The sequence below is a fragment of the Anabrus simplex genome, chromosome 7, assembly GCF_040414725.1.
Source record: "Anabrus simplex isolate iqAnaSimp1 chromosome 7, ASM4041472v1, whole genome shotgun sequence".
NCBI lineage: Eukaryota > Metazoa > Arthropoda > Insecta > Orthoptera > Tettigoniidae > Anabrus > Anabrus simplex.
In genome coordinates this window covers 15610610-15682698 of record NC_090271.1, presented here as the reverse complement: position 1 = coordinate 15682698, position 72089 = coordinate 15610610, and the positions used below count along the sequence as shown (strand labels likewise).

General features: G+C 39.7%; 1 protein-coding gene across 1 annotated transcript; it reads right to left on the bottom strand.

Annotated features, from left to right (window-relative positions):
• Positions 1–70758: 70758 nt before the first annotated feature.
• On the bottom strand, positions 70759–71400 carry LOC137501534 (craniofacial development protein 2-like). Its single transcript, XM_068228684.1, has one exon. It carries the CDS (start codon positions 71398–71400, stop codon positions 70759–70761), a length of 642 nt encoding a protein of 213 aa, XP_068084785.1.
• Positions 71401–72089: the final 689 nt, after the last annotated feature.

Sequence of the window (72089 nt, the reverse complement as noted above, 5' to 3'; positions counted from 1 at the left end):
GTTTGGTGTGTTCACAGGGAGAAATCATAAAATTTACTTTATTTAATTTACGTAGAAAATACACTCTGAAATCACAAGTGCTAATAGAAAGGACTTTGGGATTTCTTACATACTTACACCATGCTTTATTATTATTTACATCAAGAAAGTCATGATGGACATGACTAATTGTAAAGAACATTATTCAGTTGGATTTTATACAATCAACATAATTTTTTCGATATTTTGTTTTTGGAATTGGGGTATATTTTCCAATAAATGTCTATGATCACTACAATTAGAGATATAATAAGGTAACTTTTCATAGACTGAATAAATGGAAGAAAGTCATAATAATAGGATATGGGCTGGACAAGAGCATTTGTCTGGACTGGTTGGGATATGGGCTGGACAAGACCAGTCTTCTGGATAGACCAGTCATATGGTGACATGCAAATATGGTCTTGGAAGCGTAAGCCCCCAGGTTAGAGCTGCGAAGCGGTCTTAGGCCTCTAGATTCCACTGCAAATACCATTGGTCTGGACTGGTTAGGGTAGAGGCTGGACAAGAGCATTGGTCTGGACTGGTTAGGATATGGGCTGGACAAGAGCATTGGTCTGGACTGGTGAGGGTTGGGGCTGCACAAGAGCATTGGTGTGGACTAGTTAGGGTATGGACTGGACAAGAGCATTGGTCTTGACTGGTTAGGATATGGGCTGGACAAGAACATTGGTATGGACTGGTGAGGGTTGGAGCTGGACAAGAGCATTGGCATGGACTGGTTAGGGTAGGGGCTGGACAAGAGCATTGGTATGGACTGGTTAGGTTAGGGGCTGGACAAGAGCATTGGTCTGAACTGATTAGGATATGGGCTGGACAAGGGCATTGGCCTGGACTGGTTAGGATATGGGCTGGATAAGAGCATGGGTCTGGACTGGTTGTGATATGAGCTGGACAAGAGCATTGGTCTGGACTGGTCAGGATATGGACTGGACAAGAGCATTGGTCTGGACTAGTTAGGGTATGGGCTGGACAAGAGCATTGGTCTGGACTGGCTGGGATATGGGGTGGACAAGAGCAGTGGTCTGAATAGACCAGCATATGGGGACAGGCGAAGGTGGGCTGAGGGCGTAAGCCCCCAGGTTAGAGCTGTGAAGCGGCCTTAGGCCTCTAGACTTCACTCCAAATACCATTCGTCTGGACTGGTTAGAGTAGGGGCTGGACAAGAGCATTCGTCTGGACTGGTTAGGATATGGGCTGGACAAGAGCATTGGTCTAAATAGACCAGTCATATTGCGCCCTGGTGGGGGAGTGATAAGCTTCATGCAATTGTAATTATTTATGGAGGAATATATATTTCAATTTCAGAAGCGAGAAGATCGTACTTCGTATATTATAAGTACAGGCCAGGCCGAGATGGTATGGTGAAACATGCACAGACTATTGTCTCCACTGAGATTAACAAACACAATGAATGGCAGAATTAGAATTCTCAGAAATTGTGACGAAGGGGGAAAGAGAAAAGCACGAGTTGTTGACAAGTTTGCGGAAGGTTTTCATAGCCCCGGGCAGAATAGGTAGTGGTAACAGCGCAGAGTGCCGGGTGCAGATTTCTAAGAAATGAGGCAGGGTATCTCCATGTACTAGCGGGAGTTGAACGCGGGGTTGGCACTGGAAGAAAAATATGAGCCTTCCCGGTCACGTGGTTTAGGTGGACCAATGGAAAAATTCACTTGACCAAAGCAAGGCGACAACTTCGTATTGTAAGAAGCACTAGCGAGGCTAACTCCGCGGATTAAACTGATAGAAGGGAGTGAGATATCAATTTAGAATAAGGTGGAATTTAGGAGCCTTACTATATTATAAAACTTATAAAAAGTTAATTATTGCGGGAGATTGCATGGTGTAATTCTAAGAATTCATGGACGCTATTCGTTGATTGGCTGGAGGCAAAGGACGCCACAATAGAGCGCGAAATCCCGAGCCGGGATACGGCAGCTAAATTCGCAAATATATCACTTACCAGCGAACGATAATAGTTGAGAATTGGTATAGAGCCTTTGAGAACATAATTACATCATTGAATCCCATATTTAAGCCACTGGTAAAGGCGCAAATAGTCATATAAGGATATCGGGACTGCGCGTCCTAAGATAACCTCCCTTGAACTCGGAAGAGAGGGGATACAAGTATAAATATGAGGTCGTGGACAAGGACTGACAACTACTTTTGACAAAGCGTTCGAGCGGATACCACGCCTGGGGTGCGTGACAACTTCTGATATTTGGTTCGAGCCGTGATTACACCAGGGGTGCGTGTGTGCACTTACTCGTGGAGTAGGGTTCGAAGTATTATATTGTTACATAGTACAGTGATTCATGACGTGATGTAGCTCATATTACAGTCTTGAGCAATATACTAGTATGAAGTGTTTCAAATAGACAGGACTCAGTAAAGCATAACTTACGGAGTGTGAGATTCTACCGACAGATTAGGAAGTGCGTTACGTGAGAACGGTCACGAGTGTTTATGTCACCTAGTAAACAGTCGATTCTAAACTGATACCTGGTCAGCTACACGAACGTGAGACGGGAAATTCTAGTGCGCGCACGGGCCGTTGTAAAGGGGATCCCGAGGTATCCTATGTCCCTAGTGTCCGGGAAAAGAATGAAGAATGTATATCTACATTAAGTGGGCTAGATACAGGGCCGATAGTGTAAAATTTGTGAGTAGAATTTAGGGTGGAAATTATTCCAGAGTGCAACAGTTATTTTATTTGTTTTTATTCAAAATGTGTAAAGTTGAAAAGGGTCAAGGATTAATTCTTCAAGCTGGCATGAATACCAGTGGAATGCAGGGCTAAGACTGGACGGGGCCTGTGCTTCTCTTCCGGCTTAGCAGACTACAAAAAAGAGATGAGTAACCTTTTCAAATATTTGTAGATTGCTGTCGTTAGGGGGAGGAAATCATATTATTTTTTCATGGTAACTTGATTGTGAAACGAGCCGTTTCCGGCTCGTATAAATTCAAAGATAGATAGACAAAGGGACAAATTAATATGTACATGATTAGATCGAGCACTCATCATAATTTTGATTATGAAATAGAGTATAGTAGGGTTGAGTTGTTCATTCAAGTGCTTGAGTTGTTTGATATGATATGGAGCACGTTTAACGTAAAGATAATGTTAATATTCATTTAGAAGTGCTTCCAAAGTGTTTTTCCGTTATCGGAACTTTTATAGATATAAAGGCATGTTGTTAAGATAATCCAGAGGTAGGGTTGCCCAGTGATTTAAATTATTGTGGGACGGAATGAAGTCCATTGATTTGTTTGTAAATATCGCGAAGTTCGCCAGTGGACAAAATAATAATAATATGTACAAGTGTCGAAGTAGTTACATTAATATTGGGTAATGTGTAAAGGCGTTTTTAATAATAATCTTTGAGAATAAAGGCACGGGCCTAGTTGGATAGAATGATTGCAAATCAAAGTAATTTAAATGTGGAGATATTATGTGGCATGAGTATTTTATTTGGGCAGTGAATCCGATTTTAACACTAATTGTTTATTTAACGTTTTTGGACTCCATAATAATCATAAATAAATTTGGTAGAAACGAGATAGGCATTTTGATAATATGGTCACGCTATGTTTGAGGCCCAGAGTGATTTGAGCCAAAAGTTGAGATTTGGAGTTTGTGGGAAAGAAATCCGGCCCGAATAAAAGTGAATTGATGAAGAAATAGATGGATCTTAAGGCCTACATACAGGTTGTATTTCTATACCGGTGTATTGAGTGGCAGAATAGAGTCCACACACCGAGGGTTAATTAATTAATTAATGAAAATGTTTTGAAGAGTTCCGATGGATAAATGGACTTCAAAATGGAAAAGGAAGGAATAATTTAACACTTGCAGAGATTGGAGGTATTTGCCCAACTGCGAGGTGTTTGAGAATTGTCTTAGGAGCATATGGTCTCCATGAATTAACGACAGTACGAAAATAAGGTTGCGGGTTCGAACACTATTATGTCCCGACCGATGTGATCTTGGTGATTTCTGTTTGGGAGAGAACGTATGTGACTAAATTATAAAGATGGGGAATAAAAATAAAGATTCTCGAAAGAATAATAATATTAACAATAATAATAATATTCCAAGTAAATCATGTCTGGATTGATTAGTGCCAAAATAAATCGGAATTGAAAAATGGGTTATGCGTTAAACATATTAAGAGTGGACTACCGTGTAACAAGCGAAGTTAAATTTTTTAATTAATAATAATAATAATAATAATAATAATAAATATTTGAAGAAGAAAGATTTATTTTTTTATATTTGGACATAATAATGATGTTGGGAGTTGAAATGAAAAATTTGAGATTTTTAACTAAAAATAATAATAATAATAATGATGAGAATATTTGAAGAAGGAGAAGAAGAATAAAACAGGAAGCTACCTTTTTTATGAGAATAATAAGAGCGAGAAGTTGAAGTATTATAGCGAGGATGATTACGGGTTACGGTAATCACGATTTCCACGATTAATAATAATGTTGATAATAATAATAATAATAATAATAATAATAATAATTTTTAATATTTTTATTTTATTTTATTATTTTGGATGCTGATGATGAATGATACTAGGGAAGTCAGCTGGCGAATTAACGTAATAATGTCAAGTTGTTGTGAATAATAAGTTAAGTTAATAGTTGTAAAATGAAGGCAAATCCCTACATCTGGGCCATTAGGTTAGAGTCTCTTTGTCGTTTCCTTCAGGTAACGATTAGCATATCTTGGTTAGGAACCCGGGGAGAGTTTGTAGTTTCCCGGGTTGGTCTCATCTGAATCAAAAGGGTCAACAGATTTTGATTGTGTGTAAAAATTAATTTGTTTACTTAAATAAAATGCTCCTTTAGCATTTGCAGTGAAACAGTTCCAAGTTCTTGTTCTTGTAGAATAGTAAACCCTTGGTGACCGTTTAAATATCCGTCCCCATCCCTAGGATGGAGCCTTCATAATTTCCCTTTGATCTGAATAGATATTTAATTTGTGTGTTTTATGATGAGCCTTAAAGTTAAAGATTAGTGTGTCCCGTTCAACCCTGTAGTACTGATTGGATGGCGGCCTTACAATTAGTTTGAGATCTTATATCTCAAAATATAAATTTATTGTTTATTAGTTGCGATAGATTCGGACCGTAACACTCCCTGAGACAAATGCTGGTTGGGACTCAGGCTTTGAGCGGGTACAATATGGGGACAAGCGAAGGGGGCTGAGGGCCTAAGCCCCCAGGTTAGAGCAGAGAAGAGGCCTTAGGCCTCTAGATTACACAGCAAATACCATTGGTGTCTGCTGTTTAGGGTATGTGCTGCACTAGACCATTGGTCTGGACTGAACAGGATAGGGGCTGGACAAGAGCATTGGTCTGTATAGACCAGTCGTATGGAGACAAGCAGTCAAAACTAGAGATCTGAGGCCGCTTTGCGGCTCCAGCCTGGGATCATACGGCCCCAGAACCCCTTTGCTTGGCGCCACATTATTGCCTTTCTCAACATCTATGAAAATATATTTTCTTATATCAATAACATAAACAAACTTGTAACTTCCATGATATGCGTTGTTACTTCCATGCTTTGCTCATCTATTGTAAGTTCCAAGCTTGTTCTAATGTCAAAGTGACTAGTCTAACCCATAACACCTGTAGAACCAAACATGGCTATGATAAATACGTCCTCCTACTTCATTATGAGTAGAATGTGTTTACCATAACATCACTAGAAATCCTACATTTCGGGATCTGAAAATGTTCAAAATGGAATGCTGAATACACGTGACTAATTTTAGTCACTAACATAGATACTACGTAGAAGTTTTCTCTCTTATGAAGAAAGAACCGAAAATTCGCTCTACCATTAAAGGATGAAGCTAGAGACACTAAACATCGCTTTCTAAAAGTAAGTTAAAATTCCAAGGGAAATTAAGGAAAAATGTGGTCGCGGGTGTAGTACGGCATCGTCGCCAGTGGTTTGGAGTGACGAAGCTTACTCTACTCAGATCAACAGATCGTGCTACTGAGGACATGGCACATGTACTAGAAGAGAAAGAGCTTGTTTAACTCGGATAATGACTTGTCTCCCTTCTCACACGTAGTTAGGTGGTACTGTTCACACATACGATGTCTACAGTCATATTTTGGTTAATTCTTTTTAACTACAATGTAGTGAACATCGAAAAATATTTCTAGTTCTTAACGAATGTTTCAACAATATTTATAATAAGGAAGTTATAATATTGTCATGTCCGGCTACATTCAATGAAACCTTTACTCAAAGAAATAATATGTTCACATTCGGACGTATAGCTCCAGAAATAAATATCTGAACGGGATAGCTGAGGCACTTCTGGCAATGTGATATGACAGTCCGCGTGGCTCAATGATATGTCTTAATGGAGCATTGCTGTCCAACTGTACTTCCTCTTTAAACAATAACCAAACGAATAATAATACATCATGGAAGGGGCGAACATATCGAAGTTAAGATTAATTTGTTGGATTAAAATATTTAAAGTCCGTCTGTGTGTTGTAGTTCTTAGTGTGACTAGCTGCCACCTCCAGAGGCACGGGTTCGATTCCAGGCTCTGCCAGGAAATTTGAAAAGTGGTACGAGGCCTCTGGAGGTCAACTGAGTAGAGGGGAGTTCAATTCCCACCTCAGCCAACCCCGAAGTGGATTTCCAATGTTTCCCACTTCCTCTCCACGCAAATGCAGATTTGATACCACGGCCGCTTCCTTCGCTCTTCCTTGTCTATCTCTTCCAATCTTCCCATTCCCCATAAGGCCCCTGTTAATCATCTGGGCGATGTACTGGTCCTCCTTTCCAGCTGTATTCCATGTCTAACGCTCCAGGACACTGTCCTTGGGCTGATAGAGGTGGTATCCCCTCCTGAGTCCGAGGGCAAAAGCCGACCCAAGAGGGCGAACGGATTAAGAAAGAAAGAGAATCTTTAAAAATACCAAATTAACTCAGTTTATGATTTCGAACTCTCTTCAACGCCTCGACGGTGAAGGGGTATCGTACGATATTACTGGCAACATCTCCGGCTTCAAGGTCTTTGGTCCAGGGGTCTCGGGTTCGACTCTCGGCCGGATCAGGGAATTTTAACCTTCACTGGTTTATGCTGATAATTCCTTACAGATGCGCAGGTCATCTGGAAAGACCTGCACCAGGCCAACATAAACCTGAAGACATCGGAGGGCCTCAGAAACAAAGTCACACGCACTTTCACATATTCATGAAAGGGAGAGCACGTCACTCTCCGTCCTGTTAACATTATTTCAAGCAACAAGAGTTACGTTAACTGAGTTTTGTACACATGAATATTCATCACTCACTTACGTAACGGGCACAAAGTAACGGGAGAATGCATTTTATTCCGAGGGAATATATTATTTTTGTACTCGTATTGAAGTTACAGCAATGTCACAAAGAGCTCTGCGGCGTAACCCATTATAAATTCATTACTTTTTATCTGATTCCTAGATCTAGATCAGATTTTTAATACAATACTTAGGGGAAGATGTTGGATGTTCTGAGAGATTATGGTTCATCAGCACTCAGGAGCTCTCGTGAATACCCTACGTGAAGTAACTGAAAAATGTTGCAAGAGGATTGGATGGTTAGGCTTGTGTTTAACAGATCGACAAGAACTGTGCTTGAGGTGTGTTCGCTATGCTCAGCGATTATCGGACCAGATGCAGGTTATTACCGGCAATCATAGGGATTCATGTTGCCAATCAAGCACAGTGACAATAGTTCTTGGTTCAAAGTAGTGGTCGTACTGTTTTCAAACGAAGAACAACAGGGCAACCAGATTTTATTGCCAGTAATCAGAGGGAAAAGTTGAATAGCTCCGACACTTCAAGAAATGAAGTTATCGGCTAAAGAAACACAAGGGCGATTGAGTGCGTGAAACTAGCAGAGTCCCTAGGTCTCGTAGAACTAAAACGTTCGGGGTCGGAACAGAATAAGAGTTCTTCAAGTCAGTTCGGACACAAAAGATGAACGTGGCAGTGTGCTTCATGACACATTCGCTGAGGGGAGAAAGAATGCGACCTTTTCTTAATACGGCGGGAGTAGAGGAGTGTTGTTGACTGTCTGGCCAGAGTTTTGACTGGTTCAATTTGTGGAAAGCTTTCTTGTAGTTCACGAAGTGCAAGAACATGGTGATGTTGGACTTTCTGGTCTTCTCTACGTGCTGTCAGATATTTAGGATCTGCTCATGAGTTGCTTTGCCAGGGAATATGTCAGTCTGCCTTTCGTTCAATTGTTCAAGCATGACTTTGCTACTGTGATGGATGAGGGTTATCATTCCAAGATTACGCAAATCAGTGGAAAAATGTCTTGAACAGCGTTATAAAGATGGAGTAGCACTATTGTTCCTGGCCAGTTTCCAGACGTCCATGTCTTGTGGCACAGTTTATGTCGGCACCAATTTCGCCCGTGTTCTTTAGATTTTCGGCAGTGGTTCCTGCACGCTCCATCTCTGTATCGCAGTTGTCCTGGCACATCTAACAACCGTTTTATATTTAAGTATATTCCCGCGATCATCTTCAATGATCTGAATCTTAGGTATAAATTCCCAAATCCAAAACTTTGCCCTGTTGTACAGTTCTGCTCCGTGCCTCTAGCTAAGTGAACAATTTATTGACTTGTTTGTTCTTACCTCTTCTACGCACGTGTTTGATGCCATTATTCGCTCTTTTCTTAAGTTATTCCTCTTGTTCAAGGTCTGTGATTTTTTTCCAAATGTTAAGTCGTTCTTTAATCAGTATCAAAGTGTTTTCGGGCACTCACTGTAAAGTTCAGTTTTGAGATCTTGCTTGTGAGCCATTCCTGAATTATCTTCCATGCTATTGTACAGTTTTCTTCAATGACAGATTGTTCAGTCTTACCAAGTGATTCTTGGAAATCATTTTCGATTTTATTTTGATCACTGGTTTGATTTTCAGATAGGCCCAGAATACACGGTGCTCAGGTCTACATTCAGCTTCGGGTTTTGTTTTAAACGTTACATTTCCCATATTTTATCCGAAAGTATATAGTCGATTTGATTCATACATTACCCATTTTTGGAGTTTCATGTATAAAGACGACGTTTGTGGCTTTCGAACATGATATTTGTTATGGATAGTCTCCTGTCGGTGTTTTACACAGAGGATGTTCGCGAAGTTGTACTTCCTATTAAATCACCACCACCAGTTTTTTACGAACTTTCTGCTCCGGTGGTGTACAGCACACCAGCTTTTCTAGCGAGTTTCTGATGGCCTCGCTCTATAACATGAAGTAAACCTGGCTCGTTCCATGTTCCTATTGTCCTACCTGTACGGACCTGGTCCACATTTGGTTGATGAGTAACAAATTTGTCGTGAAAGGCCTACTCATTCAGCTATCCACGTTCGGTCGTAAATCTCATACCATTCATCCCGGACCCGGGCGCTAGTCGGATCACGCAGCATAACAGTATTGATTTCTTGACTCTGCATGACGTGCTCATGGGATATTAATCAGGTGCTTTCCCATTGGTTTCCTTATCTTGTGCCCTTGATCCGCAAAAAACTCCTCCACCTTTGAATATATTGCTTCTGATCAAATGAGTGCCCGGTTGTTCACAGTGTCACCGCCCGTTGAAATCGATATGCAGTAGTCAACTGCGAGAGATCATGGTTCGGTAATGACACAGCTGCTGCTCTACGTCACTTCTTCCTCTGGTCCGCTAGTGCCTCTTTGGCAAAGCCTTATGCGTATATCTACAGGACATCCCTTTGCGTGCCCTGTCCCCTCCTTGTCCTATGTGTTCGATTCAAGGCTCCTTCTCTATGGAAACTGAGTGTTGGCATATAATCTAGAGACTAATAAATAATCTCCATCGTTCTACCCTGTAAATAGTAAGGCAAAATTTCAGTACCTGCTTCCTTTTTCCAGCGCAGACATCTAGGAGCGATTTCACTGCCGTTTCTTTTACGAACTAATGGTACATTGTTAGGTGTGGAAGTAAAAGGGGTCTGACGTAAGCCCCCAGGTTAGGGCCGCGATGTGCCTGTGAGCCCTCCAGTATTCCGTATGTTGGACAGCGGCGAAAGGCTGAATTAATTATGCCGACCGGTTAGTGACAAACCCATTGCTCTGGATTGGTTAGGTGTGGGGTAAAAGGGGTCTGGGAGACTTAGCTTCCAGGTTAGGGCCGCAAAGGGACTGTTAGGCCTCTAGCATTCCGTACGACGATAGCTTCGCATCTGTGTTAGACAATGGCCGAAAACGAATAATTAGTTGTAGTTACAGGTTGCATTTAGTTGTGCGCGGGTTGGGAACCGAACGTATTTGTCTTGATTGCTGAGTATGATGACATCTGACTACATGTCAGCCAATGGGAAAGCTATTAGCTCCTCAAGTAATGAAGAATGGCGTGTGCTATATTGAATTAGATTATAGATCTGGTGGGCGGGTGGAGGACACATTTATCCTCTACGAGGCCGTCCGCGTACAAACCTTTGGCAGCAGTTACTGAATTTCTATCAATATCGATGTTATAACTGTATATGTAACTTGTTACTACACTATACTACACTACGCTGCCGACAGTGGGATTCTAAACCACCATCTCCCGGGTGCAAGCTCACAGATGCGCACCCCTAACCCCACGGCCAGCTCGGCCGGTAAAATTAAATAGAAGTAAAGCATGATTATACAATTTAAAATCATTTAGTATTTGAATGCACACTAAGAAACTAACAGACACTAAAGAGGCTGCCAGACTGACGAATGCGCGCGGCAAGACGATGAATCATACGTCAGCTTCACGACCTTGGCAAGATAAACATGTACACCTACTATCCTTCCTCACACCACATCCCACTACTTGTGGCAGCGCTATACAAATCGGTTAGCCACGACGAACGGCGTTTTGGACCTATTCCCGCCAATAATTATGTTAATAATTAAAGAAAATAAAGGAAAAATTTAGCAGATAAGACAAAAGGCTTGTAAAAGTAGCTATTTTTAAATAATTCCTAGTTCCAGCTGGCTAAATTGGAATGAAAAGGTAATGTTTATTCCACAAAGTGCAAAGTGAGGAGTGGTCACTCTCCCTAATCTAATCGCCGCTACTGTTTATAAGAACATTTAATAACGTATTAATATATTCGCGTGCAGACATTTACTCTATAAAAGAGTTGTTTGTATGAAACAAAAACTGATACTGTTCGGCAGAAGGCAGACGTCTGTTTGGAGCTTCGGCTGCATTCCGACCAGGTTGTCCAGATTAAAATGATGTCTATGTATTCGTCCCTGCTGAACACACTAGCTTTTGCCAATATGCAGACAGCAAATATAGTAGTAGTAGTAGTAGTAGTAGTAGTATTTATTCACTCTTAATATTGCTTACATATGTACAGGACTCTGTTTCTTATATACATAACTCTTCTAATAACATTATTACTTGAGAAAAATTAATCTTGTAACTAACCCACATATATTAAAGAAGTAGTAGTATTATTATTAACATATTAATACTTAAATTGAACTTGTGATTATCTCTTGCACACATTAAATTAATTATTATTATTATTATTATTATTATTATTATTATTATTATTATTATTATTATTATTATTACACATCACAAAATCACACCAACCTCAACAGAGTCGAGTAGATATCAGTAAAATACCACGTAAGGTGAAACCTTGTGTGTGGTAATCTATATATATAAAATAAGAGTTTTGTCTGTACATTGCTCAGAATTTAAAAATAATGGTATTTCTGTATCGGTCATGTCCACAGTAACAAGAAAATGCACTTTTTACTTTTCCGTAATTTCTGTCTGTCTGTCTGTCTGTCTGTCTGTCTGTCTGTCTGTCTGTCTGTCTGTCTGTCTGTCTGTCTGTCTGTCTGTCTGTCTGTCTGTCTGTCTGTATGTATGTATGTATGTATGTACACGCATCACGAGAAAACGGTTGAAGAGAATTTAATGAAAATCGGTATGTAAAGTCGGGGGATGAGCCTCTACAATGTAGGCTATAAATCATTTTGCTCGCGCTGAATAAAATGGTAGTTTAGGGGAAGGCCTAAAATTGAATTCTCAACTATTTATGTTATTAGTGGTCTAATGAAAATCGGTATGTGAAGTCGGAGGATGGGCCTCTACAATCTAGGCTAAAAATCATTTTACTCACGCTGAGTGAAATGGTAGTTTAGGGGAAGGCCTAAAATTGAATTCTCAACTATTTATGTTGTTAGTGGTCGTATTTTAAAGAAAATCGGTATGCAAAGTTGGGGAATAAGTTGCTACAATCTAGGCTATCAATAATTGTATTCACGCTGAGAAAAATGGTAGTTTCGGGGAAGGCCTAAAATTTAATTCTCAAATATTGTTGTTATTAGTAGTTCTATCTTGATAAAAATCGGTATGCAAAGTCAGAAAATAAGTCGCTATAGTATAGGCTTTAAATTATTTTATTCACGCTGAGTGAAATGGTAGTTTAAGGGAAGGCCTAAAATGTAATTCTCAAATATTTCTTATTAGAGGTGTAATCGATGAATGCTACATAACTAAGGTTATATAGTATTAAATTTCCTATTATTCATGTCTTATACATTGTTACCGTACTGGCTACGATCACAAAGATATTCATGAATTTGGATTTTTGTTACTAAGTCCATATCAGCACCGAGTAACGAGAAAATGGGTAAACAGCATTTAATGAAAATCAGTATGTAAAGTCGGAGAATAAGAAACTACAGTTTATGGTATAAAATATTTTACAAATCACAGAGTGGAAAGAAAACTAAATGTGAAGGCCTAGCTCATAACATTGATCAACAATAACATTACATTGACCATTGTTTGTCGTGATGTGCTTTGCGTCTTCTGTTGCCCCTCATCTCCGGTAGATAGGATTACTGCTGCGTACAGAGTATTTTTTATTTGATTTACGTTGCACCGACATAGATAGGTTTTATGGCGACGATGGGATAGGAAAGGGCTAGGAGTGCCTTAGGTCTTAATTAAGGTACAGGCCCAGCATTTGACTGGTGTGAAAATGGGAAACCACGGAATACCATCTTCAGCGCTGCCGACAATGGGGTTCGAATCCACTATCTCTCGGATGCAAGCTCACAGCTGCGCATCGCTAACCACACGGTCAACTCGCCCAGTCGTACAGTGTAACAGCCTGCCTGAATATTGATGGGAAGTAGCTGGAGAGTTAGATAACTTTCTTCTTTAGCATGCCATTCCCCTGGTTTATAAATTTTCTGATACTACTGGTACGTAACACACCGGATCACCATAGCATTCGGGCTATTCAATCCCTACTCTGAGGCACTGATTGGAATGAACAGTGTGCATATTTATGGGAATAATGGCAGATGAGTGTTCATGGCAATCTGCGGCCTGGTCATCCCAGCTCTGGAACTTTGGACTATTAGATTGGCACCGGAATCTAACCGCAGCACTGTTCGTTAAAAGTGATAAAACGTGCGGCTTTCCATTTGATCGAGTATTTTATATGATAGCATTGCTTTTAATCGCTACATTCATACTTACGTTTTTGTAATGACCTATGTTGATTTCAGGTTAGAAAAACCACAAAGTCAGTCTTTCTGAGAATCCCGTAGCGAAGCACGGGTACATCAGCTAGTTTAGAATATTAATTACATAGAGAGAAATATATTTTAAAATGATGCCTGAAGTACGAGTATGGGTATGAGTGAATGACGGATATGATCAACAGCACATGGTGGAGCATTGAATAGAAATTGGATATGGTGACGTGATATTCTCATTTAGTTATTTCTTCAATAATAGTTTCATTATCCCTGACAAAGGATTTAAGACACTTCAGACTCATTTTCTGACCTTATGAAGTAGTTTGTAAAGAACCGGGAAGGACATTAAAGAATTTTGGAATGAAGTACAAGAAATTGCGCTTTATTATGCTAAGTTTCGGTTTGTATAACATACAACGGTGGTACATCTTACTGCGTGTTGAATACTCATGTTTAATGTTCTCAGTTATATTTTTGTTCTTGTTAATACATGTGTATATTTCAAGGGCATAGAGCTGTTTTATATTAAATATATTTGCTTCAGCATATAATTGACTACTTGGGTGTAATCTTCCTTTCTGGTACATTATTCGTAATATAAGGTTTTGAACAACTTGTATATCATTGATTACATTTCTGTAGGCTCCTCCACATGCTAATATTCCGTAACTAAGAATAGACTGAACTAAAGCGTAATAAACCTCTCTAAACAATTTCATACTGGACGTGTATTTTAAATTCTAAAATATATGAACAGTTTTTGTGATTTTCTTTCTTAAATCGGTAATGTGACTTTTCCATTTCATGTTCGAATCAATTAATAATCCCAAATACTTAACATTACTTACTTTACAAATTTTGTAGCAGTTACAATTAAATTTATAGTTGATGTTGTGTACAGTTAATTCATTAAAATCGTTCCGTTTATCTGTTACTGAAAAATTCATAAATTTTGTCTTTTTAATGTTTAAAGTAATTCCTTATCATCCAACCATGCTTTAACTTTAAGCAGCTATCACCCTCTACATAAATGACTGTATCATCTGCATATGTTATGATGTGCGTATGTTCGGCATTTGCTATTGTTTTCTCTAGATCATTAATAAATAGAATAAACAGTAGTGGACCTAATACCGTGCCTTGTGGGACACCCCTTATTATCTTCATCGCTGTGCTTAGATGTTGATTAATTTTGACATACTGTACTCGATCTGTCAGGTAACTCTCAAGCAAATCCAGCACGTTACCACTAATACCGTATTTTTCCTATTTCTGGAGGAGCAAGCGGTGTGACACACTATCGAATTCCTTTTCAAGGTCGGGAAATATACCTGTGGAGAGCATAGAAGTATTAAGATTTTCATATATTCTCTTTGTTAAGGTGGATATAGCATCAGTCGTTCCGAGATTTTTAATGAATCCAATCTGTCTGGGCAAAGATTTTTGGTGTTTTTCTAAAAATGGGTAAATATTGTTCTTTTAGCACTTCTCGAATATTTTTGATATTGTTGTAGTTATCGAAATGGGTCTGTAATTTATAATGTCACAAATATTTCCAGACTTGTGAAGAGGTTTTACTATTGTTGTTTTAAGCTGCTTTGGAAAGTAACCTAACGTGAAGGAATCATTGACAATATTCAGCAACGGTTCCTTTAATGACTCTATATTTTCTTTAATAATTCGAGCCGAAATACTGTCTATTCCTACAGCATTGTTTTCACGTACTTCACTCAAACATCTCTTCAGATCGTATTCTGTTACCGGTGCAAGGAAGCAAGTATGAAGGTTGCGAGCGATATTTAATGTGGAGTCGGAAATCTGTCTTGATGCTTTGCTTTCTCAGTGGTTTCGTTAATGAAATAATTGTTAAATGTATTAGAAATATTTATGTCATCTTTACAGATTTCACCTTTATATCTGATTTCCTTGATCTCTTCTTTTCTAACTGACCTTTGTGTTATTTCATTGACTATGCCCCAGACCATACCCCGGTTATTTTAATTGCGATTGATTAGATTCCTGTAGTACTCAGTTTTCGTTTTCATAATTGGATCATTTAGTTTGTTCCTATGTTTCCTGTACTGTTCTTTAATTTCCAAGTTATCCTTATTTTTTAAATATTGTTGATAAAGTTGGTCTCTCGTGTGAATAGATTTCACCAAACCGTAAGAAATCCATTCTGTTCTTTTAACTTCCTTTGATTTCAATTTAACAGTGGACAGGCTCATGCAGCTTTTAATCGTATTCACGAATTTATCAAGTTTGATATCTAAATCACTGCTGTTTAAGATGTCTCCCCAATTTAATTTACTTAAATGATTGTTAAGCTCAAAATGATCTATTTTAAAACAGTTACGTCGAAAATTTTGTATATTATTAGGGACCGAGGCATTTTGAATGCAGAGACTTACTATTATACGATTATGATCTGAAATTTTACTTTGAGAGATGATAGACAGAATGTCGTCATTTCTCAACTTACTTTTAATCAAAGCATGATCAATACTGGATTTACTTGTACCAGATACTCTAGTAGGATTGTTTATTAAGGACTCATCTCATCTTGTACCATGTTGTGATATTCGTCACAGTCGTGTTCATTTATAAGGTCTATATTTGTGTTCCCTATTATCAATGCGGCTCTACCATACATCAGCCTAGAACTATGCGGTGGAAAACGAGGTTTACAAATGCAAGGGGTGCAATAGACCGGTAGCCCTGAGTAACATGCTGCGAGCGACCGTCCGGTTGTTATCTCTTCGTGTTCTGATGTGACCTGTCCGCTGGTAGTAGTGCCCCTGTGAAAATCATTTAGTAGACATCCCATTCATAATTTGTACATTCGGGATATTTATAAGTAGAAAGTATGGTGTTCGGAAACCACGTGGTATAATTATGTGAAATCCTGCAGATAATTGGTGTGTGTGATAAGCTTCTGCGACGAGATCCGCTGCCTCCTGTATCAGCCAGCACCTCAGTTGGTGTCAGAAGGCTGAGCGAAATCCGTTCCAGCCTCAAGTCCACACTCGAAACTGTGGCATCCAGATAAGAGGAAACAGCCATGTGCTTGGCCTAATACTTCAAGAACCATGTTCTCGAAGTTCACAAATGTTTAACAATTTTCGCATACTTAGTAAAATTTTATTACAAATATATTAACACAGATTTCGGTAGACTTTACGTACTTAGCGAAACGAACGACTACACAGGGCAAGTACTCTCACGGCACCCTTCCCGAATTTTCCAGCTCTTTTCGAAATGAGGTTTCACCACAAAATGACAAATGTGTACGCAGCTCATCTGACCTTGAAATTTAGCTGGGAGGACTCTATGGACCTTCTCTGCAAGTCAGTTTTAATACATTCCCCCTCAGTCAGGACTTGCTGTACTTCCTCACACACTACTACTACTAAACGTTTTAATTACCCCCCCCCCCTTGAAGGGGGAGGCGGGCCTCTTAGACGGTTACGCCGTCTCTCAGGCCGGGAGATTTGTTACGGTGAAAGAGATGTGCGGAGAAGGTGAGGGGGTGGGCGGCCGTGGCCGATACTACGAACGGTCCCGGCATACGCCTTAGTGCAGGATAATGGAAAATCACGGAAAACCATTCTCAGGAAAGCCGAGAGGTCCAGCCCTGTCCCGTCTCCCGAATGCAGAGGCGTAAAGCCACGGTAGAGCCAACAGTTTTATAAACACTCGGAAGGTGTATTGTATACGCGAGTGACAAAACACTTTGGTCTAACACGTCCGGGATAGACTGTTTCTTGTCAATGCATTAGCCTAATTCAAAGGAATTTTTATTGTTGGCAGGCCTTTGACTGTGTTCATTGGGAGATAATGTGGCAAATTTTGTTGGAAGTGGGTGTTCCCGCACATCTGGTTCAGCTGATAAGGAATATCTGTAAAGTCAACTCAGCTCTGGTAAAAATAAATGGCAAACTCTCAGGAAATTTTAAGATCCGAAAAGGTGCCCGGCAACACTGCATAGTGTGTTCTCAATAACTATGGCGAGTACATCATGAGAACTACATTCCCAACCTACGTTACGCAAACGATATTGCACCCATTGCCACTGAGGAGACGAAAATGTATGAGCTAATTATAAATAACCATGAGCAGGAGTAATATAATGATTGTTGGTAGAGCCGAGAAATTAGCCAGAGCAGACATCCTCAAACAATTCGGGAACGTCTGAGAAATGCTATAACTTGGTTCAGTTATTTCTAATACAGATAGCTGTGCTGCAAGGTTAAGAGATGGACAACTATCGCAAAAAATGTAATGACAAATTTATCCAATTCATCAAAGGATTACCCTATCACTTTACCAGTGAAAATGAGAGCATTACTCAGCCTGCTATTTCCAGCTTTAAGTTTTCTGCGCTCAAGCTAGTGTGCAGTTACGCAAAATACTTTGAGCGCATCCAAGTTTCCTCAACAAATATATCTGCCACACGCTGGACGATTACCCATGGCTCAAGGAGCGAGTGAACTTCCATAAAAACGAGATTAAAATGACTTCGTATCCCGATTAATTTAACACCTCTTAACATGATAGCTGTATTATTGTAGCTCACATTTGTCTGCCTAGTTTTCCTTTCTAATTTACTCGTACATAGACCGCCTGACAAAAAAGTTAAGCACACAGAAGGAGTGATCCAATATTATCCATTTAGGTATACATGCATACCATTGACGTGTGAGTAAATGACTAGCTGATGTACCCGTGCTTCGCTACGGAATTCTATATTGAATACAGAATTCTAGGTTAGGTAGTGTACACGTTGTGAGCAAGACTATTAAATTGTATAGCTCTTAACGTTACCCTAGAAATGCTACAGGAAGTCACAAACATCTTTTCTCATATGAAGACAGACTTAGGGAATTTTCACTGTAATGGTAGACCCAATTGCATACCATCAGTCACAATCAGGTTGGGATGTTTTCATTATAATGCCTTTTTACATTCTCAGAAGACTGTCTTAGTGGTTTTCCCAACTGAAATGAACATACATTACAATGACGTCAGTAGAAATGGCGCGATTAAAAGCAATGCTTTCATATTATAAAATACTCGTTCAAATGAAACACCACACATTTTCTCACTTTTAACGAACAGGCCTACGCTACCGATTTAACAGTCCAAAGTTCCAGAGCTGGAATGACAAACCCGCAGACAGCCGTGATCCGTAAACACTCTTCTGCTTTCTTCGGCGGAGAGAGTGTCGAATAGTGGAGACTCCCAGGGCAGAAAACTATGCCCAACTACTAATCTGTTTCCTAAGAGTACCCGATGAGTCGGAAAATATCAGTTCACTACACTGGCGGCGGAAAAACCTATCTGACTAGAAGGCAACTTTTTCCCTCCAAGCCAGAGGAGAAACCCCCTTCACTGCTAATTTGGAATAAACTGAATGTAGAATTAAATAAAAGTGAAGAGAGAAAGGCTTGTCTTAAGAAGTGGCTCTTTTCAGGGTTGAATTTTGAGTCATTTAGTGAATATTGTGATGCTATAATTTGGAATAGGCCTAAATTGTTATTCTAGACCAGGCCTTGCTCCTACTACTACCACCACAAAGTGAGGCTCTGCCTTAAGTATGCACACTGCTCAATCAAAACAGCGCGTCAGAGTATGGATCGAATAGCTGAAATACTATGATGAACCAGTGTGTTACGTCCCAGCTGTATCAGAAAACGAATGAACCAGAGGAATCGCATGCTAAAGAAGAAAGTTTTCTAACTCCACGGCTATTTCCCGCCAGTGTTCAGTCAGGCTGCTATACTCGGTACGCAGCAATAGTCCCATCTATCGGAGTTGAGAGGCTGCATAAGAGACAAAGAACATCACAACAAACAATGGTCAATGTAATGTTATTGTTGATCAATGTTATGCGCTTTCGATATTGTAGGCCTTCACATTTCGTTTTATTCCGACTCTGAAGTACCTCTCTTATCATAGTCGGTACGGTAAAACTGAATAAAAGATAAATGATCAGAAATTGTATTCTCTATAACGTTTTATAGTACTTTTCGATAGGACTAATAACATTGGTATTTAAAAATTATATTTTAGGCGCCTTCCCCTAAACTACAATTTCATCCAGGATGAATAAAATTGTTTATAGCTTAGACGATAGTTTCTTATTCCCCGACTCTATATACCGATTTTCATTAAATTCTGTTAACCCATTTTCTCATGGCTCGGCGTTGATATGGACTTAGCAACAAAAATACAAATTCATGAATATCTTTTATCAGAGGTGGTACTATAAAAATGTGTAAGACAAATGGTCGAATATTTAATTCTATGTAGTATTTATCGATACAACTAATAATATAAATATTTGATAATTAAATGTTAGACCTTTCCCTAAACTACCATTTCTATAAGTGTTAATAAAATTATTTATAGCCTAGATTGTAGTGACTTATTCTCCGACTTTGCATACCGATTTTCATTAAATTCTCTTTGGCCGTTATGTAGTGATGCGTGTACATACATACATACAAACATACATACATACATACATACATACAGACAGACAGACAGACAGACAGACAGACAGAAATTACGGAAAAGTAAAAAGTGCATTTCCTTGTCACTGTGGACGTGACTGATACAGAAATACCATTCTTTTAAAATTCTGAGCAATGTACAGACAAAACTCTTATTTTATATGTATATATATATATATATATATATATATATATATATATTGTACCAGGAAGGCCTAGGTCCTGGTCCATGTTAATTGAAAGAAATGTTATTTCCAGCATTAAAGATCCGACCGACGTACGAACATCCATGTAAAGAATGTTCCAGTATGTGCCAGACCCTACGAGTGCGCTAGGCGGAGTCAAGTGACGTCACCTGTCGCTTGAAGCTCACCTCCCCTAGAGATATTTCTCGAAAGAAATTTTCTTTTAACAGCTTTTTAACGCCTTAACCAATTTCAACGGGACAAACGCTGAATTATAGCAAACATCATTAAAGTTAATCCCTGTAAATTTCAAATTAATTCATCAAACGGTTGTTGAGTTATAATAATTTAAAGTCTCAACGAAATTACGTAATCACGGTCACATGGCCGAGAGAGCCGTCACCCCTCCCTGCGCTGGTATCTATATATGTCAAGGCCAGACAGCCCGCAAACTAGTACAAGGACAAGCAAACAGCTGTGTGAGTGAGATAGCGAAGAGACCGGCCCGCGTACAGTATGTTCGCGCAGTCACGGTAGAAGTACTTTCCGTCGTATCTCCGGAACGCGAAATTCTATCACCGATAGAATTATTAAAGGACGTCGCACTGCAGTTAGTATACCGCGACGCGATTACAATATAATCCTAAAGACATTTAAGACTGTAACGCGAGTGAACTTATTGGAGTACAAATATTAACTATTTCATTACGTGTGGACTTAGGTAACTTCAAGTAACATTGAACTTCTACTGAGCCTAATACTTAGAATTACCAGAACTCATATTCACGTCACATCAACATAAGACTCACAGTAGTAATTTGAGTGAAAAAGTGAGAACTTTTCTGTGTTAATATAACATTATAGTAACAGGATTAGCAGAAAATAATCCCTAGCAACTTCAGACTGTGTTCAAAGACTGTGCTTATCGACTTACTTTCTTTTTTTTAATGTGAACTGTGTGATTATGAACGTTTCAATAACGACTGTAAATAGCATTTCGTACAGAAAGGACTGTGATTCTTCATACGCCATAAATAGTGTTCAACAGTGTCAGTGATAAACTACTCACGCTAAGTAAATTTTCGTGTGCGAAAATCACCCGAACAAGCTACAACTCAACGTGATCCAGTTCCAGCTGTCATCACCTCATTGGGAACGTCAACATCGCCAATCCTGATTCTACATGGAACATTCCAGACGTCCATCTTTCGACATTTGGTAGCAACAGTTCTTGTCATAAGTGAGTAACAAACTGACCAAACTTTTTCATTTATTTTGAACAGTGAAACTTCAGTGTCGCGTGTGAACAATTTTCATAATTTCTCAAAAGTGATAAATTTAATTTCAGTTTCATTTCTCGTAGAAAGACTGTAGGCTTTCAAGTGTGCTATATATCGAGATTGACGAACTGAGAACTGAAAACTTTGATAATTTCTCATATCCATTTACAATTATAAAAGTGTGCTTAGGTTTAAAAAGACTTTAGGTAGAAATTCCCACATATGAAAGACTTTGAAACCAATGATATTTATGCCATTTTTTTTAAGGAGATTATTTTCGACATTTAATTTCTATGCAAAATTTGAGTCAATAATCATACCGCAGGGTGAAAAATTAATAAATTGTTTTAAAAAAAATTATTTACCATCTATTATTCGCTCTGCGAGACTATCCTTCTCTGTATCTGCTCCAAAACCCAGTTCCACTCCCTGAGGTCCTACTCATGCCCTTTGCCCACAACTTTTCCTGGTACAGAGAGGATAGTATAATAATAGATGGCGCCCCAACTTCAAGGGCACGATTTTGGAGCCGTACTATAATAATAGATGACGTCGCAACTTCAAGGACTCAATTTTGAAGCCGTACTATAATAATAAATGATGCACTTACAATAATCGCAACATTCAGGGTTCGATTCAAGTCATTATATTTTGAGCACAGGATTTGACTGCAAAGAACTTGTTGTATTTGACTTATTCGAATATTCCGGAAACATGGATAACTTACTTGCAGCTATCGAAGCTCTCAGGCTTAGCATTAATGATCAGAATGCTAAGATTGATAGGCCTAATTCCCAATTGCAGGCTCAAATAAACACACAAATAACCGCACTACAATCACAAATAGTTGACTCTAATTCTCAACTTCAACAACAAATGCAGGCACAAAATACTCAACTTCAAGCGCAGTTAACTGAGTCAAATAGTAAGGTTGAAGACTTAACTTCCAAAATTGACAAGACCTTGGATACTAAGTTTGCTGAAGCGGATAAAGTCATTAACAAAAGACTCACTGAATCTAGTGCCCTTATCGAGCAACGATTCCGTGAAGCTGGAACTCGCCTCGAAAAGAAACTTACTGATTCTAGTGCACAAGTCGAAGCTACATTGAAAAACATGCGGGATCAGTTTGTTGAAAATTTAGAGTCTATTAAGGAAGAAATAAAGACAGAGGTCGTAAAGTCTTTAGACAAAGATCTTAGAAATGTTCTTCCTTCCGTTCAAGCATTTTCCACTGAACTTAAAGATTTACGGACTGAATTTCAAGAATCCCATGGTAACATCTCACAAACTCAAGCAAAGTTAGCTCAGGTGCAGGAAACCTTGCGAGATGCATTAAAGAGCGACGTGGGTAAATTACGAAGCGAGATAGGATTAATTAAGAGCACGCAAGGAGAACTCGACAAGCGTATTACAGGACAGCTAGATAGCACGCATACCCAGATAGCTGCTTTCTGTAAAGACGTACAAGTCATTAAAACTGACTTGAGAAATGAAATAAAAAGTTTAGACACCTCAATTAATTCTAAAATTAAAAATTTGTCCGAAGAAATGAATCAAATTAAACTTAAAGAACATACAACTGACGTCACAATTCCTGGTTCGTCGAGGGAAATACACAATACAACTACCCTTATTAAAGTACCAGATGACAAACCAGTCAAATTTTCAGGACGAGATGAGTACACTGCTCGAGAATTTTTGTTAAATGTCGACGATTACTTGGAAGAGAATAGGGTAGAGGACGATAGGAAACTTAGAGTAGTATCCAAACTTCTAGAAGGACGAGCCTTATCATGGTTCATAGCTTTTAAGAGCAACTTTAAAAACTATGATGACTTTAAACAGGCACTTCTTAAACGCTTTTGGGATTCAGAAAGACAGCACCTTGTCAAGATGCAACTCTACTCTAGCAAATACAATACTTCAGTCAATACTTCCCGATATTCAGATTACTGTCTAATGCAATTAAAGAAACTCCAGGTTTTAGATCCACCTTTGCCAGATATTGAACTTATTCAGATCCTGACACTTCAATATCCGCCTCATGTTCAAGAGATACTAGTCGCTGCCAACATTAAAACATTGGAGCATTTTGACGCTACTTTGCGTAGGTTAGATACGGCTAATATCCAATCTAGTCCGAAAACTAACAGGAGTCGAGAAATAAATACGAATTCTGCGGAAATAAAACCTCCGGAGAGAGAGGAACCCAGGACACGTGAAGAAGGCAGATTAAGCCCTACTAACCCAACCAGATTCCGGAATTTTAGACGTCAGAGGAATCAGGATAGACACCCTTACCAACCTAGGAATTCATGGAGACAGCGCGAAAGCACTCCTGAAGGAAATCGTGAGGCCAGACGGCGAGAACTCGAAAGTAGATGGAAGGACACACGGGAATACATCAGGGAGAGAAACCGTAATCCTGATGAACCTGGAGCGACATCCCTGGAATATCAACGTCAATTCGGACCAAGAGAACAAAGATCACCTGATCCTGACCCAACAGGCGCTATAAAAAAAACGCCGATCTCGCAATAGGGAGATTGACTACCGAACACGATGAGGTCGAAACGTCAAATTATTGTACTGCTGTCATCAATTACTGGCATATTGACGATTCCGAATTACTATTCGAAGACGCACAAACACTAAGGCCAATTATTACACGTTCATTACCTGTCATAACAGTACGCACAGGCAACCTACAGGTGATTACGCTCATCGATTCTGGAGCGCAAGCTTCTTTAATTTCTGATAAGCTTGTAGACTCGCTGAAAGATCAGAACAATGTTTTGTTATTACCTGCAGCTCAGATTAAAGTAAGAGGGATAGTTCCTGATAAGATTGTTAAATGCAAATCCCAGGCATTTTTAGAGTTTGAAATTAACAGTCAGATGTTCGAACACATATTTTTAGTAGTATCACGTCTTAACTTCAACTTAATACTTGGATCAGATTTTATGATCAAATACAAAGGAACCATTGACTATGATGCCAACCTCGTAAGATTACAGAATAATTCCGTAGAACTACAGCTGGTAGGACGAGGTGACCTGGAAGTTCAAGAGAAGGGAGCCCGTTTTGAAGAAGCCGGTGGTGACATTATTAAGCCCGCTGTAAGCGAGGTTGCGCCCGCCGTAGCAGAAAGTAGAAAGGGTGACCAAAGTGAGGACGACGCAGAGTCCCTATTCAATGAGAACTCCATTATAGGTCCGGATTATATAATGTCAATAGCCAGTGTGGTTGAAGACCCGGAAATTAAATTAAAATTGGAGGAGGCTAAAAATGACGTTCTACAGAAAGTTGCATGTGTATTCGATGACAAGCCTGGAGAGATAGCTGACTACGAATATCATCTTGATGTAAATGACTTGTCTCCTTATCAGAAGAAACCATATCCCGTACCCGAGAAATATCGAGAAGAAGTTCGTAACTTAATTCATAAAATGACAGATGATGGGATAATTTCGCCTTGCGTAACTAAGTACTTGAATCCATTGGCCATAGTACGTAAGCCTAACGGCAGTATTAGAATTTGCCTCGACGCAAGGGTCCTAAATGACCGACTGACCTTAGAATATGACCGTCCTCCATTACTTAGGGATATCATCAGAAGATTCCACGGCATGAATTTCTTTAGTTGCCTTGACGGAACTTCTTCATACTATCACATAAAATTGGATGCTGAAAGTAGGCTATTCACAGGCTTCTTATTTGAAAATAGGACCTATGTTTTTAACAAAATGCCCTTTGGAATTAAGAACTCGGGAGCTGTTTTGATCAGAGCCTTGGAAAAACACTTATCAGATGATGTAAAGGACATAACTACGATTTATGTTGATGACATTTTGATTGCCTCGAAAACTTTCGAAAAGCACGTGAGAGATGTCAATCTGGTCCTGCAGGAATTGGAGAAGAAGAATTTCAAGATAAATGCCCAGAAAAGTCAACTTTTCCAAACATCAGTATTATTCTTGGGACATGTAATTAGTGGTGATGGAATTCAACCCAACCCTGCCAAGATTAAGAGTATCATTGACTTTCCTAGACCTCAGCGCATTAGAAACGTGAGACAGTTCCTAGGACTTTGTCAGTTCTTTTCTCAACACTGTCCAGACTACACTGAGACGGTAGCTCCTCTTCAACAACTACTACTTAAGAATAATAGATGGAAGTGGACTGAAGAATGTGAACGAGCTTTCCTTGCCACCAAGGACATGTTGAAAAACTCTGTTAAACTAGTTTATCCGGATTTTTCTCTTCCATTCTTCATAGAGTGTGATGCCAGCTCTGTAGGAATAGGCGCAGTACTGTATCAAGCGAGACCTGAAGATCCCGATTACAGACTTTTCATCTCGTTTTTAAGTAGAAAACTACGACCTCACGAAAAGTCTTATACCATAACTGAACTCGAAGCTTTGGCTGTTGTTTTTTCTCTCCAGTATTGGAAGAAAATTATCTATGGCTATCCCATTACGATTTACACAGACCATAAAGCTCTGACATTCATACTATCATCCGACATGACAAATGAGAGAGTTTCCCGATGGGCCATTTTTATTCAACAGTTTGACCTCACTGTAATACATAGGCCTGGTCGGAAGAATGCATTAGCAGATGCCCTCAGCCGCAACCCTGCTGAAGCTATTGAAGTTCACGAGGTTAACATCATGACTGATGATGACGAAGAATGTCTTCGCAAACTTCGTTACCTTACCCAGATGCAACGAAGAGACGTCAATTGTAGGGAATTAATTCGATTTTTATCAGGTTCGATTCCTGCCGATGATGATGAATTCCCACGTCTCCAACGACTTTCTTCAAATTTCTGTTTAAGGGATGGAATTCTTATGAAACACATTGACTTAGCCAAGACGCAATGCAGGATTTATGCACCTGTTAAAATCAGGAAGGCTATCATATGGCATTGTCACTCAATTTCAGGTCATGCTGGTACGGATAAAGTTCTCAACCTTATTAAGGAAAGGTTTACATGGGAATCTCTTAGGCGAGACATTAGGAGAATTTTACGATCCTGTGATTTATGCCAGCGGATCAAGCCGAATAATTATCTCCTCAAGGAATTTCCCAAACCGCTGATCCCGGAAAAGCCCGGAGAAATAATGGCAATCGATCTGTACGGCCCTTTGCCAAAGGCGACCAGGGGGAACAGACATGTCATCGTAGTTGTGGATGTCTTTTCCAAATATACTATGTTATTGCCTATCCAGAAAGCTAACGCCGGTAACATCTTAAGGAGGCTGAAAAGAAACATCATCCCTGAGATGGGAAAGCCTGAATACCTACTAACGGATCACGGAACGCAATTCACTTCCGTAGAATTCCAACAGGCTTTGGAAGAGCTCAACATTCGACATATCATGAATTCTATTAGGCATCCGGAAGCTAACCCTGCTGAAAGAATAATGAGAGAACTCGCTAAATTCTGTCGAATTTATTGTAGTGAACATCACTGGAAGTGGATCGAGGTCTTGCCAGTCATGCAAAAAATTATGAACTCTATTGTGCATGAATCTACTAATGACATTCCTCTCAGCCTACATCACGGGTCAAAACCAGAGCGACCTTGGGACAGAATATTACCAGCCCTACCAAATGCTAATGTGCCGCAGCAAGTCAAGATCAACGACGCGCTGATCAGGTTAAGACATGCAGCCGCCATCAGAGAACGACGCCAGCGTAATAGGAAGTTCAGAAGACCATTGAATCCTGGAGACCTTATTTTAATACGGAGACCAGCTACCTCCAACCCTGAGAGAAGGATTTACGCTAAGTTCTGTCCACTATTCGTAGGTCCTTACCGTATCCGCACTGTATTGAGAAACGGGGCTTATGAAATTGTAAAATTGGACGGCACTTTCGAGGGTATTTATAACTCAGCCAATTTAAAACAATATGTACCACAGGAAGAGTAAAGCCTGGAAAAGAAAATCCTGCGTATTTTCTTTTCGTCCAACCAAGGGGAAGATGTACCAGGAAGGCCTAGGTCCTGGTCCATGTTAATTGAAAGAAATGTTATTTCCAGCATTAAAGATCCGACCGACGTACGAACATCCATGTAAAGAATGTTCCAGTATGTGCCAGACCCTACGAGTGCGCTAGGCGGAGTCAAGTGACGTCACCTGTCGCTTGAAGCTCACCTCCCCTAGAGATATTTCTCGAAAGAAATTTTCTTTTAACAGCTTTTTAACGCCTTAACCAATTTCAACGGGACAAACGCTGAATTATAGCAAACATCATTAAAGTTAATCCCTGTAAATTTCAAATTAATTCATCAAACGGTTGTTGAGTTATAATAATTTAAAGTCTCAACGAAATTACGTAATCACGGTCACATGGCCGAGAGAGCCGTCACCCCTCCCTGCGCTGGTATCTATATATGTCAAGGCCAGACAGCCCGCAAACTAGTACAAGGACAAGCAAACAGCTGTGTGAGTGAGATAGCGAAGAGACCGGCCCGCGTACAGTATGTTCGCGCAGTCACGGTAGAAGTACTTTCCGTCGTATCTCCGGAACGCGAAATTCTATCACCGATAGAATTATTAAAGGACGTCGCACTGCAGTTAGTATACCGCGTCGCGATTACAATATAATCCTAAAGACATTTAAGACTGTAACGCGAGTGAACTTATTGGAGTACAAATATTAACTATTTCATTACGTGTGGACTTAGGTAACTTCAAGTAACATTGAACTTCTACTGAGCCTAATACTTAGAATTACCAGAACTCATATTCACGTCACATCAACATAAGACTCACAGTAGTAATTTGAGTGAAAAAGTGAGAACTTTTCTGTGTTAATATAACATTATAGTAACAGGATTAGCAGAAAATAATCCCTAGCAACTTCAGACTGTGTTCAAAGACTGTGCTTATCGACTTACTTTCTTTTTTTTTAATGTGAACTGTGTGATTATGAACGTTTCAATAACGACTGTAAATAGCATTTCGTACAGAAAGGACTGTGATTCTTCATACGCCATAAATAGTGTTCAACAGTGTCAGTGATAAACTACTCACGCTAAGTAAATTTTCGTGTGCGAAAATCACCCGAACAAGCTACAACTCAACGTGATCCAGTTCCAGCTGTCATCACCTCATTGGGAACGTCAACATCGCCAATCCTGATTCTACATGGAACATTCCAGACGTCCATCTTTCGACATTTGGTAGCAACAGTTCTTGTCATAAGTGAGTAACAAACTGACCAAACTTTTTCATTTATTTTGAACAGTGAAACTTCAGTGTCGCGTGTGAACAATTTTCATAATTTCTCAAAAGTGATAAATTTAATTTCAGTTTCATTTCTCGTAGAAAGACTGTAGGCTTTCAAGTGTGCTATATATCGAGATTGACGAACTGAGAACTGAAAACTTTGATAATTTCTCATATCCATTTACAATTATAAAAGTGTGCTTAGGTTTAAAAAGACTTTAGGTAGAAATTCCCACATATGAAAGACTTTGAAACCAATGATATTTATGCCATTTTTTTTAAGGAGATTATTTTCGACATTTAATTTCTATGCAAAATTTGAGTCAATAATCATACCGCAGGGTGAAAAATTAATAAATTGTTTTAAAAAAAATTATTTACCATCTATTATTCGCTCTGCGAGACTATCCTTCTCTGTATCGGCTCCAAAACCCAGTTCCACTCCCTGAGGTCCTACTCATGCCCTTTGCCCACAACTTTTCCTGGTACAATATATATATTGATTGTAATCATGTCAATAAAGGCATATGAAGCTTCATTCACTTTCAATCATATGACTTCGCTTTCCTTTTAGGAGTTCTTAGACATCGTAGACGAAATATGGCCGTTGTTATGAAACTATTCCATTCGTTATCTTACATCAACTACATTATTAAATACATCATTCGAACATTCTACCTACCTGGTATTATCCAAATAGATTTACAATCCTACAGAAAGATGAAATATAAATTTAAGACGTAGTATAGGCAAGTAGGGTCCCTATATTGTGTGGTTGGCGGCACAGAATGCAACCCAACAGTTAGAAATTAAATGTAAACCATTACCTTCAGTAGTAATGAGCGACAAATAGTTTGCTCCCTTAGAGTGCAATGTCACGTGGTACGTTCTACAAAACTGGTATAAAATTACTACGGAAGGCAAGGAAATAAAGACATCGCACTTTGTCCTAGTTTCTAAGTAGACAGCCTGCAGCCTTGTGCACCGCTCGATTACGTCGTCCGCGAGAAATAAACATCGGACAGTCATATTGGCGATGAAGGTGGTGGTGACCCATGGTACTAATGTTGCGTGAACAGGGCTGGAGTAATAGTAAATGGAGGAGTAAGGTGGAGGTTGGTACCGACTGTCTCACGCATCGCCACAGTTCCTGTTATAGAGGACGGCCGCATCCATCTCACTTTCTCCACAAATCACATCTCCTTGTCGTGAGAGACGCTCCAGGATGCCCGCCATACCCTGTCCAAGTATCGATCTAAAGTTGATCTGAAAGAGAATGAGTTGTACAGTTGTTTCGATTACGACGAAAATTCCAATAGCACTTCCTAACAGAAGAGTTGAAAAGTGCAAGCTCAAGTGAAACATATTAATTGTTTTATATACGTATCAAGATCCGAAGCCTAATCAATGCGTTAGCGAGTGATTCTGTACATGAAGTAATGTTGTTGTATGAAAATGATAACTAATCTACAGTTAAGCCATATTTGTTGTGCTTATGCACTGTGGTAGCAAAAAGCTCAGAGTCTCTGTGATGTAGCTTGTTGGAAGTAATCAGGCAGTAACTAGCTGCCGAGCATTCTGTCGCAAAACAATTAGCTATAATGAAAAGTGTAATATCGCACAATGCGGGAAACTTGCTGCTATTGTTAGCCATTGATGCGAATGTTTCAAAAATATCGCCATTGTCCAAGTGTCTGTATTTATTTAACAATCCACGGCCAAGTGTATCAGATAGTAGGGCACAAAGCGAGCAGGATTTTCTTCATCGACCTTTGCCAATGTAGGAAATGTGTAATGACAGACGATCAGGTCAACTGAGCCACGAAGTCAAAATCTGTGGTCAATTGGTTAGGGATACCATATGAACGGAAGCTTTCTTGTAAATGAAGGGCACTTCATCCACGCAAGTATTAAGATATTTCGGATATTCCCATAAATATGGCAAGAAATCACCGTCTAGCTCAACACTGTGCTTTTGCAAGAAGGTACCTCCAGATAAAACAACAATCCTTTAATGGTGAAAATTATCATCCTTTATTACGTTATGCGACGAGCCCATAGCTTATTAAGACGACAGCATAATCGTATTTTCAAACGAGCGTCGTAATTACTATTATAGGCAACATGCCTACGGCTGTTTTGTTTCCGTCTCGAATTTTTACAAAGAAACTTACGTCGTTACTTTGTTGAATCCTACCTGTATGCATTACTTCATTTTAAGTTTCCATTCCGTACTCTCAACGGGTATGATGGGCCCCCTATGGGGTGAATTTCTCTCTCAGGCCAGGCGTGTGTTGCGGTAATTTGGGACGCGATGAAGTTGAGGTGGGGAACCACAGAAAACCATAACCACCTCACCGCCTCCTGAGTGTAGAGGAGCTCAGCTTAACCCACTCTGCTTGATTATTTTACTGACAACGACAATTCTTAAGTGCAAGACCGAATACTTTGTTAAAATCTAAAAACAAACAATCTATACAATAAATAACATAGCTCATAACAAGATGTAGTACAGCACTGCACTGCACGGAAAATATTGATGTTCATGAAACACCTTTTATCATAAAAATAGTAAATGATCCAGCATAGCGGAGAACAGTTTGCAAACTGATCCGCACTAGTCAGTTCAGTATCGGGCTTCGAAGTTCGAACGATAATGTTCCCGACTAGTTCAACAGGGAGCAACCTTAAAGCAACATGCAGTTCTCTCCAGTCCTTGAACTGCACCTAGAATTGTTCATACATCCTCTTTCACTTTTGCGGCAGTGAATTCTTAGTAATATTCAACGCTTCTGCTGCAAATTCCGGACTGTTAGTAATTCGAAATAAGTGTCACTTTCAAAACTCGCGCTTGCCATTTTGGATTGCTGCTTTTAAGGCTGAATTGTTCCGCATACGACATTAATCGATATCGACATCGTTAGTTTGAAATCAATAATTCAAATAACAACAGTGATTTAATGTATGTCATTAAGATACAACGACGGCGCGTGTAGCTAACCGATTAGATTATGGTAGGACCAAAACATACATTTTTAAGAATCAATTCCCCCTTGAAGAAATTTCTTCTTATCCTTCCACTGCTTTTCCAACACCTGTGACCGGGCGAGTTGGCCATGTGGTTAGGAGCACGCAGCTATAAGCTCGTATCGGGGAGATAGTGGGTTCGAATCCCACTGTCGACAACCCTGAAGATGGTTTTCCGTGGTTTCCCATTTTCACACCAGGCAAATGCTGGGGCTGTATCTTAATAAAGGCCACGGCCGCTTCCTTCCCATTCCTAGGCCTTTTTTGTCCCATCGTCGATATAAGACCTATCTGTGTCGGTGCGACGTAAAGCAAAAAAAAAAAAATACCAACACCTGTGGGGTCATGGGTGCATACTGTGTCACACATGTGGAATTAGCCCTGTTTTACGGCAGGATGCCCTTCCTGAAGCCAACGCTGCCTGGAGGGATGTGATTATTATTGCGTGTTTCCGTGGTGGTTTGTAATTTGGTATGTTGTCCGAATTTGAAGAGGAAAGATTTGGGACGAACAAAACGCCCAGTCTTCGATCCAGGCTAATTAACTACACCCTATCAAAGTACCCGAACCGTCCGGGAATCGAACCCGAGACCTTCTGAACCGGAGGCCTCAACGCTGACCATTCAGCCAAGGAGTCGATCTCCTGAAGAACTTTACCACCATAATTTTCATTTTTTTTTAAAGTCTTGTTTTCATCACAAAGTTTATACAAGGAGTAATTTTAATACCACCTATTCAATACAATTTATTCCACTATTGTGTGGTTAAATACACATGGAAATTACCAGAAATTTGAAGGGTACATGTTTCGCCCACTGTTTATTGGGCATCATCAGCCTCAATCAATCTTAAAACACACATGGTCTAAGGAGTCATAACAATTTACATAAAACGTATTGAAGTATATTAACAAGTGTTAATACTGCGGACGCAGAATGTTTACAATACAAAAATATTGAATAAAACAGAACTTATACTAAAATCACTTTGACAAATTGAAACGTTTGTCTAAAAGTAATAGTCACACATTGTTTTAAAAAAAATAATCTATGTCTGACACTGAAATGGATCTTTTTGATAAAAAGCTTGAACAATATACTGTATATTACATTTGGAAAACAGAATATAAAAAATAAGGCGTCACAGGACAAGAACAAGACGGTTAACAGATATAGTATTTGCTCATGTTTGAGGGCAAAACTTAAAATAAGGATGAAAATAATTATGTAGTCGAACTGGAGGCGGTATAGATTAAGACGTCTTGGAAAGATGGATAAAAATCATAGTATGTCGTGAAGTGCTAAAAAAATCGAAGAATTTGCCGTAAACGCTGCTAAAAATATCCAATTAAAAGAAGGTAGGTTGGACGACAATTTCGTGTAACCAGAAAATGTCCGTAGTAAACAATGTTGTCAATTTATTCTCAAGATGTAACGTATGTCCTAATGTATCTGCAGCAATAGTCTGTTTGAAGTTCCTACTTCTTTTCATACCACTTTTCCCATACCTTGGTTGGGCCTCAGGTGCTATATGTGCAGCTGACCCAGTTTTGCGGTCAGATACCCTTGTTGACACCAACGCACAACGGCACAATGACAGGAACGTGCCATGGGCTAACAACGTACTTGTATGTCTCAGTTACCTTGCACGTACAATACGGCACCTGGTGGCATCTGCCGGTCTGATTTTAAATTATTCCACGAGTTGATGTTATTCATGGATTCATTCAATATAATTTATTTTTTATCTGTATGGTTTTGTCTGTGACTAATCTCAAATATCGTGCTCATTGATGGGGTCAAGTCGTTCGCTGAATAAAGAAATATTACGAGTTATCGGCGATGAACATGACAGCAACATATTACGGAATGACTCTTTGTCAGCAAACGGTAGCGACATGTCTGGGCAGTGACACGGGAAATCTAATGCTGTGTGTTTTATGCAATACGAACGCAGGAAGAGATGTGGAAAACAAAAACACGCACAATACTTTTTTTAATTACTAATGTGCTTGTACGCCGGCATTCGACCACTGTGGTGTCCGGTCTTCTGTGATGTTTTTTGGTTTTCTTCCTCTCTGTTCTTCCAGTATTTCTTCATTCTTTCTGATCTTAGTTATCGTTCTTCTTCTGAAAATATCCTTTTAGTTGTTTCTCTTTTATCAATTTTGGACAGTATCTAATTTTACTCTTCTTGAATTTATTTACTTCGTTTAATTTATTCTTTAAATCCTGCAGAGTTATGTTTAATTATTTCATGTCTTCTTTCATTTCCTTTATCCAGACAGGTTGTTGTTTTCTTTTCCAAAGCTTTCAAATTCTGCGTATTAACCTGTCTTGAGGTGTTCTCAACAGATGACCAAAGAATGATATTCTCTTCTTTCTCATGGAATCCATTATAGCTTCTACTTCCTGATATGCTGCTGCATTTGGGATGATGCGCCATTCTCCCTTTTTTTGGCACTTCTTATTAATGAATGTTCTTACTATTCTTCTTTCTATTTTAAAAATTTTGTCTCTTTTTATTCTTTTGCCTTTAAATAAAGTATCAGTTCCATAAATTATTTCAGGTTGGACTACAGTCTTATAATGTTTCAATTTTGTATTTATTGACAAACATTTCTTGATGTATGTATTTCTAGATACTGTTTTGGGCTCTGGATAATGTATTCGTTATCTCTGTCCAAGAATTTTTTTCATTTAAATTGTATGTTATACTTTCTCCAAGGTTTTACAATTTCTAATAATTCCCACGTGGGATCTATTGCCAATATTTTATTTTTCAAATGAAACTGTCAATCCTATTTGTCCAGCAATATATAAAGTATATAGTTGCAGATAGCGCAGATAGCGAGTAAATTCGATCAATCACTACATTTTCCATGTATTAAACATTGTGGCCATGGAACCTGAGTTCATTACTCATCACGATGGTGATGTTGACGTACTCCGCACTTCACAGCAGTACTCTCACGTCTTAGACGAGGTGGTGGTAGTTCTGCACGATATCGGTGGTGCTCTAAAATGCACAAACGGACTCCACGCTCCACTCGCATTCATTACACATGACCATCAATCTTTCTCGTTTAGTATTCTCACTCTACCGCGCTGTCTTCATGTTGGTATCCCTGATTGACCGTTTTAATGACCACTGATGGAGACCCGTAAAATCACATGTAATGTAATTGTAGAGTAATTGTTGTGGTCATTTTTGTGCTGCCACATGCCCGGCACATGCACCAAAGCCAATTAAACTGACAGTGAATTAATCTTGGCGCTAATTATGGCTCGATTATCCGTAATCACGAGTCCCACTGGACTGCAAATGACTTGATAAAGCAATTAAATGATAATCAAGTTTAGTTTGTGACCAATGTAAGGAAATACTTTTAAATTTTGGTGGAATGTTCCGAGTGGAACGGAATTGTTATAAATCAGCGTTATCAGCATATATACACAGCATCGAATGAGATAAACACGTATAATTTATACGCCCGTGCCATAACTCATGCTGAGTTTGGTTTAAGTCCTGCACAGCTCACAGTAAACCTTCATTTGCAGGCTCGACCATATTAACGGATATAACTGTCATAGCTCCTCATTAAACCTCGTTTGTTTTATCTTCCAAATGTAACAGGAGAAATCAGAAATCAAAATTAATTCTGGGTTACATAAATATCATAAGCATCCGTAAAATAGCGCAAAATCATTATCAACTGTTTCACCCTGAAACCTGCTTGAGTCCTGCGATTAATTCCTGAATATGTTTAGCCCTAAATAAGAATAGCTTCATGTACAAGAAACGTTGGTGGTGGTGGTGATTATTATTTTTAGAGATTATACAACAGGGCAACCTTCTCACTCCCAAGTACCGGGCGAGCAAATTAAAGCGGAACCGCTCCATCCTGTGCGCGGGAATTCCCGAGTGAGTGAGTCGGCCGGTGTCAAAACACAGTGCCTGATTTACTCAAGGCCAGGTTTCGCTCTTTGTTGAACGTTTGCATACGTTGCACGTGTTTCGTTGGTGACATTGTACAGTGTGTGAATTCAGTGAAATGGGTCAGGTGGCTCAAGTCGGGTATCGGTATTCTGTTCCTCAAAGAGTATTCATTTACGATTCATACAGAAAGTGTATCGGCCATAAGGAGATTATTTCAAGAGAAGTTTCCTGATGTTCAAGTTCCAGGTCCGACTTCGATTCATAGATTACTAAATACATTACAAAATACGGGAAGTTTTCTTGATAAGAAACGCAATAAATGACGTAAAGTACTCAGGCAAGAAACTATTGGTAACATTGGTAATCTGGAAAGCTTTCCTACAAAATCACTTCGACGACTTGCTCAGGAAATGGAAATTTCCCATGGTTTTGCTCGAACTGGTACAAAGTTACTGAATTATTTAATTTAATTTCCGGGTTGAACCGTGTTGTACTTGTACGCATATCACGTACAGTTTGCCGACGTTTCGAATACATTGCAGTATTCTTTGTCAAGGCGACTGCAATACCCCTACTCCATCCGAGGTAATCAGTCTCCCAGGCAGAAATTGCACTACTAGAGTGGCCTTGATCTCGGCCTTTTATATCCTAGCCTTTCTGGCTGACGTAGGCCCTGGCTGTCTCGCGAGACTTCTGGAAAGTATATGTCACAGCCAGGTAGTGGGGGCTTGCCCGCGCTGTAATGTAATGGAGTTGCGGCCCGTGTGTTTATGTTGTGGTCTGTATGTCTTAAACTATGAATGATAGGCATCCCAGAATTACTGATTTTGTAACCTTCTTCTAAATTTATGTTGTTCGGATGTTTCTTGATTTCGATAGCCTCCCGGATTTTCCTTTCCAGATTCCAAGGGATAGCTGCTAGGATCTTGGTCTTGTCAAATGATATTCCGTGCCTAGTTTCGTAGGAATGCTTGGCTACTGCTGAAATATCTGTGTTTTGGTTCTTGGTGTGACGGATATTGTCTTTTAGGCGGGTGGAGATCACACGTTTTGTCTCACCTACATAACGAGCTCCGCAGCTACATTCAATGTGATACACTGAAGTTACTGAAGTTAAACATACATACATACATACATTATCATTATAGACTGTTATGCCGAATACAATTACTGCAGTGCAAGAACTTAAACTGGGTGAACCTGCATTACAAATGCGATTTTGTGAATGAGTTTTGAATGCGATACATGACGGAGAAATTGACCCTAATGTAACGTTCTTTTCGGACGAATCGTGGTTTCACCTAAGCAGGTTGTATTAATACATAAAATAATCGTTATTGGAATATTGAAAAGCCTAATCAGCTCCACCAAGTACCCCTGCATGGCGCAAAAATATGAGTGTGGTGCGCTATTAGCGGCGAGAGACTAATAGGCTCAACAGTTTTCGGAAACTATCAATAGTGATAGGTATATGCAAACCATTTTGTTTGTTAGAAATAGTTTACGCGACAATGTATTTGCTGCGGACACGCACGCACCTCCCGTGTACAGACTGCGCTGCCAGATTCCGCTCACCCTACACTTTTCAGTCTTACGCATATCCGATACCAGATTTTTCTGGATATTTCGAGACGGCAGTGCATCTCTCCATTCTTGATAAATACCTATGTAACTTTATGTTCTTCTATTTTAGACATTGCTTCACTTACAGGCTATATTAGCTGTGGTTTTTTACTTCGCGGATTGGTAACGCTATGTACTTCTGATCATTGATGGGAATAACGTCACAGCGTATTTTACGTCAGCCAATAGCAGTGCAAGTAGCCATTCCGACAATGGAACTACTCTTATTTAGGTTATAAAAGTAAATGTATTTCTGGGGTGGCCTGGTGGGTCCCTGGACATGGCAATGAACACATCTCTTCTCTAAAAGGCTTAACTATTACGAGCTTCATTCATTTTTTCCGACCTGATGGTGAGTTCTACTTTTGAATTTCCTTTTCCTTATAGCCGTGCATTTTTCTGTTTATGCAGAACAAGTCTGAAAATAACCCAGATGATTAGTAACCAAGTGAACGTACGTTTGTGTTATTTCTTGGTAATATTGAGAAGGTGCGGATTAAAAGCAATATAATCTAAAATGTACAACTAAACAGAAAATGTAATCTTCTATTGAAACAATTTAAATTAAACTATTTCTAGAAGACAATATTTAGGTGTATCAAGCAATGCAACTTAATTCCTTGAAGAATAGTGCCGCAAGTTCCAAGAATAAACCCCACGAAAGCTGCGCTCTGTAAATGATCATCTGGAGGTATGGTGGCAAAGCTTTATTACTTTATTTTTTATTTTTTTACTTCGTTGACTACCTTCATGCTTTCTTTACAATTCTTCTCTCCCATCTCAGAAGACATCTGTGAAAGAAAAACGCAAGGCGTTGACATGGGAAAGGTTGTAAGTAAAAAATATCAAAATTCATTTTCTTTCATGGAGAAAATGCCAACGACATGGAAAAGGTAGCAAGTCAACTGGTAGAGTAGCTTTGCTTCTGTGAGTAAACCTTGGGTATAGCGTGCCCTTGTAAAGGCACCCAATGCGGTGGTCTTCTTTCTTGATAGGCTGCTCCTGTAAATAATGACATTTAAAATACCTACCGCTGCATGTAGACTCTTCTTCCTCAGAGGTGGTGCGTCCCAAATATCCCACGGGTTGATGGGCCACACGTCGATCGGGGGTGAGGAAATGAAAGATGGGGTAAACTAAACTATAAATGACGGTACCCAAAGACTGAATTAAAATTTAAATAAATAAAATGATTCATTGAACAAAGTGCAAAGTGTAAAAATTGAAAATAAACTGGTGAAAAATAAAACAAAGTGAAATGAAATTAAAATTTAAAAAAAATTATAGATCTGCATTACAATAACTCAATTATCCGCCTCAATAATTTTCGACTGAAGGTCGATCAAATTAAAATATTCTAGCTTACGTTGAATCACTGTCTCCATGACGATGACGTGACCAACTTGAAAACACTGGTCAGAAATACCACCTCATTTGAATAACTGATTTGTAATACATTGGAAAATGTCCTTTCAAAGTAAACTTGCGTAGTTAATTAATTAATTGGTTAAGTCATTAAATTGACACTGACTCAGAGGTGTTTATCAAATATTTTTCCCAGATTCAAATTCAGTTGGGAAACACCCAACTCTAAAATAATCATGGAATGCACTAACCATGTGTAACAATAAAAGAAAAGGAAAGAAAAACAAAACGACCATGAACATTGTACTTCATCTGCCACATAACCATTGCCACATTTTAAACTACTCGTGGTTGAAAACAAGAAAAATTATTGAAATATGAACCTGAGTGCTACAATCACTCATTTAATTAGTTAAACCTTACTTGCACGACTGTGATAGTCTGGACTTAAAATACTTAAATTAATTAGGCCAAGTGCCCCATGTTTACATCTTAAATGAAAGCGATCCCTTTACATTATTAATTTTACTTAATTTGCCGCTGCCTGCATTTTCATTGCGAATTCATATTTGTGGTACCACCACTAGATGGAGGCAGGTCCCATCTCATTTATAATTCATTTGCGGCACTTATGATACAACTGCTTATTAAAGATCGCTTCATTTTCCTAACTGAAATGCAGTGGATTTCTAAGGCTTGGTAATTACTGACTGTCTCCTGGTATGAACATCCCACTACTATGATTTTGACTATGAACTAATCGATGATCTCTTACCCTAACACATGAAATCTCATTTACATAAATGAACATGTCAATGGAGAAACACTGCTCCAAAAATACTGAAATCAAAAATAACCTGACTACACCTACTTTATTTACATAAATCAAATACAAACAACTCACGTATGATCAGATTCTAAAATAATACGGTGATAAAATATACACAAAGAAAGGATATAATAACAAAAATCTAGATCCCAAAAATCGCTGCCTGCTGAAAGTTTAAAAATAAAATGTGCAAATATCGGAGTCTAAAGAAAAATTTACCCTGCTTCAAGTAACAAAATATGTGAATTTGATGGCAATCTTCTAACCTCAGACGAAAAATGTCTGGCCATGACACTATCCAACCTCTACGGACAATAATTACTGGTATTACATGTCATCCATGATTCTACATGACTGTCAAAACACACATTGATTCGTCGCTCTGTTCACACATTACCTCATGCTCTAGCTTGAATATTTTCCGAGCATCTATTTCCCCTGGAAACTATTTGAAACAATACAGGCTTTCCGCCTACAACCACCTAACATGTCGTCATATATTTAACACTCTCGGTTAAATTATTCATCTCTCAATTCTATTTATTCATCATTATTCTCGACGTAGTAACTCATAATACGGCCTCGCTCGTATCAGGCGGGCGAAATAACTGTCGTTCACATCTCTATTTCTTACGACACTGTTCATGACATGGTCCAAATATCACATTTCCATTTTCAACGCAGATCATCAGGGATATTATTATTCACTTTGCTCGATCTTTTGATCATCCTCCGCTTCACATATTATAAAATATCAGAGCTGACTTATCAATGGCTTCCTGTCACTAACTATTTTACTGAAATGACGAGATTGCCTCTCAAAAACACGGCTATTGAAATGTGTAACCGCAATTACACACAGAAATAACCACTCGCGTGTCAACCAAATCGTCGCGAAAATACAAGGTATGAGAGCTACCGGAAACGGTCATCTGAATAATGACTACATAACATGAAATAATAAACTGAATGCACTAGTAGCAAAGGTAACATTAAAAATCAACACGGCGGCATCTACAAAATCATAACGTCAACAAAATATCGCTCATAACCAACGTTATAATAATATTATTATTATTATTATTATCTACACTACACTTATTTAAAACTAGTAAAACAGGATTCTAATATGTCAAAATGACTTACATCAAAATGATCCAGAAATAATATGCAAACACATTTACTTAAAGAAAGTACGCAAATAACACTTGCTCACACTTATATTATTATTATTATTATTATTATTATTATTATTATTATTATTATTATTATTATTATTATTATTATTATTATTATTATTATTATTATTATTATTATTATTATTATTATGTGAATTATTTACAATCCTATCTAACAGTCTAAGCTACATTTTGATCATCGAATGGTTCATAGTCCTACATATTTATTTATCCATTTTGTTGCTCATTACCTTAGTGCTGGAGGCAGGTTGGATCACCCTCCGGGCTCTGTCATGAAGAATTAGTATTCCATCTTGAAGCTGATGTGGTTATCCGAAATATCACACGCACCTACTTGATACATTTTTATGATGGCGTTGCACACGTCCACATTTACATAAACACTCGCATTTTCTAGCACTCCAATGAAGATTCTACAATAACACTGCATTAAACACCTGACATGAAGTCGAAAGTCTGCTCTCCGCTACCTGCCTGGCCTCCTGCTGTGTCTCTCACACCCCTCTCAGTTTGTTTGTGTAAAGGCTTATTGGTTGTTCACCTCCTCATAACATTGGAGTCAAGGTCTTAACACCGCGGCCTTCCATTAGTGAAAACAAAGTCATTCTCCTCCCTGTAAATGCTTTAACTTATTTTGCTCCCGTAATATCTCGTTTGCCATAATAGTTCTTTGAAAGTGATGAAAACAAGCTAAATGTAATGTTCCCAATGATGTGTGGAGAATTTTTATATTAATCGTCCTCCAAAATATGACCTTTCAACAAAAATATCCATACTACACGTGGATTAGGGAAATTTTATGCAGTTACGTGTTACGACGTGATCCATTGTCCCTCTCGGTTTGTTTGTGTAAGTTCATTTAAGGCAATTGTTGAAAATGTAGCTATTGCCTGATTATCTCTGCAAAAATTCAAATTAAATAAAAGTTTGTCAAAGTGTTCATTTCTCCTGAAATATTACTCTCACAAGTAAATACATTGCTCACTCGGATGCCAACAAGTGTCTGATCGCGTTCCTACAAGACTCAGAATTCACACAACTGACTGAACTAACTCCGTACAGGACTGGATTAAACAACTGAAGATTCACCACACTGCTCGTTGGTTTTGTAAACAATCCTCCCCCACTTCGAAAATAGTTCTGTGGAAGGGATGTGGCGTAATAATCTTGCACTTGGGACCAATTTATCATTCGTCCGTAGGTTAAAGTTTTAGGAAATATGTTCAAAACATTCCTAATTTTGGTCCGATTTACGTGTTATATTGCGCTGTGAGAAACGATCACAGTGTAATTCATACGATGGCGCGCGTCACTGGCTCTATTTTCTTCCAGAGGATGGCGTCTTCCCGCCATGATGGTTCACCTTCTGGGCGATACCACCCTTCCATGTAAAGTTAAACATTTCTTAATTAACCACTCATTAATCACACATTTGCACTGATAAATCCTCAAATATTGTTAGGAAGTCAGGACACCATTTTCCACAACTACTCCGGGCTCCAAATCGCGAAATACTGGCTCTAGATTCCCGCTATGACAAAACATTTAAATTTGCAATTTTGTGATTGGCTGAGACGTTCGCGCTCTTCGCAGCATGGATGCTTCCACTTTCTGCCAAGGGTTGACGGGTATTATTGGTTTCTCTCTCGCACTTCTAAGTAGGTCAAGTTCCAACGCGTGATTTCCCGTGAGAAACGAGTAGAAAGTTTCCACCTTTCGTCGGCATCATAAACATTATTGGATGTACCACTTAGGCCAGCTATAAGCTGTCCGTGCCTTAAGACGTGTTCTGCGGATCTTCTTGCAGTCTGAACGGCGCCATAATGTTGCTTTTGTGAGACTACCAGCTTTCCCCAGCCTACTGCTGTATTCCAATATGTGAATTATTAAACATTTAATTCATGCATTAATTACGCACATTCTCTTATGGGTGCAATAGATATATTTCGTTACAGTTACATCTGAGTTGCCAGAATGTCCCCGAAACCTATTCCAATCAAAAGGGTGAGTCGTTATTTGCAGAATCATGATATGACGTCCATACTAGTTCTTTGTTTTTATAAATAGCCATTACATGCGTCCAACAATGGTCCCAGAAAAAGTTGCGGAAATGATCAGAGAGGCTAAACATTTTGAAATATTTCATATAATTATGATGCAACGGGAAACTACCTCACTCCTCATTTCCCTAGTACGCCTCTTCAGTGACACCTAGGCAATCTATGACAGCCAATTGTGGACCTGTTGAGGATTCAACCAGCCTTCAGGGCTGAATACCCAACATACACATACATGATGATGCCTGGGGATTTTTGTGACCACCATGGAAAGCAAGAGATATTTAAATACTCAACACTTTAACGATTTCCAGAGTTGAACTTCCATCAATCAAGATAAGGCACTCATTCAGAGAGTTGGAACTGTGGAAGGAGCACACTTGCTCAAAAGGGGACAGACATATCACTCTATCCTTACAACCTCTTGGAAGGAGACCAACCATCAGTGAACCGAAAGAGAAGACCTTACTGACCACGCTGTATTTCTTCGATACGAAATATCATGCGTTTTCCGTGACAATTGTGCTTGAATCAAACAAGTCAACCGACAAAATGTTTAGGAAGTGATTTTTCACAATGTGTTTTATTGCTAATTTGTGCCTGAAGCATAATTAGCGTAATTTCTTGTGTTAAACTGATAAATGGATAACTCCTTGAATTTACACGGTAGTTGCTCAATACCACCTCCTTCAGAATACTGACAGGACTATTATTTCTACTCCTGTAAAATTCACTTACTAACTTTCCTCATATCAATGCCCCAATTATTGTAAAAATACGGTAAGATGAATTATGAATCGTCCGTCGTCTTAACGGAGCATGTGAAGAACAACAAAACTACAGCATCAGACCTAACTCGGAAGTCAGAGTTAATTCATGTATGGGACAGGACGAGACATGTTGGCATCAGAGTTTACTTGTGTCTGGGACAGCAGGGGCCATGTTGGCACGAGAGTTAACTCGTGTTTGGGACAGCGGGAAACATGTTAACATCAGAGTTAACTCATGTTTGGGACAGTGGGAAACATGCTGAGTTAAGTCGTGTTTGGAACAGCGGGAGACATGCTGAGTTATTATTATAATTTTTTTTTTGCTAGTTGCTTTACGTCGTACCGACACAGATAGGTCCTGTGGCGACGATGGGACAGGGAAGGGCTAGGAGTGGGAAGGAAGCGGCCGTGGCCTTAATTAAGGTACAGCCCCAGCATTTGCCTGGTGTAAAAATAGGAAACCACGGAAAACCATTTTCATTGCTGCCGACAGTGGGGTTCGAAGCTACTATCTCCCGAATACTGGGTACTGGCCGCACTAAAGCGACTGCAGCTATAGAGCTCGGTCATGCTGAGTTAACTCGTGTTTCGTACAGCGCGAGACATGCTGAGTTAACTCGTGTTTGGGACAGCGGGAGACATGCTGAGTTAACTCGAAAACGTGGTACTATCACATGGACGGTTTCCGGCGACGGCCTCTTTTAACACCAATCAGAAAAATAATGCAGGAGGTACGAACGCTCAAACAACAAAAGACAAGGGAGGATCCTGAAGGACGTGATAATGAAGACGATCTAAGCCTCACAAACCTAAGGCCGTCGGGATAAGAAGAGAACAAAACGTGAACAAGGAAGATCGGGTTGGAAATATCAAAGTCCGGAGTCTGGCACAAGTAAATGGAAGTAATGCCAGACTCAGCTAGCGAACCCGTGGTCGCGACCCAAACTGCTAAGCTGAGATCTTCTTTCAGTTGCCTCTTGTGACAGGCAGGGGATACCGTGGGGAAGGTGGGGGTGAGTTCCTACCGACACGAGTCTGGTGTATTTCAGCATATTAGAATATCACCGCTCAGCCGGGAAATATACGCAATCCTCCATAGGGGCGTAGTGGTATCCTTGAGGACTTGTTTCTGCGAGTCTCCATGCCGAGCATGATGAAATACTTGTTTAAAGTTCTCTCCAGTTAGGATCTTTAGCTGATCCACCTTCAGTGATCGTCTTCACGAATCCACTGGGTCATCTGATGACGTCACCGAACTATCCAATCTGATAACGTCACCGAAATATTTCAGCTGTTGCTTTTTATAACTGCTTCAGGATCGATTCGTTCATTCGATGTGCCGCCCAAGCTATTCGCAATATTTTTCTGTAGCACCACATATCCAAACAGTCAATCCTTCGTAGTTATTTCTAACATCAGCTGCGTAGATAGCATTTGGAATGATGAGCGTCAGCACAACTTCTCAGTCTCTCTCTCTCTCTCTCCTCATGCGATTAAGCCTTGCTTTTGAACTGCTCGCTATTCCAACCTGCGTTTGTGTTAGTGACAACAGATCGAAGATATTCACCATTTCGTAGGCAACAAACCGCGCAACGTCACGTAGGTTCTTGTTAGGGCGAGCTTCAATCATGACTTTGGACTTCATGGTGTTGCCTCTCTGCAATGTTTGTCCATTCTCGCTTGATAGTCTCTAGCTCGCGTTGATTTTTTTGTCGTTATCGAAGTATCACCTGAGTATTGAGGATTCTTCGAACTACAACGCTCCCATTGTTCCCTGTAGATAATGAATAGGAGAGCGGAAAGAATGCAGCCCAGTTTCACAGCATTAGTAGCTGGGAGGGTGTCATTGAATCTTACCATTGTCAGTTCATGGAACAAGTGCACTCTGTGTCCTGGTGTTCACACTCCATAAGACTTTCCAGTTCACTTTGTCGAAATAACTGTTGATTTTTGTATTTAAAGAAATGTCAGTGCCCACCATACTAATTTATGTATTCAGTGTTTCACGAATTCTCATACTTCTGTACTTCTTTTAAGCGGATATCTATGCACCATACCCACCGTTTCTAAAGAAGCTCTTAATTCTTTTCTTCGTTATCTACCTTGACAACTGCCTGTGTGTAGGGGTGGTTGAATGCTTCCACCATGTTCCTTTGAGGTGACTGAAACGGGGGACAGAGATTCTAATCATGAGTGCGTGTGCTGTCAACCACTACCGAGTTCGGCATTGCTGTGCCAGGGTCCTCACTTTCATTTTTCCTATCCGAGCTCTCTTGGCCAACTCTTCTTCTTTTCCGACCCGGACAGTATTAGGTTTGCGAGGTCTAGGGATTCTTTAATTTTCACGACCTTCGAAGACCTTGTCTTTATTTGACCGATACCTTCGTTTTTGGAAGTATCGGACCCCTTCCATTTTTTCTCCTGATTAAATAGAGGATGGTTGCCTAGTTGTACTTCCTCTTAAAACAATAATCACCTTGTAGCTCTACATTTGACTGGCTGAGAGGGGCTGGTCCCCCACCGTCGGTTGTTCCGTTGTTTTCCGTTCTTCTGCACTAAGACGAAGACCGCTACAGCTCTTATTTTAGGCCACGACCGCACCCATCTGACCTCCGGATGTCACAAGACTGCCACAGGTCTCTCTGGTCTGATAGACTGCGTTACCGTGTAGCCTATGGTACCCTGTCTGGGTTTTTACCCATCCCCCAGTCCGTTTCCACAGCATCGAGGATCTGTCCTTGGTTCCTCGTCAAATGCTGACATTCCACTCCATGGAACAACTGGACTTTTCTTAGTGTTGTAAATTATAGCCTTCAGGTATTCAAGGGCAGTGCCCTGGAGGTTTAGACTCTGGGTCAGTGGATACAACTGGGGAAGATGAGCAGTACCTCGCCCAGGCGGCCTCATCTGCTATGCTGAACAAGGGCCTTGCAGGGGGATGGGACGATTGGAAGGGATAGATAAAGAAGAGGGAAGGAAGCGGCCGTGGCCTGAAGTTAGGTACCATCCCGGCATTTGCCTGGAGGAGAAGTGTCAAACCACGGAAAACCACGTCCAAGATGGCTGAGGCGGGAATCGAATATTCCTCTACTCAGTTAACCTCCCGAGGCTGAGTGGACCGCCTTTTTATAGCTGAGGACACCAATTAACTTTCTCCATTTGGCCACGCTGTAATGATCCTCATCCGCGTGTAATTTCGTCGGGTGATCAGAGATCTTTTACATGTCGACATCGTACGACATAGAGTGACGAATGACCTTTTTCCCGCCCTTCAAACATCCGATTTCCTTCTTCTAAAGGCTCGGAAAGCAGCAAACAGGGAATCAGCCACCTGGGCGACTGCCCTAAATGCAGATCAGTGCCCTCCGTGGTCATTCCTTTTCTTTTCCTGATTCCTTTGGTCTTTACAACAGACAGTGAAACTACACGAGGACTATGGCCAAGTCCAACTTCGTATTTCCTCCGATTAGTGTTAAGAGAGGATGGTTGTTCTCTTCTGCTTCATAAACTATAATAACCACCAACACCGTACATAGGATGAGGCAACTTTCCTGAAACGTGTCTGATTTTCTGCCGGTCCATCTGCTTTGTGAAACCATTCGCACACTGGCGAGGAGAATGAAACTAACAGCAATGTGGAGTAATGTATTTTGACCAAGGAATATGGAGATGTGTCACTTGTAATGGAACGTCTCCCACAGAGGCAGCTAATGGCGGTTATCTATAAACATTCTGTCAGCGTATTGATCTTCGGTTCAGAGAGCCCCGATTTCGTTTCCATGCTGGGTCAGGGATTTCAATTTTGTCTGATTAAATCCTCTGGATCTGCAGTCCGGCGTTCACATCACAGACACACGCAATAGTGAATACATCCCTTCACAAAGGGAACGCGGCCGTAAAACTGGACCCATGCCGTGCTAAAACGTAGCATATCTTTCTGGTATCAGAATTTTCATTTTGAGCGATATGTTAGAAGTGATCTTTACGAGTTCTGTTATAAAGAAATTCCGATGTTTTAGTTCGGCTCCTCGATTAAATGGTTAGCATGCTGGCCATTGGTCACTGGGGTCCCGGGTTCGATTTCCGGCAGGATCGGAAACTTTAACCGCAATTGGTTAATTCCACTGGTACGGAAGCTGGATGTATGTGTTGTCTTCTTCTTCTTCCTCTCCTAAAGCTTTTTCCCACACCTGCGGGGTCGCGGGTGCGAACTGCGTCGCCCAATGTGGATTTAACCCTGTTTTACGGCCGGATGCCCTTCCTGACGCCAACTCTATATGGAGGGATGTAATCACTAGTGCGTTTTCTAAATATGAAGAGGAGAGTGTTGGGCCGACACAAAAACCCCGTCCCCGAGGCAGAAGAATTAATCAGAAGAGATTCAAATCCCCAACCCGGCCGGGAATCGAACCCGGGACCCTCTGTAGCGAGGGCCAGTGCGCTGACCTTTCAGCCAACGAGTCGGACATGTATTTGTCGTCTTCATAATCAGCATTTCATCCTCATCACGGCGCACAGGTCGCCTACGGGAGTCAATTCAAAAGTGTCCTCGGACACTCCCGTACTAAAACCCATTCGCCATTTCAGTTCTGACTTTTAAGTCATATTGCAGTATATTTAGTTTATTTTTAATTAATTTCCCAAACAAAACATTCTGCTGATAGCATTATGATGTGCATATCGAGCCTTTTGTTTCATAATCTTTAACAAAATCTAATTTTTAATATTCAATAAATCTACTTTGGATGTGGCAGAGAATGAAACTCAGCACATTTTTCATGCATTAACAACAGAAGTAATCTGAAACTACAGGCAAAAATTATCATTAAAATCATTCTGACTTTACTAGCTAATAACCAAAATATAATCGTTTTTGTATAATGAGAAACGATTCATCTCCGTTAAAACGGGAAGGATAATTAAGGTAATAGCAGAGCTGTATCGGAAATAATTTTACAGACGAAAAATCATGCACTGGATAAAAACTAAACGAGTTATACTAGCCTAACATATCCAGCATACGGAATGCATTGCTTTCGAATTATATTATAGGGAATGACGATACTCATCAAAACCGAAGGTTATTCATTTTTTGTTACTGTGATCGCTGGATGTGCAGCCTCAAATGTCAGTCGACGATTGTGGGGTGTGACCTCTTTGCTGTGGAGGCGGGTAATGCGTAAGTTGAAGCTCCGTATGTCGTGATCTTAGAGGGGACATAACGCTGCTTTAAGCAAGTGAAGCAATTTTCAAGTCACTATATAAATTGTTATACCAGAAAACCATTTAATGGGACATAAAATTCTGCAGAAAAATCTCAGTGAATTCTTTTCTCTGATCACTTGTATCGAATTGAATATATAGAGCTCAGTTTCATTGCGTTTTACCAGGTGTTGTAGACATTGACTTATTCAGGTATATGAGGTATAAGCCTAGAGTGACAAATTGTGAGGTGTAGTGCAAATTGTGAAGGCCCATTGTTATGGCATGATAATTTTTACTGCTACACTCACGAGAGAAATAGTGTCATGTAACAAAATCTGTGAGGCGATTTTACCTAGGAACAGTACCTTGAGAACTGCACAGGCCGTTGATCTGCATGCCATGGCCATGTCATGTAACAAAGTGTGTGAGGTACCTTGAGAGCTTCATAGGCCGTGGATCTGTATGTCATGGCCATGTCATGAAACAAAGTGTGTGAGGTACCTTGAGAGCTTCATAGGCCGTGGATCTGTATGTCATGGCCATGTCATGAAACAAAGTGTGTGAGGTACCTTGAGAGCTTCATAGGCCGTGGATCTGTATGTCATGGCCATGTCATGAAACAAAGTGTGTGAGGTACCTTGAGAGCTTCATAGGCCGTGGATCTGTATGTCATGGCCATGTCATGAAACAAAGTGTGTGAGGTACCTTGAGAGCTTCATAGGCCGTGGATCTGTATGCCATGGCCATGTCATGTAACAAAGTGTGTGAGGTACCTTGAGAGCTTCATAGGCCGTGGATCTGTATGTCATGGCCATGTCATGAAACAAAGTGTGTGAAGCGATGTTACTTAGCAACAGTACCTTGAGAACTGCACAGACCATGGCTATCCATCACACCATAGCCTGCACGACTGCTACGTAACATCACGTCAGACAATGTATTCAAAGACATATTTATGATCACTTCATTTTCCCATTGGAAAACTCCTTTCAATGCATTTTCTGTGTAAGGTGGCAAGAAAAAGAAAAGACTGATGTGGTGAGCGATCGTTTTCCGCCCGGAGAAGGTGAAGGACTACCACAGAAAATCAGTGATAGGAAGAGGCTTAGCAACTTGGCAGTTCTACAAATTCAGAGCAACATTACAAGGGCACTGGGCTACCGGAATGAGACACAGTAAATACCTTCGCAAGATGTAGAATATTTTTGTGAGAGTTGTAAACAAATATTCCAAAATTACTAGACTTACACTTTATGCGTGTAAATGACCATGTTAATTAAATATGACGGGTGGCATTTACCACTTCCCTAGGGCGTAAAATACTAAATACGCCACTGATTGTAGGAGTTATGAATTGCAAAATATTAGAAATCAGTCCCAAAATATCGTGTCTGATTAAAGAAGTAAGTATTTTTGTCCTGCAAGTCGTTCCAGGTGTTGACACTGAGAACTTTAGTGGCATGAGGAATTAAATGGACCTTTCTGTGTGAACCGCAAACATTCCGCACCATGTTGTGCTCCACATACCTCAAAGCTTAACTGATCTTTTTCTCTCTAGCAGACCGCTAATCAGTTGGAGGAGAGACCCACATATTACACAGGAAATGCACACTTTACTTCGTTCTTCTCACATAAGCAATGAGGTCATTGAATAAACTTCCTCACCATAGATTGTTCTAACTTTACTCTGAACATGGGATAGTAACATTAATTTCTGTAGCAATAGACCTAGCCTCGAAATTAGCCGGTTATCAACAGTGCCCGGCAATAAGAAGTGTGTCAGTTTCTAGAGTGCATGAGTCAAGTGTGAAATCATTTCCGGTACCAGGAAGTGCAATAATCTCGTAGAGAGTTTTGGGTGGAGGCGGTACAATAACATCCATGGTATTCACTGTCTATCACAAGAGGCGACTAAAAGGGGTCCCAGGGGCTTTCTACTTGGGAGCTTGTGTAGGCGACCACGGGGCCCTTATCTAAGTCCTGGTATTTCTTCCACTTACTTCTGTCAGGCTCCTCACGTTCGTCTATCCTAGTCGACCTCCCTTCGTTAACTCTTCTTCTTTACCGACCCGTCGGTATTAGGTTTTCGAGGCCTAGGGAGATTTTCATTTTCACGCCCTCGTGACCCTTGTCTCTTGGAACGATACCTTCATTTTTCGGTCAGATTCCTTCCATTTTTCTCTCTGATTAGTGTTACACTAGTTGTACTTCCTCTTAAAACAATAATCACCACCACCCACCTAACTGAGAGTTAACAGTGGAGTGTGTTGGAAACACAACAAAGGAGTAATGACGAGGCGCTGGCAACTCCTTCGAGAGGACCAGGGTCGTGAGGTCCAGGCGATCTCCTTTGACTATATATGGACATAAATTCTTGGGAAATGATGCCAGAGTATTAACAAAACTTTGTCTCAACATATGGTCGTTGTTTTCGGAACTCCTGGACTACTCCTACCCAGTGTTTGTGGAGGAAGCTTCCAGTACACTGCTATGTGTACCTGGTTCACCGCAGCATGTTATTAGTAAGGTTTACGCTGGTGTGGTCCTGTATTAATTAAATACAAATTGTATGCGTACAGAAGTTCGTATAGTATGCCTTTGTTTCGCCTTTTAAATTTTTTATTTAACCTACTTAGCATGATGCGTTAGCGAGTCTCAACATTTCAATAAATGAAATCCAAACTCAGCAGTTAAAAATTGTACTCGCTGAACCATGAGCAAGTTCTTGCCTCTGTATAATTCAAAAAGAGCAACCCTGAAGTTGTCACTGTGGGAGACGTTCCATGACAAGTGACACATCTCCATATTCCTTGGTCAAAATACATTACTCCACATTGCTGTTAGTTTCATTCTCCTCGCCAGTGTGCGAATGGTTTCACAAAACAGATGGACCGGCAGAAAAGTTCGACTAAATCAGACAAGTTTCAGGAAGGTTGCCTCATCCTATGTACGGTGTTGGTGAAAGTGAGCAACCATCCTCTCTTAACACTAATCGGAGGAAATACGAAAAAGTTGGACTTGGCCATAGTCCTCGTGTAGTTTCACTGTCTGTTGTGAAGAACAAAGAGTAGTAGGAGATTGTATGTTCCAAAACAATGGGTGCTACGTCAGCATTTTCCCACGAGGTCATTGACCCTTAGTAGTGGGGATAAGGGGGTAGGTCATTGACCCCTAGTATAGTAGTAGGACAATGGGGATTCGCGGATTTGGCTTAAGAGAGCAAGCGTAACCGCACAGACGCCATATTGGAGGGGTTTAACCTCACTTTCACGCCCAGTTGGCCTTTCCGACGCGGATTTTCCATAAGAGAGCACGGAGCCTGACCTCACGTTTACAGCTAGATTCCTTTGCTGACGCCATCTTGAGTAGTAGGGGATTCTCGCGACTCCATCTTGAGTAGTAGGGCAATGTGGACTCGCGTAAGAGAGCAAGCCTAACCTCATGGAGGAGCCTAAACTCACTTTTAGGTTAGATGCCCTTCCCGACGCCATCGTGTGTAATAGGGCAAGGGAGAATCGCTGATTTTGCCGACGCCATAGTAGGGCAATGAGAAATTCGCATAAGAGAGTTTTAAGGTCAGATGCCCTTTTCGTCGCCATTTTGGAGGGTTCTAACTACACAGTGCCCAGTTTTATGGCCAGTTGCCCTTCCCGTCACAATTTTGGAGGAGCATAACTAAACAGTCGCCATCCTGGGCTCAGTTTTACGGTCAGATGATCTTCTGTCCTCACAGGCGACATTTAGGAGGGGCCTAGCTACACTGCCGCCATCTTTGGCGCAGTTTAACGGATAGATGCCCTTCCCGTCGCACTTCTTGGAGGGGCCTAACTACGCAGTCACTATCTTTGGCCAAGTTTTACGGACATATGCCCTTCCCTCCTTACAGATGCCATTTTGGAGGGGCCTACAGCTGTCTCCTTGACGTGACCTAACCTCACCTTTGACCACGTGTTCGTGTTATGCCGCAGAATTTGAATAAGTGAGCAACCCTAACCTTACTATCGTCATCTTGAAAGCACCTAACCTCACCCCACGTGCATTTTGACGGGTGTTTGGTTCAGAATTTGAGTAAGTGGGCGAGGCTAACCTCACTGTGGTCATATTGACGAGACTTAGCCACACACCACGTGCATTTTGACAGGTGTGAGGGGCGGGATTTTGAAAAAGAGAACGACGCTAACCTGACAGTTGTCACCTTGACAAGACTAAACCACGTGCTGAGGCGCTTAAGAGTGCAAGGCTAACCCCAGATAATATTTTAGGGTTCAAATCCTACTGTCGGCAGCCCTGAAGATGGTTTTCCGTAGTTTCCTATTTTCACACCAGGCGAATGCTGCGGCTGTACCTTAATTAAGGACGCGGTCACTTCTTTCCAACCCATCGTCGCTATAAGAACTATCTGTGTCGGTGTGTTGTAAAGCCATTAGCAAAAATAATAATTGCATGGATTATTCATGTCGCGCCAAGCAAACTTCTCTCTTCACTGGCCACCCCTGTCTGTGATGTCTGTGGCGTATCGTTTTCGTTAGTGTGAACAAAGAGAGTACTTGTGCGCTGCACAGTTATTCATACACACTCGCTCTGTTAGGCTGTGTATATCAGTAATTGTATTGAAAAATCAATAATTAGTATTTTCTTTATTCGTTAACCGCAGAATGTAAATTCATTTCTTGGAGAACCAGATGTATGTTCAGTCCATCAGCGATGCCGCTGGTGGGATCCTCAACAGCTCTGCCATCAGCTGTCATAGATATCCTAGGCATCACTGAAGAGGCATACTAGGGAAATGAGGAGTGAGGTAGTTTCCCGTTGCTTTCCTCACCGAGTCAGAGTTGCTATTACATACCAGTCTGCCAAGCCCACTGAAATACATCAACCGACCCTATGAGCAACATTTTCACACCATTCATAACAGGGACTGGCTGCATAAGGATTGGCATTGCTAGCATCGCTCATACCTCAGTCACTTTCATATTGTCAAAGCCAAGGATAAGACAGAGACAGATCTATGAAAGTAACAAAATTGCTCTAGCCCATACCAGAAGACATAGTGCACTGTAAACACTGGGTTCTGTCAGCAAAGGCATTATTAACAGCAGTGAACTATTATAATATCAGTGTGTGTAAACGTGGAGGCGGGCCCAATCCAATGTGCTCACCTTTTTACAAAATAATGCTGACGGATAATGAACTTTGATCGATAGGTGCATATATAAACGGTCAATCAATTCTTCTTCCTCTCTTACTTTTATTGAAGCATCCTTCGCGACAAGTTGAGCTAAGGTAAGCACGTGTGTTCTGTTTGTAAAAGGAATATATATACATATATATATATTTAAAATGTAAGAAATGAAATATATCTTTAGGTTTTTGCATTTTAGAAGATCATCATCACCATCATCGCCATCATCGACGGTGATTGTTATATTGTGTCCTGATTTTTCTACATTTCATCTAACAAAGTAAGTTGATTTTAAAATTTGTAAAATATTATTATTATTATTGATAACTTTTAGTGATTTTTTTGTTTTTTTAGATATTATCTTTATTTTGTAGAAAAGACACATACTATCAGAGCTGTTTGAAAAAACGCGTTTACTGATTGGAGTAGTTTTTACTATATCCTCATCGCAGGAAACACTGGGGTGCTTTGCTATATCCACTTTCGCAGCGTAAATCATTTAACTCTTGAAGGTATGTTTTACCTTTTTATTAAACAACCGTGCGTTTGTTAATTGAAAAATCTAATATTAGTATTTTGATTTTTTTAGAAAGTGGAAACTATCAACAATCTCGGGCGATTTACAGGGACACGTACAAGAAGATTAATTGATCTTCCTGTTAATGAAAAATTTGTAGATATTTCACTACGGAGAATATCGACGAGATTTGGAGGTAAAATATTGTGTACCTGTGAAGAATCTAAGGTATTTCTACCTAATAGATTTAATACGCTAACCGATGGTGAACTTCAAAATATTAAGCAAAGAACAATTGACTTATCATATCAAGGATTAGAAAACAAGACATGTATTCTTAGATTTAACGACATTTAATTGAATATTATATCAAGTAAAACATTAACGCACACATTGCATGAATTCATGATGAATTAATTACATATTTATTATTATTATTATTATTATTATTATTATTATTATTATTATTATTATTATTATTATTATTATTATTATTATTATTATTGACATGGCAAGTAATTGGGAAAATAATAATACAGTGTTTCATCACGTTTAACAACTGATTTATAAAAAAATAAAATGAATATTTTGATCAAATTTCGTTTTAACATCATGCTCTAATGTGTTTGAAGAAAAAGTATCTTCTTTGCTAACTACACATTCTCTGCTTAAGCTAAATGCCTCACTTGCATGTTCATTTATTCTTTCTAAAGATAACAAATTCATGAAACTTTTTATATTACATCAAAAATGACAAAGCTGTTATGTTCTCATAATATCTCGAAATGGTTTCATGAAGACATTGTAGACAAATTGCTTGCAAAATTTCAAAAGATTGAAGAGGGTGCGAGCAATAAAGCTCTACAAAGTATTTCCCACCTTCAGATTAATTTCTGTAAGTTTGATCCATTTAATTCAGGAAGACAATATATCCCACTTCCAAAAGCCATTGCAGATAAAAAAGTTATCAATATTCAGAACAATGATGAATATTGCGTTTTATGGTGTGTGGCAATGGCGTTAAATCCAGCAACAAATAATCCATCAAGAACTACACAGTATGAAGATATGTTTATTGAGTTGCAACATACGTTAAATTTTGATGATGATTGTTTTCCTACGGATAAAACAAACAATTCTAAATTTGAGAAAAACCGTCCTGATTTCTCATTTTCTAAGTACGGTCTAAAGGGTGAGAGAATTGTGGTTCCGCTTTATATAGCTTCTTCACCTAAACAACATCATATTCATCCTTTATATGTTTGCAGTGAAAACAAGAGTCACTACTGTGTTATGACAAAACTTTCACGATTGTTAAGCTCTCAAGATCCATCGCACAAGTTTATATGTGACAGATGCTTGTGGTACATTTCAACAGAAAGCATGTTAGCTACTCACTTAATTGATAGTACAGCACATCCAACCGTAAAGCTAGTGAAAAATCAGAAATGAAATTTGAGAATAATTGTCGTCAGGAACATGTTCCTTCTACTGTTTATGCAGATTTTGAATCTCTTACAGCACCTTTTCATCGCTGCCAACCAGAATTTTCTGAACCATATACTGATTACATACAGAAGCATACTCCGTTTTCTGTAGCAAACGAAGTTGTTTGTTCATATGATTCATCACTATAATATTTTAAGGTGTATCGCGGAGAAAACTGCACAGAATGGCTGTTAAATGAATTACGAGAATTAGCGCACCGCGTTCATTTTCTTATATCACTTCCAGTTCCAATTCAAATGACATTGGATGATATGATTATGTATGATGAAACAGATGAATGCCACATCTGTAAACAGCCTATTACATTCCAGGAGATTAAGGTTAGAGACTACCGTCACTTTACGTGAAAATATCGTGGACATGACCATGAATCATGTAACATTTTATATCGTGCTCCTAAATTCTATGCTTTTTTCATACCTTGCCAGACTACGACTCCCATTCGAGAGTTTGCACGATTAAGATGCACGAAGTTCACTGCAATTGCACAAAATCATGAGCGCTACATTTCATTCAGTCAACGTGTGGACAATATTATAATTCGCTTTCTAGGCTCCTATGAATGAATTAACTTTTCACTTGATACGCTTGTAAAATGGACTTTCAAGCGAGGCCTAAAAATATGTTCATGACAATTTTCCAGATCCTGAGAGACTTAAACTTTGTATAAGGAAAGATATTCTGTCATATGACTATGTTCAAAGCTTTTAAACGTCAGAAGAAACAAAATTACTTCCTCAGTCTGCTTTTTCTAGTGTATTAAATGAATGCAGTACACCATCACTAAGCTCATCCTCATATGATAAGTATACAATATCCATTTCAAATGAAGACTATTTGCATGCATGTAATGTGTGGTCAACATTTAATATTATTTCATTAGGTGAATATGCTGACTTGTATTTAAACGTAGACACACTTTTGCTCTGTGATGTGTTTGAAAAGTTCCATAAAATGAGTTTAAATATTTATAGCGTAGACACTTGCTATTACTACACGTCTCCCAGTCTTTCGTAGGATGAAACGTTAAAGTATTCAGGTGTTAGACTTGATCTTCTTACTGATGTTGACATACTTTCTTTCTTGAACACGCAATTCGCGGTTTACTTGTTTCGCTTGTTAACAGGCAAGCAACTGCAAATAATTCATACTTCAACAATTATGATTCGGAGAAAGAAGATTCTTATCTGATGTATTTTATGTTAATAATCTGTACGGGTATGCAATGTCACAGGCTTTACCATATAAAGAATTTGTATGGCTATCAGAAAATGAAATTGAACATTTCGATGTGTACCTGTCTGCTAAGGATGTTAATCGCGATTTCATGTTAGAGGTTTCTCTTGCATATCCTTCTAATCTTCATAATTTACATTCCATTTGTGTTGAAAAATTGATTCCCCTGATAATAAATCAAAGCATGTTAAACTGCTAGCTACCCTACTTCCAAAAAGCGGTATGATTTTTTCATATTCAGTGTCTTGTTCAGTGTCTAAAATAGGTTTACGATTAGAGTGTAATCATCGTATTATCGCGTTTAAGCAGGAAGTATGGCTCAAACCGTGTATCATCAACGTGCTACTTCAACATTTGGAATTACTTTTTCAAACGTATGAATAACTCCGTCTATGAGAAAAGTATGGAAAATGTTCCCAAACATCGTGACATTCATTTAATTAATCAATGGGATGGAGGGTACGGTGCACGCAAGTACATCTCGAAACCGAATTTTAAATCCTATCATGTCATTGCTGTTATTACTGTTGAAATGAAAAAACCGAGGTAGTTTACGCAAAGCCAATTTACTTGGGGATGGTCGTAATAGATTTGCCTAAACTAACAATGTATGATTTTCATTATGGATTCGCAAAGCAGCAGTTTTCAGACCTTTCACTATTGTATATGGATACAGATAATTTTATATATCATATTCGGAATACAAATGTCTACAATGTAATGCGTAACCATTCTGAATACTTTTGACACTTCTTCTTTTTCGACATGTAATCAATTTGACATTAAACCACTTAATAAGAAAGTCATTGGTCTTATGAATCATGAATGTAGTATGAATATTATGACTGCGTTTATTGGATTAGCACCAAAAATATATGCATATAAGACAGAAAATTCTCAATCTGTAAAAAAGGCAAAAGGCGTACGTTCAAGTGTAGTTAGGCATTTACATATTCAAAACTATCGTAATGTAATATTTATTTATTTATTTATTTATTTATTCAGGATCAGCAACAGCATAACGCCGAATTACAACGATCTGGGCTATGTACAATATATATGAATCTAAAATTAAAGATATATATAAATATTAACAAAGGACACAAATATACACAATGAAAACTGTACAATTTTATATAATACATATTTACATAAACAACGATATTAACAAAGAAAATACATTTACAGTAAATACAGGAACAGAACGGGAAAGAACATCAAGGAAGATTAAGTTATATTATAAATATCATGACAGAAGGAAGGAAACGTTACGAAGAGATCTAGGTTGTTGTTGATAGATAATGTATTAAACATTGCTGGAATACGTACCGAAAGGGACCTTTGGGTGAGAGAAAGCCGGGAGTAAGGAGTATGGAATAGGGTCTTCATTCTGGTATTACGGGATGGGACGTGGAGGTGAAAGAAGGAAGCTAAATCTGGAGACCTAAACAGACCATTAACTGCTTTGTATAGCAGCTTTAGGTCGGCTGCTTTCCTCCGAGTAGAAAGAGTCTTGAGGTTCAGTTTCCCAAGCACTTGGATAGTGCTTAGATTGCGACATGCAGGGACCCTGGCTCTGACGATAGCATAGAAAAAAGATTGTACACGGTCAAGGTGGCTGAGGTTTGAAGAAGCAGAAATGGACCAGACTGGAGAGGCGTATTCAACAATAGGTAAGATACAGGAGACGTAGAATGCTCTGAGGGCATTTACATCTGTGATGTCAGAAAACCTGTACAGTAAACCAAGGAGTGACATAGCACGTGAGGTAACCCTGTTTATGTGCGAGACAAACAACAATTTACTGTCAAAATGCACTCCTAGGTCTTTTTGATTGTCAAAAAGAGCAATCGGTTGGTTCAGTAGGTGATATTCTTGTAGAACGGGGGATTTACGAAGTGTGAACGAAATGGTGGAACACTTGGAGGCATGAGGTTTAAGACGCCATGTAGTACACCAACCTGACAGTGAATCAAGTGCATTTTGCAATTGGATTGCATCTGTAGGAGAATCGATCTGCTTGAAGATTTTACAATCATCAGCAAAGATAAGTATTTCACATGAATGGTGGGAAACAGTATTGATAAGGTCATCAATAAACAGGGCAAAAAGAAGTGGACCAAGGACACTACCCTGCGGGACACCAGAGAGGGTGGTGGTGAGAGAAGAACTGCATCCATCAAGGACAACGCGCTGTAGTCTTTCGCTCAGAAAGCTATTAATTAGAGCTAGGAGTCTCCCATGCACGTTAAACCGTTCAGAAAGTTTGTGTGCAAGAAGGGTGTAATCCACGGTATCGAAGGCCTTCGCGATGTCGATATAGCATACATCAAGTTGAGAGCCCGCGAGGATGGCAGACGTGGCATGATGGAGGAGGATAGCCAAGTTAGTTACGCAGGAGCTTCCAGGAAGGAAACCATGCTGCTGAGGGGATATATATGGATTTGTAAAGGCAAGCAAATGCTGATGGATGATCCTTTCACAAATGATTGATAAAGCAGGTAATATAGAGACCGGGCGATAATTTGCAATATCCGACCTCTGACCACCTTTAAGAACAGGTGTGATATAAGCAAGTTTCCAGGAGCTCGGAAAGTAGCCGACTGAAAAGCACCGATTGAGTATCACACTAATAGGGTATGAAAGAGTTACTGCTGTATTCTTAAGAAAGATAGGACTAAGACCATCAGGACCAGTGGGTTTATTTTCTGACAAAGACGAAAGTAGGGAGTACACTTCAGATTCAATGGTGGAAATTTTACTGAGGCTATGGGAAGTAACAGGTTTGATTTTAGGAAAATCAGCATACTGTACAGGTTTAACAAAATTAGAGGTAAAATATTCATTGAATAACTCAGATCTATCTGCTCCACTGGCTACAGACTGGTCCCAGGTTACTACTTCCGGTATTCGTTTATTATCTCTTCTATTATTTATAAGTGACCAGAACCTTTTACTGTTGTGTCTTACTTCAATGCAGGCTCCGTTAATATAGTCAGAGTAATCCCGCCTTAATAAGTACTTGTGGTGTTTGCGAAGGTCCGAGAATATTTTATAATTACTCTCGGAAGGCGCCTTCTTCCATTGTCTCCAGGCTACCGATTTTTGTAGTTCAGCACTTTTAGTATCACTCTTCTTCCATGGAGGGAATTTTCTGGACATCGAACGAGTAGGAATGAGGTCCCGAATCACAGCAAGCGTCCAATCATAAAATAAGTCCACCGCATCTTGAACTTCACCCAGATGCAACAAATGCCATGGTAACAGGGACAGGGTACGATTCACAGTCTGCCAGTCAACTTTACGCCACACAGGTACAGAGCTCCTAAGGACAGGTCGATGACATCTCGGAGCACGGGGAGGGGTGAGAGTGAAAGTTGCTTCAAAGGACTTGTGGTTGGAGTTAAAAATATTTCGTCCCACAGAAACAGATGAGGGCTCGTTATAGGAAAGCAGGTAGTCAAGAAGACTATTTCCGCAGGTGTTTTCCAAGACATGCTGTTTGAAGTTCAGTCCAGTAATATAGTGGTCCATATACCATTTGTCAAGGCTATTAGAAGGCTGACCTAATGACGGGGAAATCCAGGAGACAGACAGATACTAGTATACTAGTATGACAATGTTATCTTTGGAATGAACGGCTTTAAGCACAGAGGAAAGAAAAGCTTCAGAATAGCTGAGATACGAACGAGGTGGTCTATAGAAACACGCAAATAGATATTTTATGTTATGAAATGTAACTTCAACCCAAACAGCTTCACAGTCATTCACCAGGTCGGAACGTAGGGTCGCATGCCATTTAGATTTGACAGCGATTAAAACACCCCCTCCCCGGGATCCTGTTCTACGATCGGCCCTGAATAAGGAAAACTCTTTTGAGAGTGGGATTTCAGAGTCTAACACAAAATCCGTCAACCAAGTTTCACTTAAGGCGATAACGTCGAAAGCAGCTAATTCTTGAACATGAAGTTCACAGTCTGTAATCTTATTTTTTATGGACCTGATATTTTGACAGTACACGGAGAACTCATTATTCGTTGTCGGCCCAGGGTTAATTTGCACATCACCAGACAGGAGTAACAGTGTTAGTAAGAAACTTAACGGGGAACGGCGCGCATGACAGCGTAATTTCAACGAATCGTGGGTCGATGTTGGGACCTTAAGAAAACAAGACAGGTTAGCCGTCGGTAGGGAAGGAAAATAAAACTTACGATCCGAAGTTAACCAGACTCCTGCCTGTGAGAGGGCGAAGGAAGGTTCCACGTTCCATTGCGTACCTGCAGGCGGATCACTCGCAGCAGTTGAGGACGCCGGCCCCGTAGTGTGCGTAAGCTTGTCACATCCCGACCACGTGGCGCACAAACACAATCTCATTGATTTCACTATTATATCGTCACACATCGCCAACTCACTACACTGCACATCACCACTAAATTCCTCGGAAGAAATTCCAACACAATTCGACACAGCAAATCCTTGCTTAACCACACATATTACTAAAGTAGCACAGAGGATACCCACACTGAGATATTCACTCGCCGCCATCTTGACTGCTTTTTGTAGACAGATGAGAATATCTTCACACAGCCATCATGTTTTTACTATTTAACAGAATAAATGTTCATTAATTCCATTTGATAATAGGGGCCAGGACAGTGGAATAGTGAATCACTTACGAGTGTACCATGGAGGCTTAAAAACATGTACCTGTTTGTATTCCCATGATTTTGTATGTAAATAATAGTCATGAAATAATATTCATTATTGTAAATATAATGATTATGTGTAAAAGGGGAAAGATTATCTTAAAATATTGAAAACAGAAGTAAAAACAAAAATGAAATAGATTATTATATCATCATTTAGTTTAAAATTATATTCTTATTTCTATATTCAAGATAATGTATTGTGTAAAATGTAATATTTTCTAGACTTTTTACATTTATCTGCATTATTTAAAAAATCGATTTTTTATAGTTTCTATATTAATTATATATATATGTATGTTTGCAACATATGAAACTCACTAATAGTGCTGTTCGTTTATTTTTTAATTTCTAATTTCATTCACATAATAAAATATGTAAAATTATGTTTTCGAAAAATAATGAATATATAATGATATTTTCAGAAAATTGTAACATTTTGAAATGTACATAAAATCACAAATATAATAATAATAATAATAATAATAATAATAATAATAATAATAATAATAATAATAATAATAATAATAATAATGTTTAATTGCAATATTCAAAAAATTACTAATAATGATGACGATGTTGATGATGAATAATGCATAAAAGGTATATATTTTTTACTCTAATAGATTAATATTACACATCTATTCCTCTTGCTTTATCCTTCTAATTATGATTTTTATGGTAAAACCTGTTATGAATGAGTAAAAAAAATCAAGAGGGTATATATATTACCGCACCCTCCTTATTCATCTACCGCTCCCTCCTCTTCTTTTATCTAAGGAAAAATGTAAAAAAAAAATAAGTAAAAAATATTGTAAAACTTACGCGAGGCATCGTATCAGGAGGGAAAAAAGAAGAGGACAACTCTACAGCATGCTAACCAGTTTGATAAAATAACGTAAGTATATCTGCAGCAAAACGAGGTGATAGGTGTTATTAATGTTAATTTATTAAATTATTTCGACTCATCCTTTCATCCGTTATTCTTTTCAAACTAAACTGGGAGATCGGTAACATATAGCTCTTTAATGTAATAATAACAAAATTATGATTTCGTTTGTTCGAAAACCGTAAAAGTAGGTGTACATTATTGTTCATTACATTAGCTAATTAGATAACGTTCAAGTCTTCGGTTTAAAAACCTGTCAGAATAACAGGTGTGAGGTTAGCGTCGTTCTCTTTTTCAAAATTCTGCACCTCATACCTGCTAAAAGCACGTGGTGTGTGGCTGAGTCCCGTCAAGATGACAACAGTGAGGTTAGGATCGTTCTCTTTTTCAAAATTCCGCGCCACATATCTGCTAAAAGCACGTGGTGTGTGGCTGAGTCCCGTCAAGATGACAACAGTGAGGTTATGATCGTTCTCTTTTTCAAAATTCCGCGCCACATACCTGCTAAAAGCACGTGGTGTGTGGCTGAGTCCCGTCAAGATGACAACAGTGAGGTTAGGATCGTTCTCTTTTTCAAAATTCCGCGCCACATACTTGTCATCTCTTATTCAAATTCCAGGCCAAACAAGTGCACGTGGTTTAGGACCTGTCGAGATAACAGCAGTGATGTCAGGGTCGCCCACTTATTAAAATTCTGCCCCTCACACCTGTCAAAACACTAGCACGTGGTTTGAACCTGTCAGGATGGCAGCTGTGAGGTTACCCTCGCCCACTTATTTTAATCCCGCGCCAAACAAGTGCACGTGGCCAAAAAGTGAGGTTAGGACCTGTCAAGATGACAGCTGTCAAACAAGTGCACGTGGTCTTGTTTGTAAACAATAGCACGTGGCCATGACTTCATGGGGTCAATGACCTTGCCAGGGGTCAATGACCTCGTGGGAAAATGCTGACTGTGCTCCTATTGTTTTAGAACATACATCTCCTACTACTACAAGAGAATCAGGAAAATAAAGGGAATGACCACGGAGGTTATCAATCAATCAGTCACTACTGATGTGCATTTAGGACAGTCGCCTACGTGGCAAATTCCCTACCTGCTGCTTTCCTAGAATTTTCTTAAATGATTTCAAAGAAATCGGAAATTTATTGAACATCTCCTTTGGTAAGTTATTCCAATCCCCAACTCCCCTTCCTATAAACGAATATTTGCCCCAATTTTTCATCTTGAATTCCAACTTTATCTTCATATGGTGATCTTTCCTACTTTTAAAGACACCACTCAAATTTATACGTCTACTAACGCCATTGCGCGCAATCTCACCACCGCTTACAAAGTGAAAGACTCCCTAGACCTCGTGAAACTAATAGCTTCTGGTACGAAAAGAACAAGTGTTGACCAAGGGAGGTGAGACGGAATTGTAGAATCGATGCCAGAATCAGCTGCGTGCCCGGTACTCACCACACCCACACCTCTTCATTTTCCCAGAGATATAACGCATGAATTCTATTCTTCCCCCCCTCCCCATATGCAGGGGGATGGAATGTTTGCTCTGGCCAGCACTTTTTACGGTGTTTCTAAAAGGCAGAAAGACAGTCTGAAGACTTTTACCGAATTACTTACTTTTAATGGGAACTGTCTTGTCCATAGGGAAAGTTATTGTGCAATTCGTGTTCTTAATCTATTCCTAATAATAGAAAAGTAAATATTGAACAAAGTGTGGTCTTTACTGTCTAAGTCGAACTAAATGAAACTGAGGTACACACCGGGGGAGTTGGCCGTGCGGTTAGGGGCACGCAGCTGTGAGCTTGCATCCGGCGGGAGACAGTGGGTTCGAATGTCACTGTCGGCAGCCCTGAAGATGGTTTTCCGTGGTTTCCCATTTTCACACCAGGCAAATGCTGGGGCTGTACCTTAATTAAGGCCACGGCCGCCTTTCCTATCCCATCTTGGCCATAAGACCTATGTGTGTCGGTGCGACGTAAAGCCACTAGCAAAAAAATTTAGGCACATACAGTAGCTGTGCTTCATTTCAGTGCGTAATTGAATATGAAGTTCGTGTAATATTAAAACCTTCGCCAGCGGAGTTGCATGAACACCATTCATTTGCTAATCGTGGAACATGATAGACCAAGGCTCGATGTTTCACCGTCACTTTGCTTAGGTTTAAGAAGCGAATTTGTGTTAAAAGTCACAAGTAAGTTTTTCTGTTTGTATGTGATCTTTCTAGAAATCTCCAAGGAGACCCCTACCATGTCGGCGCAGGCTCTTCTCGCCAAAATCAGAATGACTGCATGCATCACTCAATGTGATGGTGAATTGGTTACCACATGGGCAGTACTGTAGCTTCTGGCGTCCTTTTGATAGTTACAAAGTCAGGCAAGGAACTCAATGTTGAAAACATCCTAGGGACTTGAGCTGCGAATTTTGGGTGAATATAATATAATAAAGTTAGACAATATATTCCTTATTTATTCCTAACAAATACAATCCTTTTCTTAGTCATCGTTATCTGGTCGATTAGATTAGCAGTTTGCCTTTTTACACGACTGCGAGCGCTAATGTGAGTCACTTAAGCCCTTATAACTACATTCTGTGTGGACATCTTTCAAAAATTGAAAAAAATCGCCTGAAGATATTGAACCAAGGAAAACATTACAGGACGAATTATGTAAATAATTGGATAGGGATTTGAGTCAAAAACAAAACGAGTAAAGAAACAAGCAACTTTTGGCAGTGTTTAGGCCGGAAGAGATTTTCGATATTTTTTTTAAATTTTTTTTTTTTTATAGAGCTGTCCAAGACTCTCACTCTCAAACCTTTCCGGGTCCTTTAGCCCTTCACCTTTCGGCAAAATTGAGGAAATTACTTAATTTTACGTTTTTGCTAGTATGGGAACCCCTAGTGTGTCTGCTAAGAAATGTTTTCAGCATTAAAAGCTGTTGAATAAACCGGCGAAATTTCACAACAAGCAAAGTTGTGAGCCTTGAAACTGGCTTTCCCTCCGTACCTCCCTGCGGTACTCGGATGGCTGATTGCTGCACTTTCCTGCTGGACCTAATGATTTACTATTATTATTATTATTATTATTATTATTATTATTATTATTATTATTATTATTATTATTATTATTATTATTATTATTATTATTATCTTAATTTCATCCTCATAACGATGCGCGGGTTACCTACGGGCCTGCACCAGGCCTCTTCGGAGGCCACACCCCATTCGTTTTTATAGTTCATAATCCACTGCCGAATTTTGGACTCATTCATTGTTGTGCCATGGTGGTGGGGATGAACATGCTATAATAAAGGTACCGGAAACAAAAAGGGAAAGGCCCCGAAGGCGTGGAAAAGGAGACTGCCTAGGACTCGCAAACCTAATACTGGGGGCGCATTAACGTGAGGAGCCTGGTACTAGACTCAGCTAGACACCCCGTGGTCACCAATAAACTCTCCCAGAGCCCACGGTGTTCCATTCTAGTCGTCTTTTACTCCAGCTAGGGGATACCGAAGCGGAAAGCTCGTTGAGAGAATGTCAGGTCCTGTTTTGTGAAGCTCTCTCGAAACATTCAAATTACATTTCCTCAAAAATGCGAATGATTTGTGTCGTGAAACTGAAATTGGTAAAAGTTCTAGTCGTGTTCTTAACAAGTACTGAAAACTGATCACACACGGTAGCGGTCTCCTTGCGAGACAGACACATTTCAAGAAGGCGCTGATCTCTTACTATGTTGTTCACTGATGCTTTATTATGAACCGTACGAGAAATGAGTGTGGAGAGGAAATCCACACATATTCCAGGAGATAACTATTTGTGTAAGAATTGCCGGAATGTGATTGGTTTACGCACTCTTTCGGACGCGTTGCATATAACATGTCTTAATAGCCGAGTACTTGTTCAGACGTTTCTATAATCTGCATACGGTCCTAAGGTTCACTCACCCTGCACCAAACATGAGTACCCGGTTAATTCCTGGAGCGAAAGGCGGCCGGGCGTAGAGCTAACCACTCTACCCGAGGTTACGGGTTACCTTTCACCCCTCCAAGGGCCTCCATAGCATGTACCGAGATGAATTTTATTTGATTCTTTTTCTACAGTCTAATGAAAACTAGTTCTTATGGGCCTGTTTCCAATGGATTGTTGTAGCAGTAGAAAGGTATCATGACTCCCTGAACAATGAGAGGGAGAAAGTGGTGCCTAAATATGTGTAATAAATGTTACGATTAAAACAGTTATAATATAATTTCGTGTGGCTATTTCTAGTGCAGCCCTTGTAAGGCAGACCCTCCGATGAGGGTGGGCGGCATCTGCCATTTGTAGGTAACTGCGTGTTATTGTGGTAGAGGATAGTGTTATGTGTGGTGTGTGAGTTGCAGGGATGTTGGGAACAGCACAAACACCCAGCCCCCGGGCCACTGGAATTAACCAATTAAGGTTAAAATCCCCGACCCGGCCGGGAATCGAACCCAGGACCCTCTGAACCGAAGGCCAGTACGCTGACTATTCAGCCAACGAGTCGGACATTAAAACAGTTGATTTTGAACATTTCCAATTTTAAGCAAGAGAAGGTAAAACCATACTTTTAAGGTACTCTTGTCTAGAGGGGACTCTCGTGTGATGGTGTGAATTAAGTTTCTTGCCAGAGTTACTTAGTTTAGCGATAATAATCAAAGAGAGGCGACTATATTCCACCGTACTTGAATTTTAAAAACACAAGTAATTTTATTTACTTGTGCACCTAGCTTCCCCAACTTGGCGGCGTACTCTGTGCCAGCGATGTTTAATTTACTGCCTATTGACACTGTAAATAGATTTACCGTGCGGCCTACATGCGGTGTGCGCACCAAACCATATTTTTTATTGCCTTTCCCGGTGCCTTGTTTAATTGCTAATCCTCCGTCTAGAGCGATGTATAGAAGTTAAATGAGCTTGCCCTTTGCGAGAGAAACTCATTAAAGAACGCTTCGAATTCAAAAAAATTGAATTATCTGTAAATCAGACAGACAGCCGGCTTGCCGAGGAATTGAGCGATAAAAGTTGAGAGAACAACAGAGTTATGGAGTAAAAAGCTAAACCTCTTTGTGAGACAGTTAAAAATGGTTTAGAGAGAAATAAGCCGACTCTCTGTATTTACACTGCGGTGGTCACTTTTGTGGGTTTCTATGCTCACATCAACCCGTACACTACACATTTAGAGGGCTGATTTGTGTCAGAAGTGAGTCAAAATATATGAAGGACTCCCAGGATGGTAGTATAGTAAGTGGGATTGAATCAAGGTGCAGTAAAGCTAATGCCGTCAGATCGCAGTTGCCATCAACACTATTCCGTAAGAAGAAAGTCAGCTCCCGGACGAAGGTATCCTTACATTGGTCTGTTTACGGGAACGAAAGCTGGGTGGACTCAGATTATCTGATTCATAAGTTTAACAGACATGAATGTAGCGAGAATGATTGCTGGTACAAACAGGTAGGAACAATGGTAGGTGGGTACTCGGAATGATGAGATAAAGGCTAATTTAGGAATGAACTCGATGGATGAGGCCGTACACCTAAACCGGCTTCCGTGGTGGGGTCATGTGACGCGAATGGAGGAGGAGAGGTTACCTATGTGAATAATGCACTCTGTTATGAAGGGTAAGAGAAGTAGAGGCAGACCAAGACGACGATAGTTAGACTCCACTTCTAACGATTTAAAGATGAGAAGTATGGAACTAAATGAGGCCACAGAACTAGTTGCAAATTGAGGATTGTGGGGACGTTTAGTAAATTCACAGAGACTTGCAGACTGATCGCTTAAAGGCACAACAGTCTATGTATGCATGTATAATAATAATATTAATAATACGCAGTAATAATGACAAAATATTGAAGTTAAAAGTTGTCTGCATCCCCTACAAAATATCTTGTCGACAACTTTGCTAAAAATTGTATTCACACGTTGTAGATTATACATTGCAAGCTGACACATTTCACAGAGCATTCAGAGGAATCACAAATTATGCCAGTGTTAATTGATAGTAAATAAGTGGTGTCAAATATAAAGTGTCTAATACAGGGAAATACAAAATACATAGAATTACATTTTGTGTTGTTTGAGTCATCAGTCCATAGACTAGTTTGATGCAGCCCTACATGCCACCCTATCCTGCGCTAATCTTTTCACTTCTACGTAACTACTGCATCTTAAATCTGTTCTAATCTGCTTGTAATATTCATTCCTTGGTCTACCCCTACCGTTCATACCGCACACACTTCCTTCAAAAACCAACTGAACAAGTCCTGGGTGTCCTAAGATGTGTCCTAACTTTCTATCTCTTCTTCTCGTCAAAATCAGCCAAATCGATCTCCCCTCGCCAATTCGATTCAGTATCTCTTCATTTCTGATTCGATCTATCCATCTCACCTTCAGCATTCTTCTGTAACAGTACATTTCAAAAGCTTCTATTCTCTTTCATTCTGTGCTAGTTTTTGTCCATGTTTCACTTCCATACAATGCCACGCTCCACACGAAAGTCTTCAGAAACATCTTTCTAATTCCTATATCAATGTTTGAAGTGAGCAAATTTCTTTTCTTAAGAAAGCTCTTCCTTGCGTGTGCTAGTCTGCATGTTATGTCCTCCTTACTTCTGCCATCGTTACTTATTTTACTACCCAAGTAACAATATTCATCTACTTCCTCTAAGACTTCATTTCCTAATCTAATATTTCCTGCATCACCTGCCTTCGTTCGACTGCACTCCATTACTTTTGTTTTGAACTTATTTATTTCCATCTTGTACTCCTCACCCAAGACTCTCTCCATACCATTCAGCAGCTTCTCAAGATCTTCTGCAGTCTCAGATAAAATAACAATATCATGGGCAAATCTCAAGGTCTTGATGTCCTCTTCTTGGATTGTGATTCCCTTTCCAAATTCTTCTTTGATTTCCTTTACTGCCTGTTCTGTGTAAACAGTAAGGAGAGGGGACAAACTGCAGCCTTGCCTCACTCCTTTCTGGATTGCTGCTTCTTTTTCAAACCCTCGATTCTTACCACTGCAGACTGATTTTTATACAGATTGTAGACAATTCTTCCTTCTTGTTACGTGATCCCATTCATCTTCAGAATCTTAATAGCTTGGTCCAATCAGCATTATCGAATGCTTTTTCTAGATCTACGAACACTATGTACGTGGGCTTGTTCTTAATTCGATCCTCTAAGATCAGGCGTAAAGTCAGGATTGCTTCACGTGTTCGTACATTCTTCTGAAGCCAAATTGATCTTCTCCCAACTCAGCTTCAAATTGTCTTTCCATTCTTCTGCAAATAATACGTGTTAAAATTTTGCAGGCATGACATACTAAACTAATGGTGCGGTAGTTATCACACATTTCAGCACCGGCTTTCTTGGGAATAGGTATAACACTATTCTGCCGAACATCGGATGACACTTTTCCTGTCTCATACATCTTACACACTAAATGGAATAACCTTGCCATGCTGGTTTCTCCTAAGGCAGTCAGTAATTCAGAGGGAATATCATCAATTCCAGGTGCCTTGTTCCTATTTAGGTCTCTCACAGCTCTGTCAAACTCTTACATCAAAATTCGGTCTCCCATTTCATCAGTATCAACACCCTCTTCTTGTTCCAGAAGCAAATCATCTACATCTTTATCTTGATACAACTGTTGGATATTTTCCAGACATCTTTTTGCTTTGTCTTCTTTCCCTAGAAGTTGTTTTCCATCTGAGCTCTTAATATTCATACACCTAGATTTTCTTTCTCCAAAGGTTTCCTTGATTTTCCTGTATGCAGCATCTACCTTTGATAAAACTATACAACCTTCGACATCCTTGCACTTGTCCTTAAGCCATTTTTCCCTAGCTACCTCGCACTTTCTGTCCACTTAGTTCTTTAATCGCCTGTATCCCCTTCTGCCCTCCTCATTTCTAGCATTCTTGTATTTTCGTCGTTCATCAATCAGGTCTAGTATCTCCTGAGTTATCCACTGATTCTTAGTTGATATTTTCTTCCTTCCTAACATTTCTTCAGCAGCCCTACTGACTTCATTTTTCATGACTCTCCACTCTTCCTCTATAGTGTTTCCTTCAGCCTTTTCATTTAGTCCTTTTGCAACATGTTCCTTGAAACAGTCCCTCACACGCTTTTCTTTCAATTTGTCTAGATCCCATCTTTTTGCATTCTTTCCTTTCTTCAATTTCTTCAACTTCAGATGGCATTTCATGACCAACAAGTTGTGGTCAGAGTCCACGTCTGCTCCTGGGAAAGTTTTGCAATCCAGCACCTGGTTTCTGAATCTCTGCCTAATCATAATGAAGTCTATTTGATACCTTCCAGCGTCTCCAGGTCTCGCCCAGGTATACAGCCGTCGTTTGTGGTGTATGAACCAAGTATTGGCAAGGACTAAATTATGATCAGTGCAGAATTCAACCAGCCGACTTCCTCTTACGTTCCTTTGTCCCAATCCAAATTCTTCTACTGTATTACCTTCTCTTCCTTGGCCTACCACTGCATTCCAGTCTACCATCACAGTTAGATTCTCATCACCTTTTACACATTGTCTCAAATCTTCTATCTCTTAATATATTCTCTCGATTTCCTCATCATCCGCTGAACTAGTAGGCATAAAGACCTGCGCCATTGTGGTGGGCATTGGTTTGGTGTCTATCTTGACGACAATAATTCTTTCACTATGATAATGGTTTATCATTATTAAACCAACTCCTGCATTTCCCCTGTTTGATTTTGTGTTGATAATTCGGTAGTTGCCTAACCAGAACTCCTGTTCTTCCTGCCAACGTACTTCACTTATAACAACTACATCTAACTTTGGTCTATCCATCTCCCTTTTCAGATTCTCTAACCTTCCAGAGCGATTCAAACTTCTAACATTCCACGCTCCGAGTCGCAGATTGTCAGTATCCATCTTCGTGATGATCGCCTCCTCTTGTGAGAGGGTCCCCTAGAGGGAATCGTTGCCCGGAAAACGTATAGGTGGGAGGGTAGGACGTACAGGGCCTTGCCGAGTTACGCTTTATTCCGTTGTCTTTATGTGGCCAAGGACAAAGTTAGTTATGTTTTTCGGTCTGGGTCATAACATACCCACCCAGTGGACACATGAGTCGTAATTTCGTAACGCACGCACTATATTTTGTCCGGCGGACGTGTTGTAGTTTTGTGAAGTGTTTGCAAACTCGCACGCCCTATCAGGCACGG

What these genes read in the sequence shown, in the direction of transcription:
- LOC137501534 (XM_068228684.1), bottom strand. Translation starts at nt 71,400, where the DNA reads ATGGTAGACTGGAATGCAGTGGTAGGCCAAGGAAGAGAAGGTAATACA.